General features: G+C 43.6%; 1 long non-coding RNA gene across 5 annotated transcripts; it reads right to left on the bottom strand.

The window, feature by feature from the left end:
* Positions 1 to 17571: 17571 nt before the first annotated feature.
* Positions 17572 to 43818, bottom strand: LOC146080415 (uncharacterized). 5 transcript variants are annotated; one of them, XR_014474874.1, is made up of 3 exons: positions 43557 to 43818; positions 18778 to 18957; positions 17572 to 17798 (listed from the first exon to the last, which is right to left on the bottom strand). It is a non-coding gene; the product is annotated as an uncharacterized LOC146080415 (long non-coding RNA). The 5 variants fall into 5 exon arrangements; XR_014474875.1 differs by lacking the exon at positions 43557 to 43818 and adding an exon at positions 40268 to 40356; XR_014474876.1 differs by lacking the exon at positions 43557 to 43818 and adding an exon at positions 22272 to 22422.
* Between the last annotated feature and the right edge of the window lie 28271 nt (positions 43819 to 72089).

Here is a 72089-nt window from a genome sequence, read left to right on the forward strand (position 1 = left end):
TGGAACGAGTTCGTGAACTATCTATTGATGGGTCTGGTACTAAATTAAAGTCTCCTAGCAGTAGTAGGGCCCCTTTAGCTAATTGCTGGATCTTGGTGAAGAGTTTTCTGCAGAATGCAATTTGTTTAGTGTTGGGGGCAAAACTAGACACTATAATTACTTCCTTATTATCGAAGAGGCCCGTTAAAATCAGAAATCTGCCTTCAGGGTCAGAGAATTGGGAAGTGAAAGGGCATTGTTGGGAGATCAAAATTGCAACCCCTGCCCTCTTGGCTGGGCCATTGGCTGTACAACAGTAAGGGAAGTGTCTATCATGGAACATTGGAGGGGCAGAGGCCATAAAATGAGTTACTTGTACAGCCACAACATTAGCCCTGTGCTTGTGGAAGTATTCCAGTGCTAGCCACCTCTTATTAGGTGAATTGAGGCCCTTGGCATTAATAGAGAGAAAGTTAACCATAATCAAAATATGGGTACATAATATAAGATACCATAGTCAGACATAAAGGAGAAGACGGCTGGTATGTGGTGAGAATGACAGGGGAGCGAGGTAGAAGGGAGATAAATTAGAGGGGTTGGGTGGGATTGAAACCCCCTGGAGGGGGGATGGTAGGATGCCAAACCATGGCAACTCGGAACATTAGTGAGGGGGTAGTGGGTGAGCAGGCGGGGAACCGCTACACCTGGACATTAGATCAGAGTCTAGAAAATAGAAGGAAAAGAAAAGAGAGAGAACATGGAAAAACAATAACCTGTCTGAAATGAAGACACTTTCAACATTGAAAATAAATGGGGAGTAATGAGTCTCTGGGCCGCCCAGATTTCAGCACTAAATACTGCGAGATAGCGTCAGACCGTATGTCTGGCAGCAATACCTTGTCCTAAAGGGAGGCCCCATCAACATTTTTATGTAAATAAACTAATAGAACTAATTTTACTAGATAAATTCAAGTTCTATATCTAGCGGCAACAAGCCCATGAGGACCGAGGACCTTAGGAAGAAACATAACATAAGGTACCACTTCTAGTGATCCGGGCCCGGAGCAGACCAGTCCAGCTGAAGTCCACTCCCAAACGGATGGCCTGGAGATGATCTAGCTGAGTTCAAGGTTGATAGAAAGTGCCTCCCTTCTTCAATAGTCGAGAGAACTACTGTAGAGCCGCCTCTATTAATCAGCAGTTTGATAGGGTAGCCCCATCTGTAGAGGATGTTTTCTTTTCTAAGAGCAGCAGTGATAGGATATAAGGAACGTCTTTTGGCCAGCGTAGCTTGGGAGAGATCCCTGAAGATTTGTAGGGAACCTAGAACTTTGGCCGATTCCTCCGATGGTTGTGCTGCCTTGAGAATTGCTTCCTTTATGTGAAAGAAGTGGATCCTCATGAGAACGTCGCAAGGGGCTTCAGTTGGGGCACCCTTGTTTTTGGGCAGTCTATGGATCCGATGAATCAGTAGATCTGAGGATGAGTTGTTTGGAAGGAGTTTCCGGAAAAATCTGTAGCAAAATCACTCAAGCTGCTATTGGAAATTGTTTCTGGAACCCCTCTGAGTTTGATGTTGTTTCGACGAGACCTGTCCTCCAGATCTGAGAGCTTATCTCGCAGGGAAGCGTCCTCGGCCTGCAATGCTTCGTGGGAAGAGATCAGGACGTTGTGTGAAGAGGCAAATTCACCCATTTTGTATTCCATATGGTCCGTACGGTCCCCCAAGTCGTCAATCGATTTCTGGCATTCTTGTAAAGTGATCTTAAACTCCTCCGACACGTCTTTCTTAAATTGAGATAAAAGAAGCTTCATGGTGCCTACTGTAAGGGCTTGGTTGTCATCTAAGGCATTTGCATCTGAAGGAGAGTGATCCATTGGTGACGAGGTGGGCTGCGCAGGGGAGGAAGAATGAGGTTTAGGTGAATGTGACCCTGTCTCACTTGCTTTCTTAGAGCCCAGGGTGGGGGACTTAAAGAAGGCCACTTGTGGCACCGGTTTGGGTGTCTTGCAGCGTTTGCTAGGCATTCTTGAGGCCGACAGCGCTTCCTCAGCTGGGTTGGGAGGAGATTAGGATCTAGTAGATAGAGGTGGGTAGAATAGAAGTGACAGGTGTTGGTTCACATAGAGGACATATCCAGGTGTACAGATATCCGCCTAGAGCATAGCTTCTAGAAAAGCATACAGTTTATAAGTCGCAATCATGTCCAGCACCTTTAGGTGGCGCCCCAGCCCAAGGGATCCCTGAGTCTGTGATATAGTAATAGTAACAATGCAGGCAATATGGAGGTTTGTTGAATAAAATAATATTCAATGGAGGTGAGGAACACTGTCCTGGTAAGAGGCAAGCACCTCACTGAGTCCAGATATGATCTAGGTGAAATGAGCCAGTATAAGTCACTGGGGTACTGCAGTAATTAATGGAGGGCCCTGGAGGGGCTATGAGTGCAGCCTGAGTAGGAATACCTGGATGCTTGCAGGGCTCCTGGCAAGATGAGGCCTTGTGTGTCTCCCCTGGAGGTTAGGTACGTGCCAGGGGTCCCCACAGGTCTGGGCAGGTGTCCGCTGGGCCTGGGGAGTAATGTGAAGGCTTGTGGTCTCCCTCCAGCCTCCCTGGGGCCGCCGAGCGACGATGGAGCTCACGCGGCGGCCGCGTCTGTAAATCCAGGCCCCGGCTTCAGCCCCAAAGTAGGCCTCAGTCTCCGGACCTCCGCCGGACAGCGCCTGATTCCCCAGCGCCTTTCCCCACACTCCGGAGGGCACGGGGGTGGTCAGGAGAAGCCCCCAAAGGTGGCGGGGAGCCCCAGAGGGGAGAGCCGTATCGGCGCGAACGGCCAAATCCAAGATGGCCGCCGCGGCTTGTGATGAAGCAGGGCGCCCCCGCACCTCCCGTCCACGGAGCTCCCACGCCGGCACAACAGCAAGGAGGCGGCGGGGACTCCCACCGCCCCCAGAAGAGTCCGCTTGACAGGCAGCCCCGGGAGCCTGTTTATTACCGCGAAGAGGGTGTGGAGCTTCTCCTCCAGGCGCAGAGTCCCACCCGAGGCCGCGGCTTCAAGGCAGATGAGTGCCGCAACCCGCAGGGAGAGATTTCTCTCCCCCTACCCCCTGGCTCCGCGGCTCCGCAGCTCCGTCAGCTGTTTTTCAGAGGATGTCTGGGGTAACTCCGGGCTGCAGGTGGTGGAATAGTCAGGTATGCTGGGCAACAAAGGGACTCATTTATATTAGAGGTATTTTTACATTTTAATTGTTTTTTAGAAATCTTTTTAATGTTGTGGGACACATTTTATTATGCAAGTTTTTCTTCCTACGATCCCCATGGCAGCCAGTATACTGGGATATTCCCCTTTTCATCCAATCAGACAGGTGATCTTTTGCAGGGACCGCCCACTCTGGGTACATCAGCCCCCTTCCAGCTCCCCTCCGTGTCATTTTCTCCTGTCTCCGTATAGGCAGTTAGTGCAGGGTAAATTTGTTTATTTTAAAGGCTGCCTCATTGGACGGGGATAGGTCCCCCGGGGGGGAGAAGCGTACACAGGGAAGGACCTTATTTATAAGCCCTTTCCCTGTAGTATGGTGCCGGCCGTCCCGTTTAGCCACTAATACGGCGGGGAGTCTTACCTCATCCCTATGCAACGCGTCTTGCGTGTGTGGCGGGTCCTGGCGAGCAGTTCCAGGTGCCTGTCAGCTGCAGTACGCTCTGTCTCAGAGCGGGGAGAGCGCGGCTAGTACAGTCGCGCTGCCGGCAGAAGATGCGGAAGTGCGTCACGCGCGTACTTCCGGCCGGTGTTTCCTATGGGTGCACGAGTTAAAAGTGCCCCCCGGAAACAATGCATTAGATATTGGTTCCACTTGCCGGCTTTTTCTGTGGAAACCTGGAACAGGAAGGGTTAAGGCGGGGTATTTAAACCCGGCCTGCCTCTGTGCAAAGTGGCTTGTCTCATTCTGTTCCTGTTTGGTGTACAGCATGGATGCGCCTTCCCCCCAAAGACCTGATGGTGCCCCCAAGAGGTATGCCTGGTTTTGGGGCACTTAGGTATGCTTTTGTTTTTAGTTAGTTTAGTTAACTTTCTTATGTATTTCATTTATATAGTGTGCCTTCTTCACCTCCTAAGAAGAGGACTTCAAAGAAGAGACATGTTATTGCTCGGTGCCTGGCTTGTGATAAAGAGATCTCTGCGGCGAACAATAAGTCAATCTGTGACGAATGTGATACCTCACCGAAGCAGGATAAGGAACCTAGCGCACGAGATGACCTGGTACGGAACCTTATGGACTGGATGAAGAGGTCATTCGTGTCCAAAGAAGATCTGGCCCAGATGCAGGTCGTTAAAAGGTCAAGGTCCATGGCGGGTTTGTCCTATGAGGAAGCTGAAACCTCCACGGAGGAAGAGGTAGATGCAGAGGGTTCTGGTGTAGAATCTGGAGAAGTAGAAGACACCAGATCATTTGACCTGGAGATAGTTGACGCTCTATTGAAGAACATATATAAAGCGATGGACTACAAGGAAGATGATGTGGCTGCTGATAAAGATCAACTGTTCGAGTCACGAGGAAGGAAGGGTAAAGCCTTCCCAGTACATAAAGTGGTACGAGAGATTATAGTAAAAGAACATTCAACTGTGGAGAAAAGGATGTCTGTGGGTAACAGAATTGATAAAATGTACCCGTTCAGGGATGAAGAATTCCTTAACTGGTGTCTGATTCCTAAAGTGGATGCGGCGGTAGCTGAGCTCACATCAAAATCAACTATCCCCGTAGAAGATGCAGCGGCCTTCCGTGATTCCATGGATAAAAGAATGGAGAACGCATTTAGGAAAGTACACTCTTCTTCGGCAGTGTCCCTGAAAGCTGGCGTAGCAACAGCCTCGGTGGCCAGAGTCCTCCGCCTGTGGCTAAACAATCTCCACACAGATGTGGAAGAGAAGATCTCCAGGCAATATATCCTAAAGAACCTTAGTATTATGCAGAAGGCAGTGGAGTATCTGTGCGAAGCCTCGCTAGACTCGGTCCTGTATGCTGCTAGATCCATGGCAGCAGGGGTCTGTGGAAGAAGGGCGCTTTGGTTGAAGCCGTGGAGCGCGGACGCTAGCTCTAAAAATACTCTGGCGGCTCTACCCTTTCAGGGGTCATACCTGTTTGGGCCCAAACTAGACACTCTTATCCAAAAGCTGTCAGGGGGTAAGTCTATCAGGCTGCCCCAAGATAAGAGGAACAAGTTTCAGAATCCCTCCACCTACAAGCAGAATTATAAAGAGGCCAGAAGCTATAGACCAGGCAAGCCGTTCTACCGAAGAGGCAACCCGAACACCTCCAGATTGGGGTCCCGACAGCCCTTTCGTAGAGGAGGAAAAGCATGACTATGCGAACGTGATGGGTGTGGGCACCAGGCTTCTCCGATTCGGGGAAAGATGGGAGAAGTCCATTTCAGACAACTGGGTACTGCAAATTATTTACAAAGGCTACAGTATAGAGTTCCTAGAGGTGCCCTACCAGAACAGATATATAAGGTCAACTATTCCAAGCCTAAAGATCCTCAGAGACAACCTGATGTTAAAGGTTCAGCAGCTTCAAGAAATAGGAGCAATAGAAGAAGTTCCTTTTGCCCAAAGAAGGAAAGGGTTCTATTCAAGACTATTTCTAGTGGAAAAGAGCTCAGGAGGATACAGGATGATATTGGATCTGAGACAACTGAACGAGTACATAAAAGTAGTAAAATTTCGTATGGAGACTATGCCTTCCATCCTTGCTGGTATAGCAAAGAACGAATTTCTAGCATCGGTGGATCTCAAAGACGCCTACTATCACATCGCTATAGAACACCGGGACAGAAAGTTCCTAAGATTCGCTGTGGGTCGCAGTCACTACCAATTTACCTGTCTACCCTTCGGGTTGAAAACTTCGCCAAGAGTATTTACGAAAGTTCTGGCCCCCCTGTTAGCGGAGTTGAGGAAAGAAGGTGTGCAGATCTGGGCGTATCTGGACGACCTGCTGATAGCGGGGAGGTCGTGTCAGGAGGTTCAGGAGAAGATTGCCCGAACAACCGAATTTCTAGGTTTCCATGGGTGGATCCTGAATATGGAGAAGAGTTGTCTGCAGCCGGTTCAACTAATTCAATTCCTGGGAGTCAGGATAAATACAAGAGAGTTCCATGTGGCCTTGTCTCTGGAGAGAGCGGTGAAGATCCAGTCTCTAGCAAGAGAGATGTTAGGGGCAAGCAAGTTCAGCCTCAAAGGGGCTCTGAAGCTATTGGGAATGATGGCTTCCTGTATTCACGTAGTGCCTTGGGCACAATGGCGAATGAGAGGTTTTCAGTGGCTACTACTTTCCTTTCTAAAGAAAAGATGCGACGACAGAAAAATGTTGAGCTGGTCGCCAGCCGGAAGAAACTCGGTCCGCTGGTGGATAGAAGATCTACATCTGAGAGTATCAAGTCTGGAAAGCCGGCAGTTTCGGGTCTTAACTACGGATGCAAGCAGCAGTGGCTGGGGAGCTCACATAGAAGACATATCGGTCCAAGGACGGTGGTCAAAAATAGAAAGAACTATGTCCTCCAATGCAAGAGAACTGTGTGCGGTTTGGGAGGCAATCAAGCAAGTGCACTACAGAATCAGGAAATCTCATTTGAGGGTGATGACAGACAATGTGACAGTGGTGTCATATATCAATCACCAAGGGGGCACAAGGAGCAAGAGGCTCATGGTCATAGCAGGTCAAATTATGGCATGGGCAGAAGAGAATCTGTTGTCGATCTCAGCCGTTCATATCCCTGGGATAGAGAATGTGGAAGCAGATTTCCTAAGCCGGAAGACGTTGGATCCGGGCGAATGGGAGCTGAATTCAGAGGTCTTCCTCGAGGTGGTCAGGATCTTTGGACAACCAGAAGTGGATGTAATGGCGTCTTTCAGCAACAGGAAGGTGAAGACATTCTTTACAAAATATTATCACCCACAAGCCTCAGTCCTGGACGCCTTCTCGGTAAAATGGGAATTCAGGCTGGGGTATGCATTTCCACCATTTCCCCTGATAGCCAAGACTCTGAAGAAGATCAGGGAGGACAAAGTAGAGATGGTGATAATTTTCCCATACTGGCCAAGGAGATCGTGGTTCACGAATGTCCTGAGAATGTCGAAAGTCTCCTCATGGTCCCTTCCGGCCAGGAAAGACTTATTAAAGCAAGGTCCTCTGACCCATCCAGACCCCACAATGTTATGCTTGAGGGCATGGAAATTGAGCGGCAGATCTTAAGGAAAGCTCAGGTTACCGATGCAGTATCAGATATGTTACTGAAGGCAAGAAAAACAGTGTCCTCTCGGCTGTACTACAGAGTCTGGAAGAAATTCATCTCATGGGGTGGATATGAAGGTGACTTCTCAAAGATACCCATGGCGGAGGTGTTACAGTTTCTATATGAAGGCTTTGAGCTGGGTCTCGCACCGGCGACCCTAAAGACTCAGATCTCGGCCTTGAGTGTTCTGCTGGAGCGTAGGCTGTCGGAGAATAACCTTATCATTAGGTTCTGCAATGCTATGAAGAGAATCCGTCCTTTCAGGAAACCCCTGGTTACTCCTTGGGACTTGAATTTAGTTCTCGAATGCTTAAGCAAAGAGCCATTTGAACCGTTGGAAGAAGTACCTGGAAAGTACATGACTTGGAAGGTTATCTTCCTAGTGGCTATTACATCAGCCAAACGGGTCAGTGAACTACAGGCCTTATGGATGGAGGAACCCTACCTAAGGTTTCTGCCTGATAGAGTTGTACTGAAGACTAATCCAGAGTTTTTGCCGAAAGTAGTCTCGGAGGCCAATATCAATCAAGAAATTGTCCTACCAGCCTTTTGTCCAGATCCTAAAGATGACAAGGAAAAGGCCTGGCACTCACTAGACCTGGTGAGAGCAATCACTATCTACCTTAAACGAACGGAATCGTTCAGGAAGTCCAAGAGTCTGTTTGTGATACCGGTGGGGATCAGAAGAGGTCTTACACCGTCTAAACAGACCATAGCTAGGTGGATTAAAGAAGTTATTCAATTCGCCTACAGCAGCATGGGAAAGACAGTTCCACTGGTGATTAAGGCACATTCGACCAGGGCAGTAGCAGCTTCGTGGGCTAAAAAGGCTAACGTGTCACCGGCAGAGCTGTGTCGGGCAGCTACGTGGTCTTCAATCCATACGTTCGCGAAGCATTATGCTCTCAATGTGTCTTCCGCCCACTTTGGGAATTATGTGCTTCAAGAGGCCCTCTTGGGTAACTCTGTATAAATAAATTGTTTAAGCAGCATTTGGTTCCCGCCCTATTATTTCGGTTGCTTGGGTAAGTCCCAGTATACTGGCTGCCATGGGGATCGTAGGAAGAAAAATGCGAATTATACTCACCGATAATTCCTTTTCTTCTGAGATATCCCATGGCAGCCATGGTTCCCTCCCTATGTATGTGTTCTTCTGCAGGGACTTTGTTGGTCCGGAGACACTCGAATGACACGGAGGGGAGCTGGAAGGGGGCTGATGTACCCAGAGTGGGCGGTCCCTGCAAAAGATCACCTGTCTGATTGGATGAAAAGGGGAATATCCCAGTATACTGGCTGCCATGGGATATCTCAGAAGAAAAGGAATTATCGGTGAGTATAATTCGCATTTTTTATTTATATAGTTAGAACTATGTTGAACCATTACGAAAACATTTTTTAAACGGCAATTAATAATATTAACATGATTAAGAAAGTAACGTTACTGAGGGACTTCCGGTTCCGGCGGCTGCATGGAAGGCTGCTGAGAGGCGCAGCTCCGATAGACAGCCGTCCAAATTATCCTTTACAAGGCTTAAAGCCTCTCCAAACGCAGCTCACTGAGACCCGCTGCACTGCTGATAACCCCCGCCGTATGGACAAGTACCTCTCGGCGATGCCGGGATCAAGAAGCCGCTCACAGAGGGAGAAAACGAAAGGACACAGAGAATCCAAGATGGCGCCCGGACCCTCCGCCAGCGCGTCTCTCCCTGCATCCCCGCTACACAGCCAATATCAATCGGAGGATGATCAGACAGCAGATGACTCGCAGGTACCTGATCCCCTATCCCACGCTACCCCTCTGCTGCTAGCTGACACAGACAGACCAGATGAGACTACCCCTATTACATATGGGAACCTGGCAGCAGCAATGAGATTGGCAATTGGCCCTCTCTTAAAGGAGCAGACTAAAGACATAAACCAGCAAATAGCACAGCTCCAGAGCAGGGTTCTAACAACGGAACACAGGGTGGGGGAAACCTTTGCTCAGGTTACTGAAATATCCAGAGTCACTACTGATCACACTAAAACCATCAATCAGTTACAGAACAAGATCCAGGATCTGGAGAACAGGTCCAGGAGAAATAACCTGCGGCTAGTGGGGTTACCAGAGTCCATAAAAGGACAAGAATTATATGATTTTGTGAGAATCAAGCTACCCACATTGTTACAATGTCAAGATAGATGCAATGATCTTGTGATAGAACGCGTTCACAGACTGGGCCCACAGAAACCACAAGAGGGCGCCAGACCACGTCCCATCATTTTCAAAACCTTGAATTACCTTCACAAGGAACTGTTATGGGTTGCATCACGCAAAGTTAGGAATATTACTTGGGAATCCCATAAAATCCTGCTATTCCAGGACTATTCCGCAGAGTTGTCTAAAGCACGCAAAGATTTCTCCCCGATATGCTCATCACTAATACAAGATGGCAGAAAATTTGCGCTGTTGTACCCGGCCTGACTGCGAATCTTTGAAGGCTCCTCCTTTAAAGATTTCCTTAACCCAGATGATGCCAAGGCATATCTACAGGAACAGGCGGGCAACCCGAGATCTCCCCAACACATGTCGGATTGTGACTAACCTGGCAACACCTCTTAGCCATTTATCTCCCTATTGTATGCACACCATCGGCTAATTCGGATTATAAGTATGCACTGGCACTAAGGGCACCTATGCCCACATACACCCTTTCCATTTTTGAGTCTTTTCTTTTTACTATTGTCGACTTGTGAGCCACCAGCACCTGTAGAGGGCCAAGAGACCCACATACCCAATTGGGTTCAGAAGCAGACCGCTGTGGTAAATACGGACACATGTGATTGACAGCCAATATGGCTTGATTACCAGTGAAAACCACTACCAATGTTTGTAATGGCTCACTAGTTATGGACAATTCTGTGGTACAAGTTTGCACTGGTTTACAGTCACTTCTCTTACACCAGATACATCAGGATGCGAAGGTTACTTAGATATGGTTACTATAGAATGTTTGATCACAATTACAGTGAATTGTTGTTTGTTTAAAAATACCAAAAATTTTGGACGGTTGGTACTAGGAGCCAACCCTCTCCAAGCGAATGTCTGGGATATCTATATCCTAGAACGCAGATGATTTCCCACGGAAGTCAATTTAAACAATTTTTCTTGTTTGTATTTGTTTTTATGTGTTTCCCTCCCCCCCTCTCTCCCTCTGACTCTCCTAACCCCTCCCCTCCTCCTTTGGGTTTGGCAAACACGCCAATACTATACTCTACTGCGGTGTATTCTGATAATGAACCACAACTGCTATATCATGCTCTTGCGTTTTCACACATTGAGAAATTAGATGTCACTTAAAATTGGGAGCTGGAACATCGGTGGCATAAACTCTCCGGGCAAACGCAAAAGCATCCTAATTTACCTAAATAAACTTCGCCTAGATGTGATTATGTTGCAGGAGACACACCTGATAGCCAGTGAAACACTAAAACTAAGTGCTTTGGGGTGGAAGATGGTTGCGGCTGCGCCATACACCTCAAAGGCTAGAGGTATAGCCATACTGGTCAGATCTAACCTACCTATACATGTAAATAATGTTACTGCAGACCCTGAGGGCCGCTTTGTCTTATGCCATATGTCTTATGAAACTCAGTCATTTGTTATTATGTCGGTCTATGCTCCTAATGCATATAACAAACCATTCTTTATGAAAATAGTGTCTCTACTCACACCTCATACACACTCCCCGATTATCCTGGGGGGTGACTTTAATCTAATTTCATCGGTCATCCTGGATAGGCAAATTACTCCCAAACACCCCCCCAAACTACCCAAATTTGGAATAACTGCCTTGGCAACCCAACTTCAGCTATTAGATGTTTGGAGAACACTCCACCCCATAGAGAAGGAGTTTACTTGCCTTCCTGCAGCTACAGGACAGCTTTCAAGAATAGATTATATTCTTGCTTCATCCTCCCTATTGCCAAAAATTGAAGACACCTCTATTGAACCTATCACTCTCTCAGACCATGCAGTGGTCTGGGTTAAAATAAAGTTAACTAAAGAGAGACCTTCGATGCGATGCTGGAGGTGCCCCTCCTCCCTGACATCATCTCCTAAAATGAAAGAGGCGGTGCGCTCTGCTTGGGATGCGTACCACCTACATAACAAAAATATCCTAGATACCAACCCGATATTATATTGGGAGGCTTCCAAACCAACCATACGTGGAGAAATCATTTCTTTCTCTGCATTCCAGAAACGAGAAACGACACGAGAATATATTGCAGCACAACAGAAACTCACTGATACATTTCAAACCTTTAAAACCAACCCCAGCCCTTTAACCCGCACTCAATACAATGTAGCAAAGACAAACTATGAAAAAATCATAGCCAAAATGGAGGCATGGTACTCCTTCAACAAAGACTTTAAATTCCACAGATTTGGTAACAAATCAGGAAAACTCCTATCTAATCTCCTACAAGGCCAACGTACCCCCGCCACTATCCACCCCTTAAAACGTCACGATAACACCTTAACTACATCTGACAAAGAGATAGCCCAAGTTCTACATAGATTTTATAGTGAACTATATTCAAAACCTGACTCTGACACTGACAGGGAAGCGACCTTCTGGGACAACCTACCTCTTCCTCAACTTCCACAACAGTTAGGTACAACACTAACTCGTGAAATCACACTCCAGGAGGTGGTAGATGCCATAGCAGCACTGAAACCTAATAAGGCCCCTGGCCCTGACTGGTTTACAGCGGCATACTACCGTCTATTGTCCCACAGGATCGCACCCAGCCTAGTGTTGGTCTTCAATACCTTACTTAAATCCCCTAAAATTCCACTAAGCTTTAATTCGGCAAACATACGGGTACTACCTAAGCCGGGAAGAGATCTATCAGATCCTGCCTCATACAGGCCAATATCATTACACCCACAAAGAAAAAGAAGTATCTTATAGGGTGCACTGAGAATCAATTGTAATCATAAAATGTAACCTTTAATATGTTTCAATCTAAAAGGTCCCTTATAAGAATGGGACTATATAACCTTGTCTTCAAGTGAAATATTTAAAAGATAGATAAATGTGAAAAGGGATGAAAAATTGTGTACAATAAATTTAAAATGAGAAGAAAGGGGTGAACGTGTGTGTCAGCTTATTTCACGTTTCTTAGCTACTAGATAGCTTTTATTACAGTTTACTGCTCACTGTTGCTGATATATTACAGTCTTAGCAGGAAATAATGTTGCCACTAGGGTTTTAGGATTGGATAATGAGTATAGAGGTTTTGACACTGTTATTAGTCATTTAGCACTAAATTGCTATTATTTATTTGTTTGATACAATGTCAATATTCCTCTCATGAGCCACGTTTATCTGTTCAATTAGGAGGGTTTGTCCCTACGTACCAAATAAAAATGAGATGTTTTTGTCTGCGCTGGGAAGTATATGACGAACCCCTGCATATACTGTGTTGACTTAAGGGAGATCAGTCCTTTTTAATGCTAGTTGCCTTATCTGCATATAACCCTTATCCGTAGTTAAGCGGTTCAACCGCCGGATTAGGTGCGGTCACAGAATATTTATACGGTCGGACCTCTCCACTTTAATATAGTCAGACCCAATTTGTTATCATGTAGCCTGTATAAGTAAGGTGTTTGCTCCCCAAAAATCAGCGAATTCTTCGCTGGGGTCACTTAAGCCGTGTTGTAATACTTAGTTTTTATGCAAACAGTTGTAAGGCCGTTGGGTAGTAGGATTATCCTAATGGGTCCTAGAGGTGATTTATAATTTCACTCTTACATAACTCCCCTCCTTTCTTAATGCTCGAAAATAAGCGGTTTTGCCGCCGAGCAGCGCAGTAAATTTTATATGATCTTTATTTGTTTTAATACATTTTTATATGTTCATCCGGTTATTATATCCTCAAACGGGATTTTCTTGGGGACAAACCCATATTTATCACTTTATTATTTTGTATCAGATTTACAGATTTTTATTGATAGCTGAACAGTAGGTATTTGTAACGTGTGTACACTTGGTATATTCCTCCCAAGTTTCACTCTGCCCATTAGTGTGAAAATATCATTAATGGCACACAGAGACGTTTTTATCAATGTATTTATAGGGACAGGGGATCTGCGTGTCTATGCACGCTGCTTTCTATCCCCCCACAGATCAACCTGGATTTGTGGCAATATACGTGTAAGTCGCCGGATAGTGCTATGAATTCACCACCGGTACCTATTGTAATTGTACAGACAGCACATTAATATTGATGATACCCGCAGTTGCCGGGGGATCTCTGTGTTAATACAATCAGAGATCTCTTTCCTCTGGCAATCTGCCGGGTTATTACTCGCAGATTCGCCGCGGTCGCACTTGATGTTGCGCCGCGGTCCGTCACTGCAGATCTCGGGTGGCACAGAGTGCGTGTCCCCGGGATCTGCTAAGCGCTGTGTCTGCCTAATTTTGCACCGGCTATCAGCCGGACTGTCTCCGACTAATAAGCCGCGGTCACAGAGAGTACTGCGCCGCTGTTCGTCTGTGCAAGGTCCGGGTAGCACAAGGTACGTGCTCCAGGAGTTTGCTAGATATAAGTGCTGCTGCCGGCTACTGTCACTTAATACATGTACAGTGGCACGCACGCCTGACAGGTACAATTACAGCATCGTGGCTTGCTAATACAAATTCCTATGTGGTACAACAATACTAGCTGACTACACACATTTCACCCTATTCTGGCTACCGACGATCGTTTCACTATCGCTTTCTCAAGGTATACCTTGAGAAAGCGATAGTGAAACGATCGTCGGTAGCCAGAATAGGGTGAAATGTGTGTAGTCAGTAGCCGGCAGCAGCACTTATATCTAGCAAACTCCTGGAGCACGTACCTTGTGCTACCCGGACCTTGCACAGACGAACAGCGGCGCAGTACTCTCTGTGACCGCGGCTTATTAGTCGGAGACAGTCCGGCTGATAGCCGGTGCAAAATTAGGCAGACACAGCGCTTAGCAGATCCCGGGGACACGCACTCTGTGCCACCCGAGATCTGCAGTGACGGACCGCGGCGCAACATCAAGTGCGACCGCGGCGAATCTGCGAGTAATAACCCGGCAGATTGCCAGAGGAAAGAGATCTCTGATTGTATTAACACAGAGATCCCCCGGCAACTGCGGGTATCATCAATATTAATGTGCTGTCTGTACAATTACAATAGGTACCGGTGGTGAATTCATAGCACTATCCGGCGACTTACACGTATATTGCCACAAATCCAGGTTGATCTGTGGGGGGATAGAAAGCAGCGTGCATAGACACGCAGATCCCCTGTCCCTATAAATACATTGATAAAAACGTCTCTGTGTGCCATTAATGATATTTTCACACTAATGGGCAGAGTGAAACTTGGGAGGAATATACCAAGTGTACACACGTTACAAATACCTACTGTTCAGCTATCAATAAAAATCTGTAAATCTGATACAAAATAATAAAGTGATAAATATGGGTTTGTCCCCAAGAAAATCCCGTTTGAGGATATAATAACCGGATGAACATATAAAAATGTATTAAAACAAATAAAGATCATATAAAATTTACTGCGCTGCTCGGCGGCAAAACCGCTTATTTTCGAGCATTAAGAAAGGAGGGGAGTTATGTAAGAGTGAAATTATAAATCACCTCTAGGACCCATTAGGATAATCCTACTACCCAACGGCCTTACAACTGTTTGCATAAAAACTAAGTATTACAACACGGCTTAAGTGACCCCAGCGAAGAATTCGCTGATTTTTGGGGAGCAAACACCTTACTTATACAGGCTACATGATAACAAATTGGGTCTGACTATATTAAAGTGGAGAGGTCCGACCGTATAAATATTCTGTGACCGCACCTAATCCGGCGGTTGAACCGCTTAACTACGGATAAGGGTTATATGCAGATAAGGCAACTAGCATTAAAAAGGACTGATCTCCCTTAAGTCAACACAGTATATGCAGGGGTTCGTCATATACTTCCCAGCGCAGACAAAAACATCTCATTTTTATTTGGTACGTAGGGACAAACCCTCCTAATTGAACAGATAAACGTGGCTCATGAGAGGAATATTGACATTGTATCAAACAAATAAATAATAGCAATTTAGTGCTAAATGACTAATAACAGTGTCAAAACCTCTATACTCATTATCCAATCCTAAAACCCTAGTGGCAACATTATTTCCTGCTAAGACTGTAATATATCAGCAACAGTGAGCAGTAAACTGTAATAAAAGCTATCTAGTAGCTAAGAAACGTGAAATAAGCTGACACACACGTTCACCCCTTTCTTCTCATTTTAAATTTATTGTACACAATTTTTCATCCCTTTTCACATTTATCTATCTTTTAAATATTTCACTTGAAGACAAGGTTATATAGTCCCATTCTTATAAGGGACCTTTTAGATTGAAACATATTAAAGGTTACATTTTATGATTACAATTGATTCTCAGTGCACCCTATAAGATACTTCTTTTTCTTTGTGGGTGTTTAGGTATTACTATAAGTAGTGGGTAGCACCCCCCAGACTAATCTTGGAGAAGACTTGTTCTCTCCAACTTTTGAAAAAACTGGGGGAGGAGAATCCTTAACAAATAAGAACTGGTGCGGGAATTCTTTCTTTTTTGTCAGGCCAATATCATTATTGAATCTTGATTACAAGATGCTGACCAAGATTCTAGCAGAAAGACTAAAACCTCTTGTCCCGTTGTTGGTACATGGAGATCAAACCGGATTTGTGTCAGGAAGACAACCAGTCACAAATATCCGCCGGGTGCTCTCGGTAGTATGTGACTCCCGATGCGCCATGTCGAACATACCCAAAGCCATACTTGCCCTAGATGCAGAGAAGGCGTTTGACATGGTGCATTGGGACCACTTATTCCACACTTTAAGCCGATTCGGATTTCCCTCAGTCTTTGTAAACTGGCTCAGTGTTATATACTCTGGATCCTCATCCAGATTACTATGCAATGGGGACATCTCAGAGCCCTTCCCTATCCTGAGGGGCACCAGACAGGGATGCCCCATGTCCCCCCTCCTCTTTGCCCTGGCGTTGGAACCCTTGGCAGTGGCCCTGAGGGCTTCGCCCCTATATCAGGGGGTTTCTATACGAGGGGTGGACATGAGGGTGTCCCTGTTTGCTGATGATATGTTGCTGTTCATCTCCCACCCCGAACACTCAATACCCATTGCATTTGAAATTATAGATGAATTTGGCAGCTTCTCGGGATATAAAATAAACGTAAATAAATCAGAATTGTTAATGCTAAATGGAAGCTCCCCATCCTTTCCCCCATCTACCAATTTGACCTCCATCCAAATTAAAAACACTCACATAAAATACCTTGGAGTACAGATACCTAAGAACCCTGATTCTCTTCACTCCCTCAACTATTCTCCAGCTGTGAACAAGATTAAGACCGCAACTGAGCTGTGGCAAGACCTACCATTATCCCTATTGGGCAGAGTGGAAGTAGTAAAGACCATACTTATGCCGAAATTAACATACCTTATGCAATTATTACCAATTAAGCTAAAATCCTCAGATATAAAAAATTTAATGCAGATTTGCTCAAAATTTATATGGAAATCGGGCAAACCACGAATTGCTATGGCCAAGCTACAGATGTCAAAGGCAGAGGGAGGATTGGGTTTCCCGAACATACTTCTGTACTCCAGGGCATTATTATCCAGATATGCTATGGATTGGTTACTGGCATCCAGCAACTTTACAATTTATGAGTTGGATTGCGCGTCCTTTTACCCATATTCACCCGCAGCCCTTCTTCACACCCCTAGGAAACAACTCCCGAAACAAATATATACCCATTTACTTTTCAAAGACACATATGAAGCTTGGTGGTCAGTGTGCAATGCCCTTAACCACAACCCACACAACTCAAAATGGCTTACCATATGGGGCAACCCACAATTCACCCCGGGGATTACTAATCCAATGTTCCGTCAACTCTTTCAAAAAGGACTCAGACTCACATCACAAGTTTTCGACCCGGGTGGTAGGTTACTAACTGGTAAACACATACAAGATAAATTTGGACTCCCCGCCCAAAGTTTATTCTCGATAGCCCAATTACTACATTATGCTAACACACTACAACCTATCCAGGATGGCCATGTGACGGGCGATAGGCTCTCCCCAGTGATTTCCAAATTCCAAAACCGCAAATACAAAACTAAAATGATCTACTCCGAATTGCTTCTACCCATGGCCCATAAACAAAAAGTACTGACACAATCGTGTTGGAAGGCAGACATTCCTTTATTGAGTGATGCAGACCAGATATTCAAACACTATCATAAGACGTTACGCATATTACAATCCTCGGTTCTGCAAGAAACACACATGAGATACGTATTTAGAGCATATATGTCCCAGGCCCAGAGGAGACATTTTGTCCCAGAGGAGTCCGGGCGGTGCTTGAAGTGTGGCCTCTTCCCGGCCACCTTTTTTCATAATGTCTGGTCCTGTGGGCACATTAAAAAATTTTGGCATAAAATTGTGAATTACATTAATTCTACCTTTGACATTCATGTTTCTAGCCACCCTCTTCCTTTACTACTGGCAAACTTTGATGTATGGCACCTGAAGGGGGCACAAACACAGCTGATACCCCCCCTGACCCTGTTGGTAACGATGGCTAGGAAACTGATAATGAAATGTTGGACAGTCAAAAGAACACCTACAGTGACAGAGCTGATCCAGTTTCTCACACGTTTTATGTCATATGATAAATACAATACTGTAATACAACCCGATACCTCGGATAACTATAGCAGAAGATGGGGTCTATTTGAAGCCACTCTACCTACAACCTGAGATCATCGTGAAGATCTGCTGCAGAGAGTATCAGGCAAAATGTGAATATTCATCACCAACCTAAATCAAACCCCCTTCCCCCCCCCCCCTCCACATACACCCCCCCTTCTTCTTCCTCCCCCCAAATCTTTCCTTACCTCAACCCCCCCCCTCCAAATAGTTAAATATCTGTTGTTTAGTCATGGAAATGAGCATCACTATGATGGTTGAAGCTTTTTTGTTTTCTGTGAGGTAGTTACATTATGTTAAAAACAAGGTACCTACACCTCGACTGATTGTGAATACACCTAAGCGAGACTTTAAGACCTAGTAGAAGGGACCCATATCTGTGTTCACCTCCAGCTGGACCGCTGGTCGACCGGCTGACAAGTCCATTAGCATACATAATACAACCTTTGTATATGCCAAAACTATCTCGACGAAACTTTGACTTATGAAGAACGTAACTCAAATGTATGTGATGCTTATTTGTCTGTTAATATTGCATGTTAATAATTTTGATATTTGAAAATCCTAATAAACATATTTAAAAAAAAAAAAAAGAAAGAAAGTAACATTACTTTTCTATTAAAATGAAACCATTTTTTCACTGGCTAGAATATAGTATTTCTCCCATATGAGAATTACCTGTATTATCTGCCTCTTTCTCCCATATGATTGTGCTTATTATAGATGTACTTAATTAGGATTCCTCTCCTTCTGAATAGCAAGATAGCATGCTGTTGAGATATTTTGTCTGGCACAACCATCTCCTTTCTGTGGGTTTGCAGCGGCATCTAAACCTGCAGCTTTGTAAATCTGGAGTTTCTACATGTGAAGGGTAAAAACATTGACGGTCATTCAGTATTCTATTGTAATGTGTGCTTTCCCAGTGGTTTTGCTTCAGGTTTGAGTTGAACAAATCTGCCGAATGCAGTTCTGCTGGTAAAGTACAGCAGCACCACAGGTATTTCAAACCCACCGCTTAATAACTTACCCTAATGTTTTACGGGAGCGACCTGTGATGGCTTGTGATGTAAAACATGCAGGACATTTATGGGTACTTATGTAATATCTGGGCTCCTGTTTTTCTTATGAGACCGCGTCCGCTCGCCACGCTTCGGGCACAGTGGCTCGCTGCGCTCGCCACACTATATAAAATCAACTCCATGCGTAGTTGGATAGTAGGGGTATGAAAAAATGGGGTGCATTTAACATGGGAGCCCAGATAATACATAAGTACCCATTTATGTAATGGCTCCGGGGTAGGTTTTGGCATAGATGCTTTGCTCTATCATCCATATGAGATATTGGGGATTTCATCATAACGTATGGGAGAAGTGAGGTATCCGCAGGAGACAGGCATATAGGAGCTCTTTCACTGGGTGTACTGGCTCCTACACTCTACTTCCTCCCACATGACCAGCTTAAGAGAGTGTGCCCTCAGGAAAGGGTGCTCACTGTGAAGCTCCAGAGAGTTTTACTTCAGTTTTATTTCTTTATTGTTTTGGGTCTGCTGTTTGGGCTTAAACAGCATTCCTGCATGGTGGGAAACCAGGGGAAGGGTTCAATTGCCGACCTCTTTAGGTAACGAATTGACCCTGCTGCAGGACCACTGTCCTGAGAGGGGGTTTGCCACAGTGGTCGCTTAGATGTCAGCGTAGCTCACCCCCAGCAATGCCGCACACCCCTGGTTTAGCCCGAAAATATCAGTAGTCAGTATGACCCAGGGTTCCCTCAGTGGGCACCCCGGTATGCAATGCGGCAAGATGGCGGTGGCGATCACGGCAGCCCTGCCACAGACGAATTGGGTGCTGCCACTGTACCCCAAAGCAGTTCACCGCTTTAGGGCTAATTATGGTCATTTTCAGTATAAATGTGTACCCCCAGCCCTAAACAATGGGCGGGGCTTACTCAGAGTTGGACCTGACCTCTGAGGGCGCCAAACTAACAGCTTCCTGCTTCTCCCTGGGCTCTGTAATCGCCATTAATCACCTCCTGGGAGGAAGGAGAGGGAGTTCTGCAGCAGTGACAGCACAGGTTTTTTGGCGCTTTTAACCTTGGTGAAGGTTAATAACTGCAAGTATATATATAATCTTCTGTGGTTTATGTATGTTATCAGCTCTCTCAAATCTGAGAGCTAGGTTGCTGGTGTACAGGTCCCCCTCAGTCTTACCCACAGGCTTGTTAAGCTGCCACACATAACCTGTAATACACATGGGGCCTTATTCAGATCTGAGCTCAGTACAAATGTGGAAAATGGGCAAAACTATGGGGGTTATTCTGTTTTACTCGCAAAGGCACAATCACTCTCTAATGGACAAATCCATATGCACTGTAGGGGGGCTGATGGTACATGTGCAGAGAGAGTTACATTTGAGTGTTTTATTGTTTCTGTGCAGGGTAAATACTGGCTGCTTTATTTTTACACTGCAACCCTAGATATCAGTTTGAAGTCCAAACCCCACCCAAATCTAACTCTCTCTGCACATGTTACATCAGCCCCACCTGCAGTGCATATGGTTTAGTCCATTAGAGAGTGATTGTGCCTTTACGAGTGAACTAGAATAACCCCCCATATGCACTGCAGGTGGGGCAGATGTAGCATGTGCAGAGTATTTACCCTGCACAGAAACATAATAACTCACACAAATCTAACTCTCTCTATACATGTTATATCTGCCCCACCTGCAGTGCACATGGTTTTGCCCATTTTCAAAACAAATTTGTACGGAGCTCAGATCTGAATAAGGCCTATAGTGCATTACCTGTCATATAGTGTGATATTTTTTTTTTTGTACATTAGATACAATCGCTGTGAGTTCAGGTTGTTGTTCCCCCATCATGGTCAGGAAGATAACCTGCATGTTATTCAGTGTGAAGTTTTCACCTGCTTCTGCTTCACAAGTGACTTGTGAAGCTTGTATTTCCCCAGTGCTTAGTGGGGTCTCAGTGCAGTCTACCCCTCGAAAACCAGACTGGGCTAGCTCCATAAAGAGCATGCTACAGGATGTGTCCTCTCTGTTAGCTGCAAACACTGCTCAGACTGTTCTGTCAGCCAGAGTGGATCATTTAACCCCCACTCCTACGCACTCCCATAAACTGGGCGCAGAGGCTATCCCTCCTGATACAGATGAGGAACCTGAGGTGGGGGAGGATTTAGATGAGCCCTTACAGGACTCGCAGCCTGCACCGAACCACTCATTATGGCCGTTCGGGAAGTATTAGACCTCCCTTTAACTGAGTCTGTAGTGGGGTATCCATTCTTTGGAGCTTAGTAAAAGCAGCCTATTGTTTAGGACATATTTAAGGCAGGCTTGGAAGTATCCAGAACAACATTGCAGACCCACCCCCACACAGGTTCTTCAAATCAGGGCTACCAGCTTTGAGAGAGACTCAGGCCACCCTGTTATAGGTGATACTGCTACTGTAAGCCGTGTCTGGTGGTGACAGCCGCAGTGGTGTAACTATAAATTTTGCTTCCCACAGGCAAAATAGTTTCTGGCGCCCCCCCATAATATCCATTACACTATACACCGCACACCATAATGCCCCTTACAAATTACGCCACACACGTAATGCCACTTAGGTTAGGCTGCGGAGGCCGGGGAGTCATTAAGGTTATGCATTAGGGGGAGGGTAAAGCTGTTGGATTGGTTGTTCGGGTCAATTTACCAGGTGGAGGGTTAGGCTGTGCAGGGGGGTTGCTAGGGTTATGCATTAGGGCAGTGTTAAAGGATCACTGATGGGTGCTTTAGGGATATGTGTGAGAATACACAACAGACCTGTTTGCAGTACTCTATTTCAGGCATATCAGCTGGTGCTCCCCTTTCCCCTCCAATTACTGACTGAATTTTATCTGTATCCTCCTTGGGGCTGGGCACCACATGCTGTCGTTGGCCCAATCAAGACTCCAATGCCTCAGTGCTGCTTTTCATTTTTACAAGGCTCCTTCCACCTCCGTAACGCCACTGCCATTAGACAACGCAGCTCCCACTCCTCACCCAGGGTCACCCCAGCACAGGGTAGGATCCAAAAAAAAAAATATATATATATATATATATTTATACATACACACACATTATATATCAGACAATATCAAAGTGAGTCAGTGGTACACTCCAAGGAGGAGCATACAGTACCTTTCTTGCGCTGTGCTGAGACTTCAGCCCTGATTAGTACAAGCATCGAGGGGGAGGAAGTGGCAGGAAACCGAGCAGAGGAGGGAGGGCTTGTTTGCTTCTATTTTTTTTTTAACTGTGTGCCGCTGTCAGCCTCGGCCAGCGTGTAGGGGAGGAGGAGGGTTGAGCAGGGGGAGATGCAGCTCCGGCATTCTCCACTCCAGAGCTGGCACTGTGTAGTGTGTAGGGATGGCAACAGAGAAGGAGGTGGCCTCCTGCGGCTGCAGGTTCAGTCTGTGTCTGTCCCTGAGGCAGCAACTGTTATTCATTGTGCTCCCCACAGACCCCGCAGCGCTGGCTCCCCCAAGCCACCGTGGGTTTTGCTGCATGATAGTTACGCCACTGGGCAGCCATTAGCGGTGCGTGTGGTGAGACGCTGCCGCACTGTCAACTTGGGGGGGTGGGTGAAGTAGGCAACGGTGGATGTGAAGCACCATGTCTCAAACCCGGCATTCACCCCAAGACACTGTAACCGCAACTGGACATTAAAAAGGTTTAAGCAGCCCATAAGCTGCCCATACACGCTGCTTTGTGAGCGTGCGTTCCGTGCTGTACTAGCACGGATCAAATCGCATTGCATTGCATGTGCACACGTTGTGCATGCAATGCGATGCGATTTGATGAGAACTAGGTACAAAAAGTATGTGCAAGCACATACGTTTTGTACTGTGCGATGAGGTGCGCGGGAGCGCGCACCTCAAAGCACACATCGGGTCAGCCCTTATAGCAGCGTGTATGGGCTGCAATACACGCTGCTCTGTGGGCGTGCTGTACTAGCACGGATCACATTACATTGCATGTGCATCCGTTGTGCATGCAATGTGATGCAATGTGATGCAATGTGATGAAACCTAAGTACAAAAAGTATGTGCAAGCACATACTTTTTGTACCTCGGTTTCATCACATTGCATCGCATTGCATGCACAACGGATGCACATGCAATGCAATGCAATCTGTGCTAGTACAGCACGGAAAGCACGCCCTCATAGCAGCGTGTATGGGCTGCTTTAAGACAGGTCAAAATCCATTATATGGGGGGGGGGGGGGGGGACACTGGGGCACACACACTCTGTTTGTACCAAATAATAATAATAATAATAATAATGTGGATTGTTGGACTATAAATGACTATATGCAGGCCTAAGACATTTATTTGTCTAAAGCTGAACATACATGGTCAGATAACGTCGTTGTATATTACAGCCTAACACCCAGCAGATAGTAGCCGTACAGTCATATAATGCCACGTGCTTGGCCACATTATGGCCCTTATTCAGATCTGATCGCAGTACAAATATGTTTGGAAAATGGGAAAAACCATGTGCACTGCAGGTGGGGCAGATGTAACATGTGTGTGGTTACAGCTGCTTCACCTGCAGTGCACATGGTTTTGGCCATTTTCCAAACAAATTTGTACTGCAATCAGATCTGAATAAGGGCCTATATGGGGAAGAAACATTTCCGCAGAATAAGGAAAATGCTAGGTGGTCAGCGGTGGAAGTGGTCAGACTGCCAGAAGCTACCAACCAATAATCAGATCAGTCAGGCCTGTTGAAAGATTTTTCATTCCTGACTGTATGATCACCGGTGATCAGTCGTAGTCATACACTATGCAGTTATCAGCCCTATCTGCTGATAATCTGCATATCTGGTCTATAATTGCATATTGTGTGCTTGGCTTTTGGGAAAGCATTCATTACAAAGTAGAACAGAAATAAAGTAAAATAAACGTGGTTTATTTTTCCCCACACCCAGGGATTTTCTAGAAATCGATAGCTTAATATTCATTGGGAATTAAGCATGTTTATATAGGCTGTGTGTGTGTTTGTGTCTGATATGTATTAACATGTCTTGATTCAGAAATGTATCCTACTCATACCACTACTTTCCTTATCCCTCACTGCATGTCATTTGGTTTTTTGTATTCCTCTTTCTGTGCTGTATTTGTTCTTTGACTTGTTTCAGGTATTTCTTTCCCCATTTGGAGAACACAAGACCTGGATCAAGATGGTCCAGCAATCCCCAGTTTATTCCTTCATCTTCTATGCTGGTGAACCTTTGTGAGGCTGACCCAACAAATCCTCCAAGTTCCAGCCAGCGCAGACAATCTAATCCCACACCTCTGAAACCTTTACCTGAATATCAAGGAATTTAAATGCAGATAACCTTGGCATTTTATTATGGAGGGCACAATATATGTATAAAATAATGTTTTGTTGTTTTATTTAACTGCTGATTCTTTCAGTTTCTTTTTTTTTTTTTCTGCAGTGCTTTGCTAGATAACATCAATTAGGTTTCAACAAAGTGGCTGCTAAAAATCCACAATATTGTTTAAAAAAAAAAAAAATGGGTACTTATGTAATATCTGGGCTCCCGTTGTTCTTATAAGACCGCGTCCCCTCGCGGGGCTCGCTGCGCTCGCCACGCTTCGGGCACGGTGGCTCGCTGCGCTCGCCACACTATATAAAATCAACTCCATGCTTAGTTGGATAGTAGGGGTATGAAAAAATGGGGTGCATTTAACATGGGAGCCCAGATAATACATAAGTACCAAAAAATGTATTACAACATAATTCTTTTTTAGTTTACTATTATTATTATTATTAGATATTCCCTTAAAGAGTGCAGCATAGTGTATTTGGCTATTTTATGCTGACAAACTGATGTGTGTACAATTTGGTATTGTTTTGCGTGCTTGATCAATAAATCTTACTCTAAGGAGTGTATTCAATTCATTTTCCTCGCCGTGACAGCGAGCAGTGCTGACTGCTCGCTATCACAGCTCGGAGGGTCAGTATTCAACTAACCCCCTGCACATGCCGTTTCACCTTCGCTAGGTTTTTGTAGCGATGGGGAAACTGCGTGTGCGGCTGCTAAAACAGCGAGGCTCGCGGCTAAATGGAGGAGGCTCCCTGCATTAGCTGCGACCCTCGCCGTCGTGAGACAGTGAGGATTCCCCTGGAATGTAGAACAGGGTGAGCGGCTGGCGCAGGGGTTCAGTGGCGAGGATCGCTTGTTTTCAGCGATACCAGCTGTTTAACCTCCTCCGCCACATTGAATACGGGCCTAAATTTGTGACTTCATCTTATTGCACAGGCAATAATACATTTGTAAATTTGGATGAGGAAGTACAAAACGTAGACTATATACAGTACTATGCAAAAGTTTTAGGTATGTGTGGAAAAAGTGCTGTAAAAATAGAATTGTTAATAGTTTTGTTTGGCAAGCAACGAAATACAAAATGAATGAACAGAGCTATGTTGTATAGTAACTTTATAGCTAAATTGTGCATGTATACTATGCAAATAGCTCTATCAGTATGGGGATTGATACGAAATCCCGGCAGTCGTAATCCCGGCATTGAAAATCCCGTTGCTGGAATCCCGACTGCCGAAATCCCGACAAGGTGGGGGCGTGGATCCCCCCCCGCCCTTGCGGGCTCACTGGGCCTTATTTTGGTTCATTCTTTCTGACAAAATCCTTCTTAGATGGGCAAAACCATGTGCACTGCGGGTGGGGCAGATGTTACTTGTGCAGAGAGAATTAGATTTGGGTGGGGTTTTACTTCAAAGTGAGATCTATATTGCAGTGTAAAAATAAAGCAGTCAGTATTTTACCTGCACAGAAACAAAATTACTCACCCAAATCTAATTCTCTCTGCACATGTTACATCTGCCCCCCCTGCAGTGCACATGGTTTTGTCCATCTAAGAAGGATTTTGTCAGAAAGAATGAACCAAAATAAGGTCCACTGTGCTTGGCCACGCAGAGGGCCCGGTGCCTCGTTACGCTCGGCACACTTCTTTATTCTCCCTCTATGGGTGTCGTGATTCTGGCGGTCGGGATTCCGGCGTCTGGATTCTGACCTACGGAATTTTAACTGCATCCCACAGTATGGTGTCTTTTTTTCCAGTGAGACAGGTCACAGGTTCAAAGAAACAAGATTTATAGAAATCTCTCTATCTCTCTCTCAATATGTGTGCATAGTATGGATCCTTCAAGTATGGATCCAAACCTCCCCTCCAGCCCTGGCAATGTTCAAAGATAAACTGTTTTTTTATTTTCCACATGGATTGGTTGGAGTCCTCCCTCCAAAAGGACTCACGTACCAAACAGTTCTTTGCTACCTGGAACAGCTACATGGAAACGTTACCCATGTCGACTAATCAAACTCTCCATCAATGTTTCCAAAATACCCGCTGGTACGAAGAACAGATGTTACTTAATGATCCTCCGCTAATCCTAGAATAAAGTGTTCTAATCTTCTGTTAAGATAGATATCCTGCATATAGATAGATCAATTCAATCAAAAATGAGTAACCATAAATATAACCCAATGATACAAATGATGGAAGACCTAGGGGTGAGTGACCCATGGAGAATAGCCCATAGAACCGAAAGAGCATACACGTTCTGCTCAGGAGTACATCACTCTTCCTCGAGATTAGACTATATACTTATCGAAAATAATTTGATCCCCAAAATAATGACAAGTAAAATAGACACTATTTTGATCTCGGACCACGCGGTGGCTTCCATCACCATCAGTCTACCCCAAGACAGGGATAAAACCAGAATATGGAGGTTTCCTAGTTATCTCTATCAATCAGACCAGTTTCGGAGTTTCCTTGAAGATAAATGGGAAGACTACAGAGAGAATAATAAGGAACACATGGGAAACCCAATCCTATTGTGGGAGGCCTCAAAGGCAGTAATAAGAGGAGAGATAATAGCCTACACATCTAAACAAAGAAAAATAGCACAAGAAAAATTTAATATATTAAAAAAATCAACTACACTGGCATACCAGAATTATATTAACAACCCAATAGAGGAGCTATTAGAAAAATACCAACAAGAAAAACAACTACTTGAAAGTTACCTACTGGCACAAGCAAAACAAAACCTAGACTATACTAAAAACCATTTTTTTAGATGGGGGAATAAAACGGGGGCCTTATTGGCAAATATGTCTAAACCACCTAAAAGTAAAAATCATATAACTGCAGTGAGGGGAGAAAGTATAGGGACAATCTGGACCAAACCTCAGGAAATATTAAAGAAATTTGAAAATTACTATCAGGAGATATACGAAGCGCATTCCACAGACCAAGACAAAATAGACGAAACACTTAAGGAAGCTAAACTCACAGAGCCAGAAAGAGCTGTTAGAGGCGGAAATTAAAGAAGAAGAGATTACAGACACCATTGCCAATATGGCGCTAGGGAAAGCACCCGGACCCGACGGGTTATCAATAGAATATTATAAGATACTTCAAAAGGAAGTGACCCCAATTCTTCTGTTGATATTTCGTCAAATACACTAAAACCGTATCCTACACCCAGCATTTAACTATGCACACACTATAATGATACCCAAAGCCGGGAAAGACCCCTTAGAACCCTCATCTTACCGTCCAATAACCCTCCTTAACGTAGACTTTAAAAAAATGGCCAAAATTATGGCAACAAGACTACAGAACATAATAGCCCCAATTCTAACAGAACACCAATTAGGCTTTGTGAGCGGGCAACACGCGGTTAAAGGGATCAGAACTGCGATAATAGCGGGTGCCAAACATGGGACAAATATACTATTAAGCTTGGATGCACAAAAAGCATTTGATACTGTCTCATGGCAGTATCTGGAAAAAGTCCTGCAACATAGGGGCTTTGGGATTAACTTTAGAGAGGTAGTGAAGTTATTTTACACCACCCCAGTTACATCGCTCATGATAAATGGCCAAAAAAGTAGAAACATAGAAATGTCTAGAGGAACAAGACAGGGCTGTCCCCTATCACCCCTCCTTTTTAATTTAACATTAGACCCAATGCTACGTATAATACAAAACTGGACCCCACTCAAAGGTATCCAAGTGGGAGCCCAGACCGTCAAAATAACAGCTTTCGCAGACGATCTCCTGCTCTATGTGGCAAATCCGGAGGAATCTCTGAAAACTCTTATGAAAAAGCTAAAAGAGATTGGTACTCAATCTGGGTTCGGGGTAAATTTTGAGAAATCAACTGCAATGACCCTAGACACCAAATGCATCAAACCCAAGTGGGCACAAGACATAAACCTAAAATGGGCAAAAGAAGGATTCAGATATCTAGGGGTTTATCTCCCCAAAGACATAACGTGCCTACATGACTTAAACATAAACAATGCTATAAACCAATTAAAAAAAGAGATCAGAGGCTGGAAACATCTGAAATTGTCATATACAGGGAGATTGAATTTATTAAGAATGATATCATTACCTAGACTGCTGTACCCTCTCCAAAATCTGCCTCTTCTGCTAACACAGAAAAACACAGCTGAAGTAAATAAATTGTTCCGTGACTTTATTTGGAAAGATAAGAAGGCAAGAATCAGCCTAATTAAGATGCAACAGAAACGAAACAATGGAGGTTTTAATTTTCCAAACGTGACGTGGTACAACCAAGCAGCTGTGCTGAGGCATTTGAGGGATTGGATACAGCAGTCAGAAATGTACACAAATACATCTTTAGAACAAGAGTTTATAGGGGATATTAATCTTGTTAATTTCCTACACTTAGAAAAATCAAAAATAGATCCGGAGACAATGAGCAACCCACTACTAATGTCATTGAGAAAACTATGGTTTACTCTAAGGAAAATAATGCAAATAAATCCATACAAATCACAATTTATAACATTTCTACAAAATCCAGACTTTCAGGAGAGAAAAGCAGGAAACTCATTTAGAATTTTGAAAAGGCAGGGGATAAGTCGAATAGAACATTTGGTAGACGTAGAGGGGGGCAAAGCCCTGACATATGCCCAGCAATGTTCCCTCTAATTTTATAAAAGCTGTGTGCGGCAAAAGATTTTGGCTGTGCAACTTTGTAAGGAAAATTTTATTTTTGTGCGTCACTTCTATATATAAATGGAAAACAACGTTCAGCACAACATTCAGCATTTGTGTTAACTTTACTTCAAAATGATATTAAACATTCAAAACATTTAAACATAAAGTTAATGGGTGAAACACATTCATTTAGTCCACAACTGCAAAAAGGGGACCACTGCTGCTTTGTGCGCTCTGTTGTAATGTCTGTGCGCATGCTCAGCGAGTTGTGTGCGCGCGCACACGCGCACAGCTTAGAGGGAACACTGATGCCCAGGCGGTAGGGAAATACGGCCCGTTTACTACGCATAATATTACATTCATACAGGCCCAACACTATACAAAGCAGGTACTCCAAAATCTAACAATAAGAGACTTGAATAACCCCTTGGACACACTCCTAAAAAAGCAAGTTCCACACAAGAAAATCATAACAGCACATTATAAATTCATATACCAGCCATTAGATTATGACAAAATAAAAACAGGAATAACAAAATGGAAAGAAGTATTTCCAAACAGAACAGTAGAAAAATTAATAAAATCACTTGAAGAATCAGTAAAAACTATACCAGCAATAATGTACACAGAAATGTTCTATAACATATCCCACCAGACATACTTAACACCAAAAAGGAGATTTGAAATGGGTATAGCATCAAATTGTAAATGTAACTTTAAAGTGTGACAGAGTGGGGGCAGATCTGTTTCACTGCCTGTGGAAATGCGGCCAGATTAATAAATTCTGGGAGGAAGTGTGTCAGTTCTCCTTAAAACTACTGACACACACGTTCCCATTAACCCCAGAGTGGGCTATCTTTGGGATAATAGGGAGGGAGACAAAGATGGCAAAGGGGGAAAAAAAATTGTTACTGGCAATTTCAGCTGCAGCCAGGAAAAGCATTCTCCACAGGTGGATAGACGGATCTGCTCCCACAATGAAACTTTTTGAAGAAAAATTATTGTACATATTCCGTATGGAATGGGTGGAGGCGACACTCCAAAAGGAAAAAAGGGTGAAAGAGCTCTTTGAGTCATGGGGAGCCATTATAGAAAAACAACCAATTACAATAAAGATACATTTAAGACAGTGTTTTCAAATAACAAGTTGGTATGAAGCAAGAGTAGCATTGCAGGAAGATCCTATAAACATCATAGACAGCTAGGCAATGGACAAAAAACAACATGGCCCGCAAACATTTTATATGATTTGTTGTTTGACTACTTTGTAAATTTTATATTATTTGCTGTATGTTTATTGATCTAGTTTTTATGAGTTTGAAATAGACCTTTGATTTTCTTTCTTAACGGAGCACCTAATGAACCAAAGGAACAAATAAGGGGAATACAAAGCAAATAAAGGGGGGAAAAAGGGGAGCGGCCAACAGATCGCACCCGAAAGGACACAAAGATTTAAGACCAACTGGGAGCTCCGTTTAGAGTAGAACGTATATGGGTTATGATCTAATACTCTAGACATTAATGTATACCTGTAAAAAACTACGGATGTAACGATATGAAAGCTCTCTCTTAACAATGTATAGAGGAACCTGAATAGAAACCTTGTTGACTTATGTATCATTGTACACTTTGCTTCAAATACGATAATAAAAAAAATAAAATAAAAAAAAAAGATAGATATCCTGTACACATGTTCTAATAATACGGAAACCTATGTTTAATATGTAACCTAACCTTACCCTATGTATCCGAATATATTATATCTGAATCAAATGCCTGAATGTTCAGCAATGTATCATGTTTTGGAATGATGCTTTGACTTAATAAAAAGTTGTAAACAATTTTATATATATATATATATATATATATATATATATATCTATCGGGGTGTGGCCTGGCGTGCAAACTGACCAGACGCACGCACTAAGAGCTCCAGAACCAGGATAGTGGTTTTAGCCTCTAAAAACAATAAAAACCCCAGGTCTACCGCATCCCACCTACCTGACCTACAGCACAGAGACCCTGGTAACGTGTGACCGACGTCGCGGAGCCGGGGAGTGCTTTTCAGCGCTCCCGCGGGTTGCGGCCTGGTCACACGGAGGAAGCCGGGGCCTAAATTTGGAGACGGGGACGCCGCGTGACGCCCGGGAGCGAGAGGACGGCACCGCGGGTGAGACTGCCAGCCTGCTGAGCACCCAAGCGGACACACATCCCAGACGCCAGGTGAGGGAGTCCGCCTTCAGTGACCCCACCACACCACCCGATCACCGCGACAGAGACCCGGCGGCGACGGAGACCCGGCGCAGGGAAGCGCGCTGCCTACCTGCACATTCCCCACATCCAGCGGAAGCCTCTCTCAGAGAAGGCAAGCGGCGGGTGAGTGCGGGGGAACCTGGTCTACACCACGAGGGGACAGGGGAAGGAGACGGCGTCACCGGCCTCCAGCCGCCATCTTGGGGATATACCCCTATCAGCGCCCCAGCACAAAGCCCCACAAGAACTGCAGGGCGGACGTCTCCCACCCCCCTTCTGACCCCTCTCCCCGGGATCCCCACCAAGAGCCCCTCTTAAGGGACACAAATCCCCTCTGCTCTCACCAAAAGTGCTGAGGAGCAGCAGGGTATATAGAAGACTCTAAAGCCCTTACAGCACCAGCCCTGTACCAACTACCTGCTATACCCCTCATTCCCCACCATCAGACCCCCTGGCATCGAACACAAATAACAGTGGGACAGTAGCTCTATAATTTCTGCCTTTTATTAAAGCAGAAGGAAAACAAACCTCTGTGCCCTTGCATAAACTGCAGGACTGTTCCTTATCACTTGTAATTCTAGCCTGCCATCTAGTGTCCACTGGTGCAAATTGCAATCACTGATCAAAAAAGGATCACCCTCTGGTAGGGAAGATACACAAGAAAGAATAGTAAATCGACCTCATACTGCGGATCAGCGGCAGCCTAAGACGCAGTAGGAGGAGAGAGGTGCCCGATTTTTCCTTACTAAAGATGCGTCCCAAGTGAGGATGCTTCACTAGAAGCCAGGCCCCCAGGGAGTCACCGCCCGACGAGATATGCTATACTGATGCAAGTGCAATTAAAATAACCTTCCCAGTCCCGAGAGCTTCCCTCCCATTGGTTACAACCTAGGTCTCTGGGCTTATGATGGTCAAAGGCAAAAAGGCTCTGCAAAAGGGTGACGCGCCTCTCCCTAAAGAAAACATGTCCCAGGCAGATATGAGACCGTTCCTGCAATCCACCCCCGCCAAATCAGCAGACGACCCACCTGTCCACACCTCATCCACCACATCGGCAGACTTCCAGGCCTCATTGCTGGTTACAGAACTAGCCGAAATTAGAAACTCCCTGTCCTATATGAGAACCCTCCCAACGAAACAAGACATCCAGGACACAGTCCGCCAAGAAATGGCGGCAGTCCGACAAGACCTATCCCAGCTTTCCCAGCGAACAGCTTCATTGGAAAAATGCCAAGAAGAAACGGTCGCATTCTGCAACTCGCTTACAGAGACTCTCGCTGCCCAATCCGCAGAGATCCGTTCTCTACAAATGCACTTGACAGATCTTGACAACAGAGGGAGAAGAAACAACCTACGTCTCCGCGGTCTACCAGAGGAGGTCACCCAGGACAAGCTGACAGATGCCCTAACCAAGATCTTCAACGAAATCCTTGGGAACGACCCCTCAGAATCTATAATCCTAGACAGAGCACATCGGGCTCTAAGACCCAGAGGGGCACCAGCTGACCGCCCACGCGATGTGATTTGTCGTCTACATTACTTTTCCCAAAAAGAAAGTATTGTACGTAAGACACGCCAATTAGACGGAATTGACTTCAACAGTTCAACTGTACAAATATATCAAGACCTGTCATGGCACACACTTCAGCAACGGAAGGCCCTAAGACCACTCACCTCTGAACTCCGCAAGCGGCAGTTGAAATATAAATGGGGCTTCCCATTCAACCTTCAAGTAACCTCCGGGGGAAGAAATCACACCCTAAACTCCTTCTCTGACCTCCCGACGTTCTGCACAGCCTTAGGCCTACCGACTCCAGACATACCCAACTGGGAATTCAACCACCCGGAACTCCCTCCACTCCAACAACAGGGGCACGGCCACCCTTGGCAAGAAATCTGCCACACTAAGAAGAAACAAGGACAGGCTCCAACCCCTTCTAATACGAGCCCCACCTGAAGACCTACCAGCCGATCTATACCATGATTCTCTTCTACTATGGGACCAGACACAGGACTGGTGACTATAACGTTTAGTTACAATGTTACTGCAGTTTTACCCTAAAGGGACTGTTTTTGTTTTCTTACATTTTCTATACCATTAGGTTTTTGACTCTTAAACCCACGTGGGACTGAAAACAGTTTAAGTAGTTCTACTAAGACCCTCCGCCTGCTAGAATTTGTAAAAATACCGCAATGCTGGTACCACAGTTTAACCTGAGGCTGGGTCCCTTTAGCCTGCGAGCTGGGGGAATGCTAACGAATAGACCTGATCGGAGACAGCATAGGCTGCCTTTAGAGCTCCGTTACAGGTATACACATACAAGACACCTGGCACGAAAGTCCCCCAAGCTTGAACTTAAACTAATATCTCTTGTTTAATCAAGTGATTGTTATTTGTGAGAAGGTCTGTGACGAAATAGTCCAAGACACTCCTATATCCCCACAGAGGAGACTCCCCCATGGGACTCCTGTAACTACCATACCACACCTTAGCTGCCAGTTAACCTTCCAGGTTGTATTAAGTAATGATTCTTTTGATGTAAGCAAGAAGGGGATAACTTAAACGGTTAGGGGAACTCTGCTCTCATCAACAACTCACAGATTGTAACTAAAGACAAACAGTTTGGATAAGATGCACTTGTTCCCTCAATTATATCTCCTTACCGGGAGATCACACGATATTTTTTAGCGGTGACTCCCTCCACCCCACACCCGCACCAGGCTCTATTGCCTTCTGAGACGCTGGTGGACTTACTCCGCCAGTCGCCTCACAGCGGGATTTTTCTTTTTCAAATGTTATTGTTATTATTTACTATGTTTAAATGTACTTCTTTTTTCCATGTCCCCCCTTTTCCCTGTTCCCAATCCCCCTCCCTGACCTTTCAAAACACATCGCAGACCACACCTGACCTAGTTACATATGACCACACCAGGTAAATTGAAGATCCTCTCCATCAACGCAAAGGGCCTCAACACTCCTGAGAAAAGGAGTAGCTTACTCAGAACCCTATGGGCCGAGAGAGCAGACATAGCTATGATCCAAGAGACACACTTTAGACTCTCTGCCAAAAACCCATCACTCTCCAACCACCGCTTCCCTACTGCATACTATAGCAACACCCCGAACAGTAAATCTAAGGGAGTGGCAATCCTGTTCTCTAAGCACCTCCAACTAACAGATGTGGCAATACATAAACCGGTCCCCGGTAGAATACTCCTCATTAAATGTAAAATATCAACTCAACCCTATACTTTTGTAGTCATTTACGCCCCTAATCAGAACCAAGTCCCATTTTTCCAATCACACCTGTCACACTTGGAATCACTTTTTGAGGGCACGACAATTTTGGGAGGGGATCTCAATTGGACCCTGGACCCAAATATTGACACATCCACTGGTACCAGTAGATTTCCTGCCCACAAATACAGGAAAGCCCAGAAACTCCTCCATGACCTCCAACTGGCCGACTCCTGGAGGATCCTAAACCCCTCAGGCAGAGACTACTCGTTCTACTCCCACCCTCACCAGACCTACTCCAGATTAGATTACATTTTTTTTTTTTAAGCCATAGACATCTCCCGTTACTCCTAGATGCAACAATAGGTTCCATCACTTGGTCGGACCATGCTCCGGTATCAATAACCCTAGCAGCCCACTCACAGATCCCAGGACAATGGACGTGGAGGGTCAACGAATCACTGCTACAAGATGTATACTGCAAATCGGAATTAGCTAACACATTAGCAGAATATTTCAAACTAAACGATACTGCGGACATGTCAAAAATCACCCTATGGGAGGCACACAAATGTGTAGTTCGAGGCAAATTAATACAGTTGGGCACTTATATGAAAAAGCAAAAAGCTGCTAGAATATCTGCACTACTAGAGAACATCCATAAACTAGAAACTATGCATAAAACGGGCTCCTCACCCTCACTGCTAGCAGATCTAATAGAATCACGCCACAACTTGAATAAGCTACTAACAGAACGTACCAAACTAGAGCTAAGGAAGTGCAAGAGCAGATACTACCAATGGGGTAACAAACCCAGCCGCTTACTCGCACAGGCCCTCAGAACACAAAGAGCCGCCTCCTTTGTCAGTAAGATAAAGAAGGACGCAGACACTCTCTGCTTTAAGACCCCAGAAATAGCTTCATGTTTTCGAAACTATTACTCCTCACTATACAATCTCCATGACGCACCCACCCTAATAGAACAGATACATAAAACCCTACAAGCAAAAGAATACCTAACCAAGGCTGCCTTCCCCACCCTAGCTCCTTCCGATAGAGAATTATTAGAGAAACCATTCTCTCAGGTAGAGTTAGAGTCAGTTATATCCTCCCTGCCTCTGGGCAAAAGCCCTGGCCCAGACGGCTTCACAGCAATTTATTATAAGACATTTAAAGACATACTTACTCCTAATCTACTAAATGCCTTCAACACCATATCGGCGGAGGCACATTTTTCTAAACAATCCCTAGAAGCACATATAACAGTTATCCCGAAGCCAGGAAAGGACCCCTCCGTGTGTTCCAGCTACAGACCCATATCACTCCTGAACGTTGACATCAAACTCTTTGCGAAATTGATGGCAAATAGACTAAATAAATTTCTCCCCGCTCTGATCCATAACGATCAAGTGGGATTTGTTCCTGGCTGTGAGGCAAAGGACAACACCACCAAAATCCTCAATCTGATTCATCTTGCCTCTCACCACAAAATCCCCACTATTCTCGTCTCCACCGACGCCGAGAAGGCGTTTGACAGGGTGTGTTGGGGCTTCATGCAGACTGTGCTGGAGCACATCGGACTGGGCACACTATCCCTACATAGAATCCTGGCCCTTTACCATATGCCCACAGCTAGAGTGAGAACAAACGGCTTCCTATCCGATCCCTTTCCTATTAGCAACGGGACGAGGCAAGGCTGCCCCCTCTCGCCACTGATTTTCGTATTATGCATGGAAGCGCTAGCCAGGACAATAAGGGCTAATGTTAACATCTCAGGTATACAAGTGGGAGAGGGAGAATACAAGTTAGCTCTTTTCGCCGACGACCTGTTGGCAATAATTACACAACCAGCAACATCACTCCCCCACTTCATACAAGAACTTGAGCACTTCAGCTCCCTCTCCAACTTTAAAGTCAACATGACCAAATCTAGCATCCTTAACGTCTCCATACCTCCCACCTCAGTCCCTCTGCTCAAGAGCTCTTTCTCATTCTCATGGCAACCCTCCCACATCACATACTTAGGTATAAACCTACCTAGAGACTTAACCAGATTGTATGCCTTAAATTATCAACCTCTCCTTACATCGCTCCGAGCAGACTATAGTAGATGGTATAACAAACAATTATCCTGGCTAGGGAGAATAAATGTTACTAAAATGAACTCTCTACCCAAACTACTCTACATACTCCAAGCCCTTCCAATTTCTGTTCCAGACACATGGTTCAAAACCATCAGAGCCCTGTCCCAACAATTTATTTGGCAGCGGAAGAAACCCAGGATAAAACGCGAGGTTCTGATCAGAAACACGGAAAGGGGGGGATTCCGCCTCCCAGATATTAAGACCTATTATAACGCTATTCATCTAAATAGATTACTGGACTGGACCAGAAACCGTAGAAACAAGCAATGGGTAGAGTTAGAGGGGGTGTGTATGGGCCTATACCCGGAAATCTTCCCCTGGCTACCCACAATCCCCTCCATACCCGTTTCTCACCCAACTATTACCTCCACATTAAAAACATGGAAATCACTACGACAAAACCCACACATCTCTTCCGAATTCGGTCCACTAACCTCCTTTTTAAACAATCCAGACTTCCAGCCAGGTCTGACTATCTCAGACTTCTCAAAATGGGCAATAGAAGGGCTTTTCAGAGTGGGCCAGATGATGGTGGGCTCCAGCATCTGCTCCTTCTCAGATATACAAAGAAAATGGGAAATCCCATCGAGGGACTTTTGGAAGTTCCTACAAGTTAGACATTTCATACAAACGGGTTCTAGATCCCACCCATCATCCCGCGAACTAACTGGGTTCGAACGACTATGTATATCCACTTCAGAACCAACCCACACTATTTCGCTCCTTTATAAATTCCTCCAAAACCTAAACAATGACATCTCCACAACTTTCACACGAGCATGGGAGAGAGATCTCAACCGAAGCATATCAGATAAAGAATGGGAATCCATCTTCATAAAGGCCCACACTAGCTCTATATGCGTTCAAACCAGGGAGACTCAATACAAACTGATCATGAGATGGTATAGGCATCCCTCTATCTTACACCGCATGAATCCCAATACATCACCAATATGCTGGCGATGCAAGAAGCACACAGGCTCCCTCATGCACATATGGTGGGAGTGCCCGTTAATTACCCCTTACTGGTCAGACGTTATCAAGATCTCAAAAGAAATTCTCCACACCCCAGTTCCAGAGGACCCTGCCTTTTGGTTGCTAAACCTTTCCCCCACACCACTCTCCACTTATAAAACTTCCCTTTCCAAACACCTGGGCAATGCGGCAAGAGCTTGCATCCCTGTCCTTTGGAAGTCGATAATCCCACCCACTCGCAAAGCTTGGTTTACCAAAATTGACCACTTTATGTCAATGGAGGACATCATGCTGTCATCAGTGGATAAACACACAGATTTCACTGCAACATGGCTCCCCTGGATGGAGTATAAGACTACACAAGACTACAAAGCCCTTTACTCAGAGTGAATTACCTGGACCAACTAAACAGCAAATGAACCCCCCCGTTTGTGAGAAAGGTCAACTCCCCCCCCTAATCCCCTCCCCCCCCCCTTCTCTTCCCTATCTTCTTCGTCCCCTCACCCCTTCTTATTTCAACTACCGAGGGCATGCACATAGATTAAATACATGTGACTGCAGTAGACCGCGGTAACACGACCTCTGCAGTTTATCATGTCCTACTGGTGATGTAAAAATGCCTGAAGAAACCAGCACACGCTAATGTGATTATGTTTAAGTGAAATATATGTACATCTCGCTGCGTCGAGATCAGTTTTATGATCACATGCTCTGTTGGAAGTTTCCCTGAATATGTTCACTCTTCTGAAAATCAATAAAAAATGATTACACAATATATATATCTATCTTACCGAATGCAGGTGTCACTCAGGCCAAATGATAGACTCACAGACAGCGTTCGTTATATCAACGTTTCATTTTCTAAGCGAAAATTTAATCAGGATCCAAAATATATATATTCCAAAAGATATTCAGGGCACTCACCAAATAGCAGTAAATCAATGCTTTTTTATTCCATCATGGTCAGAAAAAAGAAGCCGTGACCATGATGGAATAAAAAAGCATTGATTTACTGCTATTTGGTGAGTGCCCTGAATATCTTTTGGATTGTGGTTACGGACCGTGTGCAAATACGTGCCTGATGGGAGCACCACCCTGACAAAACCTGTAACCGTGAGTGCATTGGTCATATACCTACATGTATATATATATATATTGCTTAACTGTCAGGATTAGAACCTGTGTCTGATAGAGCTATTTGCTCCTGCACTAGTCTGCAGGTTCTGACTATGTATGATTGTTAGTTCAAATCCATACCATTAGGCAGAGCTATGTGCTATTGCAAATGCATTGTAAAGAAAATAATAAATAGCTATCTGCCTGCGCACCGCTAGCCCGCACGCGCTTCGCAGATTAGCTTCCTCAGGGCCAGCTTCTGGCCCTGAGGAAGCTAATCTGTGAAGCGCGTGCCGGCTAGCGGTGCGCAGGCAGATAGCTATTTTTTGTTTTCTTTACAATGCATTTTGATTGATTGTGTGTTTGTCTAGTGCAGTGGTAGCCAACCCTAGCCCTAGAGAGCTACCAACAGTTCACATTTTCCAGACAACCTAGCTGCTGCACAGCTGCAATCATTAATCACTGACACATTTTAAAAGATACACAGATGGAGCTAATGAGCTCACTTGTGATTCTGTGAGGAGACCTGCAAAACATGCAATGTTGGTAGCTCTCGAGGACTAGGGTTGGCTACCCCAGGTCTAGTGCGATACCCCTGAAGCCTTTCTAAAGGCTCCTACCCGTCTACAGCTGTGCATTATATATACCCAGAGTGAGAGATTTCTCTCAGACACTCTAGGAAGTGCTTTCCCTATCTGGGCTACTATTTCCCTTTGTATTTACGCTAAGGGATACCCAGAAATACGTAAGAGGGATTGTCCTCTGATGGAGCACGATCATTGATCAGTTGTGCTACCATCTGGCAACACAGCAGCTCAATTGTGTAGGCCTATTATGTGCACAGCTATATAACGGGCAGTGGGGTGAAAGAAGGAGTGATAAGGGGTTATTTACCCACTCCTGCACGGTGCCATACATATGAGGTCTGATAGTGATTATTGGGGAATACTGTAAGATCCGCAATTAAATCGCACAAATCGGGGCAGCCGTACACTAGATCAATTTATTAGAAGTAACAAGAGGTCATTGAACCCACTTCCCTAAAGGCACCATATAATAAAGATCTGAAAGCAGCCAGTGCGGGATAATAAAGATCCGCAAAGCCTGCACGGATCTAGGTAGCCTATAAAATCACTTACACCTGTATAGCTACATATCTGCCTGCCACCACAGTTTTTAATAAGTGTGAAACCCCATCCATGTATGTTGTGTGTTGTTGTTTTTAACAAATTTTCGCAGCTTTTTAGAAGAAATAAAAGTAAATTTTTAGTTGAAATCTTCTCTGAGGTGCACCTTATTAAGGACATATCTTTCTTTTCTTGCACATATTGTTCTAATTTCTGTGTCCAAAGGTAGCACACCCCCATGGTCTAAGCAACACTGGTATAAATAAATTACCATATGAGGGGTCCTTGACGCGAATATAGTCGTCTTGTGCGATTGACGCAACCCAATCCCCCTCCTATCCTTAGCACAGCTCCTCCTTCTGCATAGTCAAAAATACAGATGGTCATCCATTACATATTATACTGCCATCGATGACTATTTGCACTAAAGCCAATGATGGCCATCCTTAAGGGGTGTACACACGGGGAGATTCCTTAACGATTCTGACTACAGTTACCATACTTGCCTACCTGACCCTCTCCATGTGGGAGAAAATGCTCTGTTTCTGGACTTCCCTGATAATGTATGATTGCCATCAGCTGTGGGGAGCTAGGTAAACGTATAATATATAAATATATAAAACTAGCTACCACTCCTACTGCAATGCTTTGGACGCTGCCAAACAAACACACTACCAATCTCTCATGTCTTCTCATGCCACCAACCCTAAGCGACTTTTTAACACATTTTAGTCTCTTCTGTATCCTCCCCCTCCTCCCCCACCGGCTACCATCAGTGCACAAGAACTTGCCTCCTACTTTAAGGACAAAATTGATAACATCCGAGATGAAATGGTATGCTCTTCCACAACCTCTAACCCTCTTTCTTCCCCACCTGAACCCTCTGGCACTTTCTCTTCATTTGAGCCCACAAATGAAAAGGAAGTATCCGCACTCTTCTTATCCTCTTACTCTACTACCTCTCCTCTCGATCCTATACCTTTGCAAGTCATTAAAAATCTATCTCCTATGATTATTTCAACCTTAACTAAAATCTGCAATTTCTCTCTTACTACTGGTACTTTTCCTTCTCTGCTCAAACATGCAGTGATAACCCCTATTCTAAAAAAACAATACTGACCCTAACTCTCTCTCTAACTATCGTCCTATATCTCAGCTCCCATGCCTCTCCAAGCTACTGGAGAGACTTGTCTACTCTCGGCTCACAAACTTTCTTAACTCTCACACCCTATTAGACCCACTTCAGTCAGGCTTTCGCTCTCAACACTCCACTGAGACAGCACTGACTAAAGTGGTGAATGATCTGGTAACAGCTAAGTCTAAAGGCCATTACTCACTACTTTTTCTTCTTGATCTTTCTGCTGCATTTGACACTGTCGATCACTCTCTTCTCTTACAAACACTACACTCCCTAGGTCTTAATGATACAGCCCTTTCCTGGTTCACACCTTACCTATCTGATCGCTCTTTCAGTGTTCGCTTCTCTAACTCTTCTTCCTCTTCATTACCTCTGTCAGTCGGAGTTCCGCAAGGTTCAGTCTTAGGTCCTCTGCTTTTCTCAATCTATACTTCCTCTCTTGGCAAACTAATCAGCTCTTTCGGATTTCAGTATTACTTGTATGCTGATGATACTCAAATCTATCTAGCAACCGCAGAGTTGTCACCAGTGGTTTTGGGTCGAGTCTCTGATTGTCTCTCTGTCATCTCATCTTGGATGTCTTGTCGCCAACTCAAACTCAATATTTCCAAAACGGAAATACTTATATTCCCGCCAACTAAGAACAGTTAATGTACCATCCTGATATATCCATCGCTGTTGACAACTCAACAATCTACCCTACCCCACAAGCTCGTTGCTTAGGGGTCATCCTTGACTCTGAACTGTCCTTTCTTCCCCAAATTCAATCTGTCTCCAAATCATGTTACATGCATCTAAAAAACATATCCAAAATACGACCCTATCTCACACAAGACAATACCAAATCTCTTATCCATGTACTCATTATATCCCGCATTAATTATTGCAATAGTCTCCTAACTGGTCTTGCCAAGAACAGACTCTCACCACTGCAATCAATTTTAACTGCTGCTGCTAGGCTGATCTTCCTTGCAAGATGCTCATCGTCTGCTGATCCGCTCTGCCAGTCCCTCCATTGGGTGCCTGTATATTACCGTATTCAATATAAAACACTTCTACTTGCATATAACGCTATTAACCATACTGCACCAGCATATATCTCTCTACTTATCACAAATTATCTCCCATCTCGGCCACTCCGCTCTGCACAAGATCTGCGTCTCTCTTCTGCACGGATCACTAACTCCTATTCACTATTACAGGACTTTCATTGGGCTGCTCCCATCCTATGGAATGCCCTTCCACGCACATTAAGACTCTCCACCAGTCTCCAAACTTTCAAGCGTTCCCTGAAAACTCACCTCTTCAGGCAAGCCTATCATATTTAAGTACTACATGCATAACCCTCCGAAGCACTTATGTATTATATAGCTTCCCTTCTGGACTTGTGTTTCCCCCCTATATCCCTATAGATCAGGGCTGGGCAACACCGGCCCTCCAGATGTTGATGAACTACACATCTCAGCATGCCTTGCATCAGTTTCAGCATGGCCACATAGCAAAACTAATGCAAAGCATCCTGGGATGTGTGGTTCATTAACATCTGGAGGGCCAGTGTTGCCCAGCCCTGCTTATAGATTGTAAGCTTACAGCAGGGCCCTCCTACCTCCAAGTCTGTCTGTTGTTACCCAGTTTGTTTTATTACTGTCTACTATTGTAAAGCCAATGGAATCTGCTGCGCTATATAAGAAACTGTAAATAAATAAATAAGTGTGTTTCACCACAGGTGCTGGCAATCATATATTACCAGGGAAGTCCAGGAGTAGAGCATTTTCTCCCGCATGGAGAGGGTCAGGTAGGCAAGTATGCTACAGTTTGCCTGAATTGCCCAATGTGTACACAGTGGGCAACAGCAATGCGTAGCCCCCAAATACTCAGTGCAGGCAAGCATATACTTTGTACACCCTCTTTCTTTGGCTATGGCTCCCAGGGCTGCCAGGATGTTGTTAGCCGTCTCTATGACGGTTTAACTTCATCTTTATACACGGGGCTCATCCATAATGGACGGGATTACCTGTGTGCACGCAGCACGACTTTAGCTCAGACAGTGGACCAGCAGCAAAAGTCACTTTCACTCAATCTAAAATACATGTACCTTGAAGACCAAGTGATGTCATAATCTAAACACATACCTCCCAACATGACCCTCTCCAGGGACACATTGCTCTGCTCCTGCACTTTCCCTCTTAATGTGTGATTGCCATCACCTGTATTGAAGCGCCTTTCTTATCAATTAACCTGTTCAACACAGGTGATGGTAATCATAAATTAAGAGGAAAGTTCAGGAGCAGAGCAATGTGTCCCTCCTGGAGAGGGTCATGTTGGGTCCCTATGTAAACATACAGTATATGAGGCGTTACTGCTGGTCCCACACTGACGTAACAGACAGCCGCAGCAGCAGCAACAGCTGAGCACAACGTACCCCCGGCCGTTACATCTCGCTGTAACCACGCCCCATACAGCAGCCGAGACTCCGCCCTTCAAAGCTGATGAGCGGGTGGAGGCAGCCCCCAGGCCACGCCCCCCGCAGCTGAGTGATCGCGGCGTGACGCGCGCTGCAAGGTTTGTACTGCTCCCGCCGCCTACCGCTCTGGTTCCACCTCCCCCAACTGTGTGACCGAGGCCGGTACCCGGAGCCTAGCTGCTGGCACTCCCGCACTCCGAGGGAGCTGCCGCGCTTATACGTGGCACTGGGACAGGTACTGAAGTGTAATTACGTATATAAGGGGCCGGGGCACGGGATCTAGAAACTTTCCCCTACTAGTCAGGAGGCGGGATAGAGAGTGTGCGTGAGGGGAGGGTCTGTGCATGTCACCGCGCAGCTGCCGTGCACGTTACACACTGTTGTCGCTGTCTATCTATAGAGTGTGTGTGATGTATGTGTGACGTCTGCCCCTGCTGTATATTAACCTTCTCTCCCCCCACCACATTATAGCTACATGTGTGATACACTTACATATGCGCCTATAGGTGGTTTGACATAAATCCTGTTGTGTGGATGGGGCAGATGTATTGAGCCTGGAGAAATTATAAAGTGCCAGTTGATGATGCAACAGCCTGTCTGCCTCTAACTATCATTTTCCAAACCCAGCCTGTAACATGACAGTTATAAACTGATGCTGGTGATTGCAGCACAATTGAATTGCTTTTTATGGGTGTCTAAGAAACATTAATATTGACTTGCCCCCAGGATGTATAAAAGCTGGGGACTAAATGAAAACTGGACCGGACTACAAACTCTGTATTCTGGGGGTGCCTGTCCAAAGGGTGTCCTGTCCAGATGGGGTGCCTGTGATGGCTTTAATTGGGGAAATGATGAAGGGGACAGTACAGCAGACTGTTTCCATTTTTATTACATCCCCAGATGTAATGCATGTATGCAGGGAGGCTTTATTCTCATTATTGGAGGGTGGGGTGAAAAGGTCGCACAGGAAAATGTAACATTTACATTTTATTATTGGACCCTCATATAAATTGATGCTTTATATATTTCTGGATAGGAGAGGGTGTGCTACCACTGGACACCAAAAGACACAAATTTACAGGAAAGAAAAGGTGTGTCGCTGGGTGATGCACCTGAAGAATGATTCATTAAAAAAGTAACTTTTATTAGTTATATTGTTAAAAAATAGCAAAGTATTTGTCACACAACACAAAGTGAATTTAAAAGGGATAATATATCCCAACTCTGTACTCTCCCCTTTCTGGTCTCCCAAGGTATCAGTATGGTGTTTTATTGCGTCATAAATCCACTTGTATGTATCATAACAATAGTTTAATAACTGGTGTGGAAGTTGACTTTTAACTGTCCACCTGGCCGCATATATCCAATGCAGGAATTAATGCCCTTATTGGTGAGGTATTAGATATTTCAAATGGTCCGCAAAAATAACAATGGCGGGTTGTGGATGGGTACGCAGTTTAACCTGTGCCGGGTGCGGTATCAGCCTCTGACGTGATCTCTCACTTCGCGGTCAGATCGCCTTACAGCCGCCCCGTTGGCGCACACGGTTCTTGCTGTCGCCTGCTACAAGACAGATTTGGCTGTGGAGCATGAGATAAGCGCCAGCAGCCTCAGATCTGTCACAAGGATCAGAATATCACGGTGTGGACGCCACACCGCGTCCTCTGATGCGTGCCCAGTGGAGACTGGCGCACGTTCTTTACTGCGGCTCAGGCTAGGTACAGTTTAACAATCTACTTGCTTTTTAGCAGACAAGTGTATAAGGGCCTTAGACAATGCATGTGCTGGGCCTCATGATAGATAGATTTAAGGCCCCCTACCCTATGCAACTTCTCAGAGGAGAGAAGTTGCATCCAATACCATGTGAGGCGCTCGGCAGCTTCCCGGAAGGCTCGCATAAGATTTGGCACTTGATCTGCCATTTTTTACATCTGATAAATCACATGCGATTTATCACATGCAAAGATTCCTGGAGAGCAGCAGTTGCGGCAGGAGTAGTAGAATTAAAGTAAAACATTCTAAAGAATGGGCGGCTGCTGATTGGCTAAAGCTGTGTACACATGGTGCAAAATGACTTGCAATATGGTCGCTAAGCGACCATCTTGCCAGTGATTTGTTTGTGCTGCAGCAATAACTTGCCGGGTGCGCGCTCCCGTGTAAAGCCTCCTCATGGTCGCTTGTCCTGCGATCAGCTGTTTCCCTCTGCAGCTTCCCCGGAAGAGTCTCCTATTCATCAGCGACCATCTCTGGTTGCTGATGAAAACTGGACACTGAGCAATATATTGCACCGTGTGTACACGGCATAATGATGGCCATACACCTGACAGGTTGTCAGATTGGGCTGGTTGGAACAAAAACCTGGCAATATCTGAATGACAGTGTTTGTCAGTTTTCCAGCAATTCAAAGCAAATGGTCAACTGTCATTTGCTCTCATCCATTACCAGGATTTTGTTCCAACTAGCCCAATCTGACAATCGATCTGGTGATGTATGGCCACCTCTAGAGATTTTTTTTTTTTTTAATCTCCTGCACATCGCTCGGATGTGGGACCTGCAGATAGGGTGTGTAAGCATTGGCATAAATCTATGGACAAAATCCATTCTGATTTCGGTGCTAAAAAGCACCCACGATGTACCACTGATGTGTCTGATTCATCTTATATTCTGCAGGTCCGACCTCTGATGTGCACAGGACCGTGCATCGGATCGGATTTCATATATCTGTGATTTTTGGGGCGATTTCATCTGCTTTCTCAGCCCGATACGCCGGTAAAATCTTGCCTCAATTGCACGATTTATGTATGGGTGCTGCTTCTAGTATTCTACTGCTAATGCATGCATTACAATGTACCAGCAATGCCCTGTAGTAAATACACCATAGTCCTTCAACACAGTCCTGTGTGGTAAAAAGTAACATGTATAGTTCATGTGCACAGCTGGCACCTTATACCTGGATGAGGATGTTGGCCCCCAGGTAGTGGGGCCCACCAAGGGTTTCGCCAGCGGCGTAGCTACGTTTTGGGCGCCCCCCCGCCGCCCATTCAAACCCCCCCCAATCCCCCGCAGCCTTACCTTTCGCTCTGGTCCCGGCGGCTCCGTTCTTCTGCTGAGGACCACCACAAAATGGCCGCCCCCATACAGCAGACAGTTTCAGAGAACTGTGTGCTATATGGGGGCGGCCATTTTGTGGTGGTCCTCAGCAGAAGAACGGAGCCGCCGGGACCAGCAAAATAGGTAAGCTTGCGGGGGATTGGGGGGAGGTGTAACTATAGCACCGCTGCCCCCGGCGCCCCCATATGCACAGTGCCCCCCCGCGGTGACGGGGGCTGCAGTGCTATAGTTACGCCAGTGGGTTTCGCCTATACCCTTGTGGGCCAGTCCAACCCTGAATGTTGTTGTGTTTGTTTTTTTTGTAGTTTTCCTATTCCAAATATGTTTTGCTGTGTGATTGGATAGTAAGCTACTCCTTTTCGACACATTTCAGCCTTTGTCAGTGGTTTCCAAACTTCCGTGACCAGGGCGCTCTGGAATATAAGTATTTGTTTAAGGCACTTCGAGTCAAAATGTTTCTTATGGATAAATAACAAAAATACAATAAATTGTGCTTAGGTTCAGTTATGAGGTGGGGGACATAGTTGTGGTTCTAATTGTTCATATAGTTTATGATTGGCAGCCACCAGCACTGGTTTTGCTTATCACTTTCAGCATAATTTGTTTTGGTTATGGACACCCAACCCATGGCACTACAGGGTTCCTAGGCACACAGTTTGGGAACCACTGGCCTAGGTCTAATCATGGCGTAATTTTCCTTGTGTTGCTCATGTCGCATCAGTTTATAAATAGGCTACACTTGAGTATCTATGTGAGTTATTATATTGTAGCTGGATGGAACAGTTGTGTGAAAACTATAATGCTGTACATTCACTGTGAGGTAAAATGCCTGTTATAATGACACTTTATCTGGCCACCTGTCGCTCCCCCCCCCCCCCCCCCCCCAGTTATCTTGGACATACATTCTGGAATAGCCACACCACAATATGTGGGTACTTCCCTGGGGAGTAGACCTTTTCCTACTCCTTTGCTGTGAAGGAACAGAAAAAAGGTCTGTCCGTTGACTGCAGCAGTGCACACAGCGCCCCTATGCAGCCAACTTGCAATTTTAAACATTTTTCATCAGATGGACATTCTGAAGGAAGACTATTCCAAGACCCCCAAAATCTTTCATATACTAAAACGGAATATTTGTCAATAATTCTTCTATCGTGACTTTTCCAGTCTATCAAAAGATTCATTGCAGAGTGTGTTACCTTGCAAGGCCATTTTTTCTTCTTTATTATGTGATCTTAAATTGAGCACTTAAGCACAGAAATCCTTTGTTACTAATCTTCGTCTCCTGCTTATCAAATGTGTTCCCAGTTTGGCTGAAGGGAAGTCTATGTCTACTGCTAGTCCAATCCATTGCAGATTGTTCAACTTTTTACTGAACCTGCAATCTGTCTGCAATGTTGTCCTTTGAATCTGTAAACGACATGCTACAATGTAGCAACTGCAGCTTTTTTCTAATGCATGTTTTCTTCTGCTCCATATACAGACTCCTTCACATACCCTATACAAGTGTTCCACTCCATTAATCAGCATAATCTACTTGTGGGTCTAAAGGCCCATACACACTGGGCAATTATGAGCTGATAGCAGCACAGTTTTGTCGTTTTGAGCTGCTTTCAGCTCAAAAGCTGCCCAGTGTGTATGGGCAGGCATTGAGAATACGGCTGCCGTACGTCTGCTGGTTTTACCAGCCGACTGGTTTTCCATAGGGTCCTGCTATGGAAAGCTGTTCACAGCTTCGAAATTCGCTGGCCAGGGAAAAAAAAATCGCTCAGTGTGTATTCTCTGAGCGATTTTCATCCCAGCGATTGTACATCACATTGTATATATTTTGTATTTGTAATCTCACCTTTCACCTCCTAACATAGCACTTATGTGCTTCTTATTAACCCCCACTAATTTTCATTTGTGTGCTGCCCTGGAGTGATCAGCGTGTGCCGGCATGATGGGGGCCCACACCCCAGACCCATACCCAGTATTAGGCACCCCCAATGACAGACGCCTTGACGTACGGCCTGGGGGCTTAGCCCTATATCTGCTCATATATGCAACCAAGATCTCTATATTATCAGATTTGTTATGTGTATATTTGTCACTCCGTGTGCAATTGGGATACAAAATGTTTCATCCCAGCGATTTCAGTGATCATCTCTGTGCATACACGCTGGTCAAAAATGCCTAGTGTTTATTCACCTTCAGATGTCTGGTGTTGGCAGAGTTGCATGGAAGCTGGGGCATTGAGGGCTAGATGTATGTATCTGTATGCTGACACTTGCCCCCATTCTGCTGCTGATCATAAGAGTGTAGAAATCTGTAGAATTGTGAATGTTTACCTACATGAGGTAAACTAGTGTATATACATTTAATAAAGAAAAATCTAGTGTTAACGTCTTATGATCGCGATTTATTGTGTATCACAGTAGTTTAAAGCACAGAGTTAAAACTGTAGTACATTAGCCACACCAAATTAGGTCCTGTAACACTTCATGTATTATGGTCATATATTCGTATCCCTTCTGCAGGCAGAATACCCCGAATGGTCTGGGGATACCTGTTCTTCATGTAATACTGGGGCAGATGTATTATGCCTGGTGAAGAGTTTAAGGGGAGATAAAGTAGAAGGTGATAACGCACCATCCAATAAACTTCTGTCATTTTTCAAACATAGCTGATTGGCTTGTGCGTAACCACCTTCTACTTTTTTTTATATATATAAATCAAGACTGTACAAACATACCAGAAGGATCACAAAAAGGTCCGAGTCCACACCACTACAACCAGTAACATTACATACGGATGGAGTGAGTTCCGAATCAAATTGTAGTCAATGAAATGGGGGGGGGGGGGGGGAGGGGGCGGTTTGTCTTATGCCATGTTTCATACCATAACGTGTTTTGAAAACATTTCCTGACCTGTTCTGTCAGTGATAGAGTTTGTATATAGCTCTCCCAGGTGTTAAACATTTTCGGTAATTTTTTCTTTTTGTAAGGATGCTTCGAGCCATTCCATCCTAAAGATATGGAATCATTTGTTTAAAAAAAGGGAGAATGGAGGAGCAGTAGGGTGCAGCCAAAACAGGAGAGAATACATTTCTTAGCAGCTGCTGTTAAGATGATTAGTTTCCAAACTCCTTGCATGTCTCTCTGGCATAATGCCGAACATTGCCCACTCAGAGGTGAAGGGAAAGTGTTGGGTAGCATCTCTCCATACTTTATTTAACCCAATACCCCCAAACTACTTATTACCTTCTACTTTATCTCCAGTTAATCTCTTCTCTAGGCCTAATCTGCCCCACTGTCCCATAAACACATCCAGAAGCTTTTAAGTCCATACATGGCCTACCTGTGACTTCATGTTACCAAGAACCAGCATAAACTTAGTTTGTAGTTGTTACTCATGTGCAGGAGTTATTGTTCTTCTAGCATGTTAATATTTTTCTATTGCTATATTATGCTTTTAAGATACATCCAAAACATTATTTTCAAATTAGTTAACTGGGTATTCCTTCCTCATTTGTACGTTAATTTACATTTGATGGTAATGTTCCTTGACGTTTAATTATTGTGTTGTATTTAATTCTGATAACATTTTTTTTTTTTTTTTTTGTAAGGGTACCATCCTACAATGACTGAACGTTACAGCAAAATAGAAGATGAAACTTTTCCAAGTTTTTTAGCAGAGTCAATGAACAGTAACTACAGTGAAGCTCTAGAAAACTGCACCATCTCTTCAACTTTAGGTTTACCGGTTGCTGCATCAACTGTTACCAAAGCCCGCAGTGCTTCTAGCCGGTAAGCGTAGTTACATTTCTTATAGTGTTCAACATTAAATAAATGGGATTTGTAATCTTCCAAAACAGATTACACTAGTTTTAGCTCGGTGGCAAAGGGCCTTACTACCGCTAAGGCACTAAAAGATTCTATATTGTCAACATCTGAACTATATAGTCAACATCGGAAGGCATATCTTACCGTGTGTACACACTAGAAGTAAGTTTTGCAATGCAATCTATTACAAAAAGTATATAATAGTTTTATGTGCCAGCCCTGGCTGAAGAAAAATCACAAGATGGTATGACAATAAGTTTACGAAGTTGACAAATGCAGCAATAAAAACAAATTAGTAATACAATACACAATATATTAAAAAGAGAAGACTAATATTAAAGCTCAGTATCTCAAATTGATTTGAGTGGTATAAATAAAAGTCAAAAGGTCAAAGTGCACAAATCACTGCAGTGGTATAAATATATGCACTGTGGACACTCAGTACTTGCTCCTGAGGAAGCCGGAAAGCTGTTAATCCGGGGAAACGCGTTGAGCACCTTTATTGTCAGTTGACGGGGACCTTGTCCTCTTTGAGGACCTACCCACTACTCCCGACCAAAGAGCACACCGCTCTGAACTGAATCTGAGAACGCTGTAAGCTGTGGGATAAAAGCATGGTCCCTAATTCAATCGGATGTCAGGGTGAGCCTAAAATGGGGAGCTCTTGAAATTTATAGAGCATTGGGAAAAACTAGTTTATCTAACCATATACCTTGGATTACAAACCTCTATGAGGAGGACCAAGGCTGGTGATGTTTATTTACCCCTGTTCAACTGACTTTGCCTTTTATTTATGCAACTCAAATCCATTTGAGAGACTGAGCTTTAATATTAGTTTTCTCTTTTGAATATATTGTGTATTGTAGTATTTGTTTTTATTGCTGCATTTATCAATTTAGTAAACTTATTAATTGTCATACCGTCTTGTGATTTTTTTATTTTTTTCAGCCAGCCCTGGCACAAAAAACTACTATATTTCTTTATTATTTTAGGGGATTGACTACCCCTAGTGCCGGCCGCTGTTAATTGCGCACCACACCTATACCTTTTATTTCTTTGTTATTACAAAAAGTATGTGCAGTGCAATGGGATGAGTGGGGGAGCGCACATCTCATCGCACCCGGCAATTGTACAGTGTATGGGCACCTTAACACTACAAAAACAAGAGACCATAGTTACGGCTGTGGCAGCTCTGTCTTGGACCAATGCCCACAAACAAGCTTTTTTGAACCTACTAGTTACTGTGCTAAATAAGAAATTGTGCATAGATTTTTTTATTATGATATATATTTTTTTTTTTTATAAAGGGAAAAGGGGTACAAAAAAAATTAAAGGGCTAGGAAAATGCAAAGAAACATCCCATGGTTGATAATCAGCTGGAAACTCAAACTACTGTCCTAGATATTTTACAACACATAGCATAAGGCAGTGGTTCTCAACCTCAAGCCCCCCATACACAGTCCGTTCATCGGATCCGTTCTGTGCTTAAACAGCACACATCGTATCGGATCGCATCCCTTGTGCATCCCTTGTGCATGCACTGCAGTCCGATACGATGTTTACCTAGTACAAAAAGTATGTGCAGCACATACTTTTTGTACCGTACTATGTGATGCGCGGGAGAACAGAGCCGGTCCACAACGGACCGTGTATGGGCTCCTTTAGTCATCATGTACCCAGTTCATGTTCTCCAGGTCACCCAGCAGGTGCACTCATTTACTCACTGATACATTTTTAAAAGATCCACAGGTGAAGCTAATTATTTCACTTGAGATTCTGTGTGGAGACCTGGAAAACGTGCACTGTTGGGGGCACATGGGGACCAAGGTTGAGAACCACTGGCATAAGGCACAATGCATATCAGCACATATACAAGTAGTTGGAAAACCCATAACTTTCAATTCGCCACTTCTACATTAGAGTAGGAGCTGCAAAAAAGTTGGCTTAATCAAGAGTGCCCTTTCTAGCTTTGTTTCCTTCAATGGTATTTTGAGTCCAAAGGGGCAGGTTTTGTAGAATATGCAACTACAAAGGTTTCCAATTCAAAGTTATGCTGATTTTTTTCTTTTTTCTTTTTTTTTTTTTTTATAATTTGGTTAAAGCATGAATAGTAGGTTCCCATAATGTGGCTAATGCGATTCTTGCCGCTAGCAAAATTTGATTGTTAAAAAGTGTTCAGAATTGTTTGTGGGGATTATACTCACTGTAGAGGTTGGGTCAAATTACTCAAATATGTGTTTGGCAGAAATTTGAACACCTAGGTATGTTTAATAAGATTCAATGTAGTTGGGGGCGGGGTTGTTGACTGGTATTGCTCCAGATTTAGAAGTATTATGCCTATAGTAGATACTCTGTAAAACCTGTATTTTGCTGTCTCAGTAATGTAACACAAAATCTAGTCCGGGGGAAAAAAAAAATTTTGGGAAAAGAACCAGGGAGTCTTTTATTTTTTATTTTTTATTATTTATTCATTTTTCTGAGCCAAGGCTCCCATATACAGTACAAATGATATGGGGAAGCCTGTTTGGTGCCTTCTGAGTGTGAAAATGTGCTGGAGAGAAAGCCATTACTGAAAACCCTAATACCCCTGTGTTTTCGGTTTTCAGGGAGCTATGTCGCATGTAGTCCCAATCTCAGCATCTATAGAGCTTAGCGCATGACTTTTGTAATCCGTTTTTTTTTACAAATGTATTATTTATTAACAGTTTCTTATATAGCGCACATATTCCGCAGCGCTTTACAGAGTATAGTTGAACATTCACATCAGTCCCTGCCCCAGTGGAGCTTACAATCTAGATTCCCTACCACATGTACATGCAAACACAGACATTCTAGGGTTAATTTGTTGGAAGCCAATTGCCCTACCAGTATATTTTTGGACTGTGGGAGGAAACCAGAGTACCGGGAGGAAACCCACGCAAACCCGGAGGAAAATATACAAACTCCACACAGTTAGAGCCATGGTGGGTATCGAACCTGTGACCTCAGCGCTGTGAGGCAGTAATGCTAACCATTACAACGTCGATGAATGCCTTTTTTACCTCCACTTAATAAAAGTTATGCATATAAATTACTGTGCCCCATTTATGGGAAGATCAAATTAAATTGCCTTTGATCGAAATCTAAGGAAAAATTCAAAAGCTATCTACTTCTTACTTTTACTTTGTTCTCAGAGCCCTGGAGGGTCAGGCATCTTATCTGGAGAATGAGAAGGGCCAGCTGCCAATTACCAACTCTGTTCTGTTAAATCATTCTGGTGAAGGTGACCATGGGAAATTTGTCCTTAGCTTTAAAGATGATTTGTAAGTTTTTATTTTTTTTAATATAGTGTGGTAGTAAAAGCAAGCGTAAGAATCAAGTTATCCTTGCATGTACTGAATACGGTCACTAGGTCAACATTGAAAGGTTGACGGGCCTTGGGTTGACACGATAAAGGTCGATGGGGCCATTAGGTCAGCATTGGAAGGTCAACAGTAAAGAGGTCAATGTGGGTTTTTCGCTCCCCTCCTTTTTTTTTTTGAGCCTACATGTCCCGCCAGGCAGTATTTCATGCCCTACTATCCACTAGGGCATTTTAGCCTGAAGCATGGCGAGCGCAGCGATCCATGTACCCGATACAGTGTAAATGTTGACATTCAGGATATAAGTGAAAACCCATGTTGACCTAAAGCCATATTGACCTAATGCCGACCTCTGGGGTTGACCTAATGCATTAGGTCGACCTTCCTGTTGTCAACCTAATGATCCACACCCGCATGTACGGCCATAAGGGTTAAGTTATTAGCTTACAGATCTTTCTCTAGGTACATTGGCAGCACAATCTTTGTGCCGAATTTACATCATTTCTGTCCTGGAATAAATAGAGTAATCGCCCAAAGAAATTAGACATCTTTAGTATAATTGTGATGAAGGCTGTAGATGGTCATTTAAAAGATGGATGTGTCAGAACTATATGAAGGTGGAACAAATCTTTGTAGAGAATTAGATTAACTGGTTTTCTAGCTGCTTACAACCTAATAGTGTAATCCATAATACATATGATCTACATATGCTAAATCTTTAATGGTGAAGCAAGAGCTTGAAAGCATAATTCATGTGGCGCTAAAAGCACTACTGGTGAAATCTGTAACTGGCACTTCTTGGGATATGATATGTAACTGGCACTAAATATATGCAAGAAAATTATTGATTGCCATTTAAATTTAGTGCCTGAGATAATACAAACTTTGTTTCATGCTCAAATAAAATATATTTTGTGTGGATTTCATATATATTGTGTATGTTTCATGGTGTTTCCCTGTGACTCGCATTACATTTTATATTCCTATTCCTTTTTTTTTTTTTTGTTCTCTATGCAATCATTTTTATTGACATTTTGAAATGTGTACAAAAAAAAGAACAATACAAACACCGTAAAATTAATAAAATATTTTAACATCTATAGGCTCTTGAGAAATCATTGTTGCACTTAGTACTTAGTATAAGCAAACCGAAATATGCAAATTCACAGATTGAATGTTAATGGAAAGAGTGTTCAGATAAATAAAAATAAAGAATGTCAGTAGAAAGGAAATAAACATATAAAGTCGGTGGTTGACAATGGGTCGCAGAGCTGGGATGGGCTAAAACTAGCTAAGAAATAGAAGTGGTATATGGAGACTCTATTTTATGTCCTGCTTTCCTGGCCAGATAAGTAGATTTCTCATGGGAGCAGGTTTCATTAACCAACTTGAGCCAGGTTTGTGTAGTCCGGAAATTCTTAGCAAGCCAAGTCCTGGCAATACAGACCTTGGCTAGTGTACAAAGATTTATCATAGTGGATAGTTGGTACGTCCAAAGTTTCTTCATCAAAAGCAGCTAATAAACACACTGCAGGTGACATAACATCTCTCTGGATGCCAGTATTTAAAATTGTCAGTAACTTCCAACCAGAATGTAGCTATGCGGAGATACGAAAGGAGCAAGTGACAAATAACCATCTTCTGCACCACGTTTGAGACCAAGGAGCCGGAATACTACCCAAATGATATAATATGTCAGGTGTATAGTATATCCTATGGATAATAAAGAATTGGATCTGCTGGAACCCAGCCAGAGTGGAAATACAAGGGCTAGCATGGGCTAATTCCCATATGTCGTCAGGTAAGGGACCCAGGTCCAATTGCCATAGTGTCCGAAGTGGGGTAGGTTATTTGAGTGTGCTGACCGTTTCCTATTTTTACTCAAATATCCAACTAAGTGAGTGCATGGAGTACCCAGGGCCTTTACTGAGAAAATCGGAGGTGCATCCCTAAATTGAGTTTTAAGGGGCGTGTCGCTACTGGAGGTATCTAAATAAAGTAGGAATTGGGTATAGAAAAGTCAGAGCGGAGGGCTTGGAATCATACATTTTTAAAAGTTAAACAAATATTAAGCTGAAATGTTACTTTCGACTGACAAAAAATGTGGTAACTCGTGTCGACTTTTTTGACTGTCTAAGTTGTGTTTTTTTCTTATATTTATAGAGATGATGTGGATGTATTTATCAAGGCCAACAATGCTAAAACTCATGTACAGAAATACAACTTTGAAGAAGAGCAAAGTCAAAAAAATGGTATTGACATTTATCAAGGCATATGCAAAGATTTGTACAGCTTTAATAGGTTTAGAGTTGTTGAAGGTTTTTTTTTTTATATATAGTTGAGAAAAGAATATGTAATGAAGTACAAAGTAGAATCATGTTATACAGAACTGTACAGTTTCAGTAATAGTTGTTTTTTTTATTAGAGGTTTAGGAGTATAAGTGTTTTTAGATGTAAATTCAAACTGGGTAAACAGTTAATATGTATTATAAGAAATCAAAGAATCGTTATTTGAACCATGTTCACATATAAATGTTAATTGTTACCCATTTCACATTGCAATTCCGGCGATTTCAGTGTAAACCTGGGTCGCCCGTTACAGAGGGCAACTTGGGTTTAATCATTCTTATGACACTGGTCAAAAAATACTGGGTTGGTTCACCAGGGTTGTTAGGTGTTGTCTGACCTGTGTCATTTGTGCGCTGTGAAAAGGGGTATTTTAGGGACAGATTAAAGTAGATTTTGAATTTTTGAAGAGTCTGCTACATTTGTACTTATTTTTTTTCCTGTTGACATTATGGTTTTATTCTCAGTTTGCGCAAGGCTCATCTCTCAAATAAGGGAATTTGCGAATATATCTATCTATTTTTTTTTTTTTTTTTTAATTGGAGAGTAAGGCATATGTGTTAGAATTAAATTGTCCTAGACCAGGGATGGAACCTTTGGCCCTCCAGCTGTTGTTGAACTACACATACCAGAAAGCTTTGCTATAGATTTAGCATGGCCAAATAGCAAAACTGTAGCAGTGCATGCTGGGAGTTGTAGTTCAGCAACAGCTGGAGGCCCAAAGGTTCCCCATCCCTTTCCTAGACTCTACTCTCATGCCATACCCTTTGTGTCAGAAACCAGCTTCTCGTAGGGTAGGTAGAAATCATCATAATTTCAAGTGTGTGTGTTTTGTTTTTGTTTTTTTGGAAGGTGGGGATGTAATATGTCTTCAGATAGGAGCTGGGGAAGAGGGTCATGCAGTCCAAGTTCCATTGCCACTGAGTGACTGCCCAGGATATGTCTATTCAAAAGATTTAGGGGGTATTCAATGTCAGGGGCATGGCTGTCGAGCTAGCGCGACAGCCGTGCCCCTGTCCCGTTCTCGTTTTGCTCGCCTGGAGCTTGGCAGTCGGGATTCAATGTCCCGAGCGGGGAGAAGGGGGCGTGGCCACGAGTTGAGGACGGAAATAGACGAGCTCTGGCCGGGAACTCTCCTATTTCTGGCTTTTCTAGGCAGAACAAGCCCGACAGCTTGTGATGTCGGGCTCGTTCTGCGGAGAACCCCTGTTCAATGCTGTCGGGGAAGACGGCATTGAATAGGGCCCCGCAGCCATCTCCCCCGTCGGGAGATGGCTGCGGGAGCACGACCAACATTGCATACCCCCCTTAAACTGCTAAATACGCAGAGGATCCAATTGAAGTTCAGGGACCTTGCCTGGCTCCCTTTTCAAGGGACTTGATAAGGGGAATCTTACATTTGGAAGTGCCAATAATAGCGATTGCCCTCAGGAGGCATGTCAAGTGGAGAAGGAGGCCATGGACCACTATCTTTTAACATTATAGTTTATATGACCGTATCAGGAGTTCTGGATATTTCCTGTCTTTTGGTGCGGAGTTTCCCAGAATGGGCTTACAGTGCAATCAAGGTTATACACAACACATTTATTGGCAAGCTGCTCAATCAGATTGCGATGTCACTCAATGCCCCTTTCAGACCGCACTTTTTACCTTTACTTATTTTTACAGTTTTAAAATGGTAATTTGTGCAGAGTGAATTTACCGGTTCTATTGAACTGGTATTTCTAAACGGTAATAAAGCAGGGTCCTACCCGTTTCAGACCCGTGTTTTTTTTTTTTTTTTTTCATCCACTATTTTCTATGGGTTAAAACCGGTTCAGTGTTGTGAAGGAGCAAAAACTGCACTGAAATACTGTTTAAAGACATGCGGTGTGAAAGGGGTTTTAGCTGGCAGACCCGTTTTTAGAAACGTTTTAAAATTCCTGGTCAAAGCCAGTTTTGCAGTCTGAAAGCCGCATAAGGTGCTAAAAGGGAGGGGCAATTCTGGTAAGGAACAAACATTTTGTATCCCAATTGCACACTGATTGAGAAATATCTACATAATAAGATAATACAGAGATTTTGGTGCAATCCAAGTGTATGGGAATTTATTTGGCACAAATTATGTAGTTCAGTGGTTAGGTTTCAAACGTGGAATGCACAGTATCAAGTATCATAAGAAGAATACTTCCCTATAGTAAAGTGATAGAAATAATTCTCCATGAGGTGAAGGTAGTGATGGATATCCAATGGGGGAAATTAGACTAATCGGCTGTAGTCATTTGTGTAGCCAACTAAAGCCCCCTTAGAGGGTTGTTGTTGTTAATCTGGAGGGAATAAGGTGGGGTTCAAAGAGAGAAGGTGAGGTAAAGTAGTGCGGTGAATGACGAGAGGGTGACCCATATCTGGAAATGTCTTGTACTGTGGGATTAGAAGCGGCTGTATGGAGGTATAGTGGGTATGGGAGAGTATGCTTGATGGGTAGTTGCTAAATTCTAGGGGGCTAAAGGAACTTTCACGCCCAGGGGGGGAGGAGCAAGGCCGGGGGGCTTGCGCCTTCACTATTTGCTCCACCACTGGTTGTCTTTAGTATCCAGGTGGTGAGTGAAGCTGAGCGAGTCAATGTTCCCAAAGCATGGAGAGCGAAACTTGTTCCAACCTTGCGCCTTCTCTCTTCGCCCCCTGTCATGTGACAAGGTCCCTTAGCCCACTTAAATTTAGACCTAACCATGCTTGATGGAGAACAAATCTGAAGAGACTTAAAGAATCAGGTTGAAGGTGGAGGTAGGGTTGGAGAACAAAAGTTTAGGTTAAGGTGACAAATTTATTATGGTGCTTAATAATTTGTTTGGATACTCATCAGTTTGGTTAAGGGTGCACCTTTTTAAAAAAATGTATTTATGTTGTACTACATTTTAATTATCACCTATCTCCTCTAACCAATTCAGCTTTTTGAAGAAAAAAAAATAAAGACCTGTCTTTTGTAGACCAGATTTGCCTATTTAAAATGCAAAGCACAAAACCCCCTAATATTTTAATCTGCTCTCAATGGGATACACATTGGCTTAACAAAAGATTTCTTATTAAAAAGGGTAAAGCTTGCAGCCATATGTTTTTGGCTCCTACGCCAAAGATTCCACTGAGAATAGATTTTGAGACTTTTTTTTTTTTTTTATTAAGGATTGAGCGAGTTTACAATATTATATATGTTGGCAGTAAAACAATAAGTTCAACAGGTATTTGGCAGGTAATATTTTTCATTTACTAAACATACATTTTTATAATTTAGTCATCAATAAGAAAACATGAAATGTGGAAACAATGTTGGTTACGGATGGACATGACCAAAAAGGCACATTTACCCGGCCGGTAGATCTATTGGGTTAGTACCCAAGAGGACACTAGTCTCATACCGCTGCGTGTAGCGGAAGCATTTGTGGATCTGTGTTTTTAAGTCCTTGGACAGTGAGTCAATAAAACCCTCCCATATTTGAATGTTTCTGTGCCCTATTTTTGGAGGGACGTCTCCACCCAGTCCATATGGAATGTGAAATAGTTTAGCCCTAAACAAAGCCATAGAAGGGGTTTCCATGTGAATCCATTGTTGTAGGATACATTTACGGGCCACTGACGATTATGATTAGCATAATCTTTTTGCTATCACGCAGGATCGGCGTACTAGAAGGGAAAGCGTCTAGGATTGCCCACTCCGCTGACAGTGGGAGGCGGCTCAGTAAGAATGTGGTGGAAAATCCCTGAACAGGTCTCCAAAAACACCCTACTGTATAACTGGACAGTCCCACATTGAGTGAAATTTTGGGGCTATCACATTTGGGGCAAGTGTCTGTGCCTGAGATGCCCATTATGTGGAGAGAGGTATCCATTGTGGTAAATGTTATAGAACATCTCTGTACATTGAGGCTGGCAAAGTTTTCCAGGAGTTGAGGGAATGTTTGCAACCATGTGGAGAAGCCTGTGTGTACTGTGGATAGGTCTATGGGTATGTGGAGGGTCTGGTAGTAAGTGGAGATTGCTTTTCTGCCAGATGTAGGTTTGGATAGCAGTGTTTCCAGGTTGTTCTGATCAGTAGGTGATAAGTGCCTAAGAACCATGCTAGCATAGTGTTGGGCCTGGTAAACAGCCAGGGCTGGTGAGGGGGGAGTCTGAATTTGTCAGCTAGAGTCTGTGCTGTCAGTGGAGCAGTCGCTGTATCGTCGACCAGAGCCCTTACATGTGAGATGCCTTTGGCTTTCCATGAAATTAATGGGTGCGTTGCCAGTCCATCCTGGATATCCGGGTTGCCGAGAAGTGGCAGGAACAGTGAATGGTGGCTGTTCAGGTTGTGTTTCTGTCTTATGTGGTGCCAGACGGTCCATGATATGGGATTTTGTGCAATGGAATCCGTGAGTTCCGATTTGTGACCATGTAGGAAAGAAAGCAAATGATGGTCTGGTAAAAATGATTGATCAATGTCAGTATTGGTGTGGTTTGCGGTGGAATGGATCCAATCTCGAATATATCTTGGTACACAAGCCTGGTTATAAAGCTTTAAATTGGGAAAGTTTACGCCTCCGTTAGAAATGGGTTGTTGTAATTTTTAAGTAACTGATTCTTGGTCGCTTGCTTTGTCAAATTAACTTGCCGAATGTGGTGTTGATAAGTTTCTCATCTGTGATGGTTAGAAGAACCGGTAGCATTTGGAGCAGGTACAGCAGACAGGGAACGTGATCATTTTTAACAGATCAATGAGCCCCAAGTATGAGAGCATGAGATGGCTCCAGTTATCAATTTCTCTCAAAATAGGTCTTAATATTTTGGTAATGTTAAGACTGTAAAGGTCTTGAATACGTTTTGGGATATAGACCCCTAAGTATATTATTGGTCTTGAAGCCCACCTTATGTGACTACCTATTGCCCAGCGGGGGAAGGTCTGTGGTCCCAGGTATAGTCCCTGAGATTTGTCTTGGTTTATGGAGAAACCCGAGACTGTTCCATATTCCTCAATTTTGTTTAAAATGGCGAAGGGTGGATTCAGGGTGTACAATGTACAAGAGTAGGTCATCGGCGAAGGCCATGACTTTAGTTTCGTGTGACCACATGGAGAGTCCTTGAAAGGTGGGCCAAGATAGAAGTCTTAGGAGGGGATCCAGTGCTATGTTGAATAGTAGTGGGAAAAGGGGGCACCCCTGGCGTGGTAGGGGAAGTGTATAGGTATCTAAATAAACGCGTAAAGTCCGTCCCAAACGCATGAATTGTGAATATTTTTTGGAGATGTGTCCAGGAAACAGTGTCAAATGCTTTCTCAGCAGTCTATTAAAAAGGATAAGCGAATTTATCCTCACTCAGTGTGGCCCAATTCCCCTGTGGACCCCTTTAAGAGTTTGCAAACGGTGTTTCTTTTTTAATTAGAACCGTGCTGACAGGCAGTGAGTACTAGTATTGTGGGAGTACAACATGCTTGACTGTATGTGCCCTGTCAGATTAGAGTTGTGTCCAGAAATCTGGAAATGCTTATCACCTTAAGCACTATGGCTTGGAAACTGTGTAACCAATACAACAATTAATCCCAGATAGTGTGGTATTAATTAGGGAGTTACAGAGGCCCCTCCAAAAAGCACACCGGTGTCTGAGCAATCACCATACAATTGGGACTGCAGATCTCCCCAGCCTGCGGTAGCCAATGAGGACTGCCACTCCTCTGGCACCCCGTGTTAGCCGGGGGTATAGAGATGATACACTGGTGGTTAACCCTTCAAGAGCTAAGGCATGCGGCGGCGTGTCAATTACAGCGCCGTCCGAGTTATTGCCCGCTCTAGAAGGTAAGGAGGGAGCTCATACACAGCGAGCAAGGCAGGCGGCAGCATGTCAAGTACAACACTGTCCGTCTTATAGCCTGCTCCTAATAAATACAAGGTAGCGGAAAAAGTAAACAGAGACTATGGTGAGCGGCGGCGTGCCAAATACAACGCCGTCCGACTTAACACCAGCTCTGTAAAACAGCAAGCTGCAGCGCAGACGTCTCACGCTGCAGCCTGAGACAATTAGTGAGCCCAGTGGAGACTGGCGTTCACTCGGTCTAAAAATAAAACTGGACACAATCAAAATGCAGTATAAGTGGGGAGGGGAAGAGGGAATAACACACTGAGGGGTTAGGTCAGTGTACACTTCGCAAACAGAGCTTCATCAGGACCCCTTAGCTCTTGAAGGGTTAACCACCAGTGTATCATCTCTATACCCCCGGCTAACACTGGGTGCCAGAGGAGTGGCAGTCCTCATTGGCTACCACAGGCTGGGGAGATCTGCAGTCCCAATTGTATGGTGATTGCTCAGACACTGGTGTGCTTTTTGAAGGGGCCACTGTAACTCCCTAATTAATACCACACTATCTGGGATTAATTGTTATATTGGTTACACCGTTTACAAGCCATAGTGCTTAAGGTGATAGGCATTTCCAGATTTCTGGACACAACTCCAATCTGACAGGGCACATATAGTAAAGCATGTTGTACTCCCACAATACTAGTACTCACTGCCTGTCAGCACGGTTCTAATTAAAAAAGAAACACCGTTTGCAAACTCTTAAAGGGGTCCACAGGGGAATTGGGCCACACTGAGTGAGGATAAATTCGCTTATCCTTTTTAATACACTGTCCGTGTTTTATGTTTCACTGTTTTGTCTATATTTCGCCTCTTTGTCTTTTAATATAAGTTAATAAAAGCTAAATTTTATGCTATTTTTCTCATGAGGTGCACCACACAGAAAGATATTTCCATTTTCTCCTTTTTGCTTGAACCTGATCCATGTCCAGTGGTAGCACACCCTCTTCCTAAATATAAAGTAATCATTCTACTTCCATGAGGGTCCTGTCTGAAATACATTTGTAAATAAACCTGTGCGACTGACCCTCCTTTCCCCCTGTCCCCCAAAAAACCATGCTTTCTCAGCATCTAGGCTGAGAAGCATTGATGGTGGGGTAGTTTTTATCTAGAGAATTCTTCAGTACTGCGACCAAGGCCGTACGAACCCCTTTCACTAAATATCTGTTGCCTGTAAAACCCAACTGGTGGGAGGTTAGTATTGAAGGCAGGAGGAGGTGGAGACAGTTGGCCATAATTTTGGATAGGATTTTCAGGTCCTGGTTAAGGAGGGGAATTGGTCTGTAAGAGGTTACCAGTTCTAAGTCCTTGTCCAGTTTTGGGAGGAGTATAGTATGAGATTCTGTGAACCCGGGGAATGGAATTTGGTCACAATTAATTTTTTTGAACAAAAGTGTCAGTATGGGGACTATATGTGCTAATTGTGTTAACTTCTGGAATGTCTCATGTTTATTCCTAATTTATTTTCTGTTAGATTTCTCAAGAGGCTTGTGTAAGGTTGCACCCATCAAACCAACAGATAAGGTAAGTATATCTGAAGTGGTTAATAGAATGAAAATCTTGCTGAAATCTAAAGTCGGAAGTCAAAGATACTGAGTAATGTATTAAACATTGTGTGGTATTTAGAAATATTTCTTTAGTAGTTAATTACAGTCCGGTCCATAAATAAAGTTGACTTGAATCAGATTCAGCATGCATTTCACTTGGTGAAGACAAAACTGAAGGGAAAAATCCCCCTGAACAAGCAGGAACTGAAGACCTTTGCTGTGAAGGCCTGGCAGAGCATCACCGGGGATGAAACTCAGCATCTGGTGATGACTATGCGTCCAGACTAAAAGCTGTAATTGGCTGCAAAGGATTTGCAACAAAGTACTAAAAATGAAAGTTTGCTTTAGGATTGTTTAGTTTGTTCTATTACTTTTAGTCCCTTAAAAAGTGGGTGGAATATATAGAAACAGTTGTCACCTTATTTGGATGTAAATACCCTTAGCTTAAAGCTGAAAGTCTGCAGTTAAAGCACATCTTGTTGGGTTGACTTGAAACCCATTCTGGTGGTGGTGTATAGAGGCCAAAATATGAGATTTGTGTTGATGTCCTAATATTTATGGACCTGACTGTATATGTGGAAATACCTTTTATTACTAAGCTTGTTCAACTGCTTATAAGGAATGTTTTTATTAACCCTGTTGTCAATTTTATGTTAATAATCCAATGTTTTTTTTTTCCTTTAGACTTCCACTGCATCACCTTTATACATAGATACCCAGTTTGAAGAACATACTCTACCAGATGATCAGTTAAGTTCTTCTGCAGCAAGTTTCTTGGAAAATGAAAAGTTAATGTCTGTCGCCAGCTTAGATGGCAGTTCTTCAGGTAATATAATTGTTTACACTTTATTTCAAGTAGTTTCAATCCTCTGTGTGGATAATTCATGGTTGTACAAGTTTCACTCCTTTATTTAATGGATCGTGCTAATTCTTAGCACGTTAGCGCATCATTTCATGTAGGTGTAAATGTGATGGGAATATTTTTTGTTAGACGTAGCTCTAACTTTTTCCTCTCACTATCTCGTACTCTACAGTCAAATGAACGTGTTCATTTCTTGGTGTAAACAATTAAAATATGCTCTTTCGCGCTCACTCACTGACAACAAAATCATACAAAAATGATCAATGGAAATCAATCTTATTAATCCATGGAGGTCTTGATTTGGAGTCACACTCAAAATTAAAGTGGAAATACACACTACAGGCTGATCTAACTTTGATGTAATGTCCTTTAGACAAGTCAAAATGAGACTCTGTAGTGTGTGTGTGTGTGTGTCTTTCACGTGCCTATATGACCTCCCTACAATGCCTGGGCATGCTCCTGATAAGGTGGCGAATGGTCTCCTGAGGGATCTCCTCCCAGACCTGGACTAAAGCATCCGCCAACTCCTGGACAGTCTGTGGTGCAACATGGTGTTGGTGGATGGAGAGACATGATGTCCCAGATGTGCTCAATTGGATTCAGGTCAATGCCTTTGTCTTGCAGGAACTGCTGACACACTCCAGCCACACGAAGTCTAGCATTGTCTTGCATTAGGAGGAACCCAAGGCCAACCGCACCAGCATATGGTCTCACAAGGGGTCTGAGGATCTCATCTTGGTAGTTAATGGCAGTCAAGCTACCTTTTGCCGAGCACGTGGAGGTCTGTGCGACACACCCCCCCCTCAAAGAAATGCCACCCCACACCATTACTGACCCACTGCCAAACCGGTCATGCTGGAGGATGTTGCAGGCAGCAGAACGTTCTTCTCGGCGTCCCCAGACTATTACGTGCTCAGTGTGAACCTGCTTTCATCTGCAAAGAGCACAGGGCGCCAATGGCGAATTTGCCAATCTTGGTGTTCTCTGACAAATCCCAAATGTCCTGCACGGTGTTGGGTTGTAAGCACAACCCCCACCTGTGGACGTTGGGCCCTCATACCACCCTCATGGAGTCTGGAGGTAGCATTCCTGCTGCTGGGTTGTTGCCTTTCTATGGCCTCCTCCATGTCTCCTGATGTACTGGCCTGTCTCCTGGTAGCGGCTTCATGCTCTGGACACTACGCTGAGAGACACAGCAAACCTTCTTGCCACAGCTCTCATTGATGTGCCATCCTGGATGAGCTGCACTACCTGAGCCACTTGTGTGGGTTGTAGACTCCGTCTCATGCTACCACTAGAGTGAAAGCACAGTCGGCTTTCTAAAGTGACCAAAACATCAGCCAGAAAGCATAGGAGCTTGGAAGTGGTCTGTGGTCACCACCTGCAGAACAACTCCTTTATTGGGGGTGTCTTGCTAATTGCCTTTAATTTACACCTGTTGTCTATTCCATTTTGCATAACAGCATGCAAAATCGATTGTCAATCAGTGTTGCTTCCCAATTGGACAGTTTGATTTCACAGAAGTGTGATTGACTTGGCGTTACATTGTGTTGTTTAAGTGTTCCCTTTTATTTTTTTTAAGCAGTGTATATATTACCAACACTTTGTGGGAAAGTCATAATAATGTACAGCTCTATTCACACAGGCTAAAGTCCATACATAGTGGGTGATTTTGCCTAGTGTGTATGGACAGCGATAATGGGGAAAATCACTGAGCTGAAAATCGCTCGGTGCATACATACCGAATGATTTTCCACCATTTTAATGCTATTTTTTTTCCCCGGGGGTAGACAAATTTTCATTGCAGGAGGCTATAGAAAGCCATCCACTCAGATGCTCACCTGCTGGTAATACCAGCAGATGAGTGGCTGTGCCAGTGATTATGCAGCAGCGTTCATCGCTGCCTCGTACGCACTTGTGGCTTTTGAGCTATAAGCAGCTCCAATGACAAAACTGAGCTGCTTTCAGCTCTAAAGGTAACCATACACGTTACAATTATTGTATACAATGTCGCATCTCGGTTTTGCGATGAGATCTAGTACAAAAAGTATGTGCTGCACATACTTTTTGTACTAGATCTCATCTTATAGCAAAACCGAGATGCGATGATATGCGATACTGTTTACAATATTTGTAATGTGTATGGGCCCTAAGTACCCCCTGCAGTTATGTAGATCTAGAGGTTTCATGCCCACTACACACTAGAAGAGGTACTTTTCTTTCTTCCTTTTTTTTTTTTTTAATTTACATTTATTTAGCTACTTTTTAGCTCATTCCAAGCTTCTAAGTTATTTATGTTGAATGATTTATATACTAGCAGAGTTATGCTCCGTTAAAGAGTTGGGGTAAAGTGGTGAGCCCTGAATTGTGGCTTTCACTCAATACCATTTTGAAAATTCTCGATAAGAGGAGACACTGGTAGCATATAATCGCCACTCCCACTGACTCCTGTTTCTTTTTATTTATTTTTATTTCCTGTGGGCAGTTAGGCAGCAGCACACACACGGGAGAGGCCTTACCTCGAAAGGCATGTCTCTTTCCCCGCCGCTGTGACACTTCCAGTGGGAACCAGGGGTTATGTGGCCGGCCTTATGGCGCTGGGGGAGCGAGCACTCAAGCTGCAGGTCCATCCCCACTTAATACATAAGTAAAATTATTATTTTGTTTTATAAGCCTTCAGAAAACATCACTGGAAGTGTGTTTAGGATGCAAGCACCCCAAATGTCAGAATTTCATTAATATGTTAAAAACAGCATTGTCAGACATGTTTCTTACTTAAAAAGATTTTAAGAAAATGTCAGCAAAAAACCCAGATCCGTCATGTGAGAGGATTGTGATATAGAGGGGTTAGACAAGTTGATGAGGTCAGAGGAAGAGTTGGTACTGTCACAGACAGATGGAGATTTTAACCCTGACCTAGTGAATAACCTATTGAAGCGTATTCATCGGTCATTAAATATTGAAGAGTCACAACAGGAGTTAAAGGCTGCACCCAGTGGAACAGGTACAGAATTAATTTAACACAAATAATTATCTGGTCTGTGCAGAGTTGCACCTACGGTGGTGGATAAACAATGACCGGCTAAAGCGAGAAAGAACGTTCACAGTACCCCAGGCGGCAATGACCACACATGTCAGCTCTTTAGGCTGAAGGGCTTACTGCGGGCAAGAACTGGTACAATGTACCCAGCCAAGCCATTTCTAGAGGAACCATTCAAACCTAAAGGAAATTAGTGGTTTATTTAGTATGTCGAAAGTTTCAGGAGAAGCTAAGAAACAAAGAGCTACTTTGTAGATTCCGACAACAAGACTAGTTACTTCCATAAATCGACAGGGGGAAACGAGGAGGCTCAATATTATGAAGGATGTAAGCTATAGATTGGAATGGGCAGAGCAAAGTGTGACCCATTCCTGCAGTATTTCTAGCATGGAAGGAAAACAGTGCAGTGGATTTTATGAGCAAACATGCAATTCACCCATGAGAATTGGAGTTGAATAATTTATGTTTTCAAAGAAAGGGCGCAAAAATGGGCAAGACCACAGGTGGACCTAAAGGCCACACAACACAACAGGAAGGTACCAACATATATATATATATATATATATATATATATATATATATATATATATATATATATATATATATATATATATATATATATATATATATATATATTTTTCAAGATAACGAGACCTCAAAAGCGGCACAAGTAGCCACTTGAGCCTTTCGTTTGTTTTTTCTCCAGTTTCCTCTGATTCTGAGAGTATTGAAGAAGATCGAGAAGGAAAAGGCTATTGTAATAGCAATGCTTCCATACTGACTGAGAAGGGCCTGGTTCCAGAAGATCTTGCAACGATCTGTTGAATGGGTCTGAAAATTGAAAAGCAGCTCCTTAACGTCTAAAACAAGGTCGCTTGTATCCGCCCCAACCAAGGTCATGGAACCTGACTGCATGGCTGTTGTGGACAGAAATTGAGAAGAATTAGGTTTCTCAAACTGTACACATGAGGGCGATGTATATTGCTCAGTGTCTCCTTTTCATCAGCGACCAGAGCTGGTCGCTGATGAAAGGGAACCTCTGCCGGGGGAGACGCAGAGTGAATCAGCTGGTCGCAGGAGCAAGCTCCTGCGATCATAAGAAGGCTAAAAATGGGGTCGCGCACCCGGCGATAAGGTGCACACTCCAATCGCTGGCAATGTGGTCGCTCAGTGACCATATTGCCAGTGATAACTGCCCGTGTGTATGCACCTTAAGAGCATAGTTAAAACCCTGCTCAAAGCCAGAAAATCTACTCATGCCAATCATTATAGGATCTGGACAAAAATATCTCAGTGAAGGTATTAAAAACCTAAATGGGATTCCCGCTATTATATATGATATGTTTCTCTACCAGTTCCCTGAAAGTGCAAATCTCTGCACTAAGTGCAATATTGGATAAGGACAGTGGCAGTAAAAAATATGTAATGAGGTTTGTTCAGGCATCAAAGAAAGTAAGGCCAGTTTTCTGCTCGCTCTTAGCACCAAGGGACCTGAAACTTGTATTGAAGGTCCTAACTGGACACCTGTTAGAAATTTCAAGTGAACATCTTGCAGGGGTCCAAACATGGAAAGTAGTATTTCTGGTAGCCGTCACCTCAGCAACAAAAATTTTGGAACACCAAACTCTATCGGTGGAGCAGCTCTTTCTTAACTTCTTTGAGGTCAAGGTGGTAATAAAGAAAAATCTGCAGTTACTGCTCAAGGTGTTATCTAGTTCTCATAGAAACCAAGAAATGACCTTGTCATTGTTCTTTCTGAACCCCAAGAACGAGAGTGTAAAAATTAATAAGTTGGATCTTGTAAGAGCTCTTAGGATTTATGTTGAAAGATTAGCCATGTTCAGAAGATTTAACCAGTTATTTGTGCCGATGGAAGACCAATACAACGGCGGTGGCACGTCAAAAGCTACAATCGCTAGGTGGATAAAATCATGCATTGTAGAGAACTATACACTTGAAGGACTAAAACCACCCGAGGGTCTAAAAGCGCATTTCACAAGAGCTATGGCGAGGCATGGGTATAACCCAGAAGTCAGTGCTGCCATAGAAGGCCCTAATTAGTACCGGTAATATGATTTCATTTAGTCCACGGCAGCACATACATTCCCACCAAGTTTATTTATTTGGTCCTGTTAGTATGAACGGAATCTGGTTTATTTAGGCTGGTTTATCTACCTCCCAAGGGGAGGAACATACCCAGAATTCAGTGCTACCATGGAGGAGTAAAGGAAACCAAATTAACAGGTGCTAATCTGTAATATTTGTCAGTTTATCCACAACAAAAAAGACCCAAACTAGTAAAACTGATGTCCTACTGTATATGAAATGTGCACCACAATGTTACCCCAAAAATAATTGCCAATAATGAATGTTGATCAGTGGGTGAGAGAGGACCCATACTTCTAAAATTTTATGCTGCTTCAAACCGTTAACTAATCTATAAGGGTACTAGTGCTTTAACTGGCTATAAATTGAAGCCTATCTTCAATTTAATGTAGCTTACATGTTTGTATTTATCCAGTTGTTTAGGCTCTTCACTGCTCTGTTGGGTGGGGAATCTTTCTCTTAATTAGAATTCCATTTTCCCAAATAATAGTGTTTTAATCCCTAATATCATTGTTTTCCCTAAAAAAGTGGACCTGGAACTGCTCCAAAGTATGCATACTACACTGCTGAAATACTTTGTTTTATTAATTTAATTTGCTCTAAGCTGTTACATCCCTACCCATACTTTTATACAAAAAGGCAAACCGGAAATAAGAAACGATCTTAGTCATGTTTATTTCAAAGTGGCTTTTACTGTTTTGCTTCTGTAGTATGATCAACTATCGGATTCAGAAAATAGAATTAAAAATATATATTTTTTTCCTTCTATGGTATTCTTTCATCTATGAGTGCCCACATGTTTTGCTGGTGCTCTAGTTTGAGATCTGTTGCATAATATTGGAGAGATTTATATAGACATCCATTTGAATTTAACTACACACAGTGTCCCGACAGCGCATAGCAGTAGCAATTCTTTGCTCCAACCCACTTTTCCTCAACTATCGAATTTGCCAGATATTCTTGCTAATTTTGGTATACAACTAAAGATTTATCTATTATATCGGTCTGGTTGGAACAAATATATGGTAATGCATGGGTGTAAATAATTTGCTCCGCAAATTTGGCAGAAGGACCATGATCTGTTTGGTTAGAAATGTATCAGAATAATTGTGTTTGTCCATTTGGTAGCAAATGGTTGTCATTGGCTGGTCACTCTTTATCACCCTCCTTTTAGATAAATAACACATACACACAAATGTTTTAAGCCTTAAATAGTGACTATCTCGACATAGGTCAGAGTAACTCTGGTCTTGTAGCTGAAGGTATAGAAGAAATCACGCCATGCACCAAGTTTGAACGCAACGTTTCAACTCCTTTTTATTGGAGGTTTTTGTCAAGCCAAAAGTGCAAAGTAGGCAAACATGACATATATAGCAGACGGCCTCCAACATACACCTTCCTCTTCTGGAGCGCAGCCGGCGGGGGTGAAGTCATCATACAGCTCAAAGAAACAAAACCACAAAAAATACTGAAATTACAACACCATAAAACAAGACATAATACACCAATGCTATACCAAAGCAACTAGACCGCAACTAGCATATACCTTTAGCTACAAGACCGGAGTGATGCTGATATATACTATGAAATTGTTTAGGTTTATACTGTATGTTAGATAGGTTACTTTACCCGGTGCCCTCTCCGGAGGATATATATATATATATTATAGAGATGTTTGAGTGCACTCTTGTGTTATGAAGAAATGATTACACGTAAGGTGCCCATACATGTTACAATTATTGTATAGAATATCGCATCTCAGTTTTGCGATGAGATGTAGTACAAAAAGTATGTGCTGCACATACTTTTTGTACTAGATCTCATCTCATCGCAAAACTGAGATGCAATATTGTAAACAATAATTGTAACGTGTATGGGCACCTTTATGTAAGTGCTAAAATCTTAGTTTTGGTTTATTTTTTAACATCAATAGTTTTTATTGAAGAATTTTTACATTTTGTATAGCAAAACATAACAATTGGGGGTGGGAGGGTGAGACAGAAAGGAGAACAGGGGGGGGGGGGGGGGGGGGGGGGGGAGTCACTCTATCAAAACATAGTCATAGAACACGCTTATAAAGCAAAATTAGGCAACGTCATATGGCTATACAATCTCCATCCGTGATATGTACTGAATATTAATTGTGGGTAAGATGCCGTCCTAAATTGAGTCAGTTGGGTCTAACTTGAGAAGGTTAGCACCTGGTTTATTTTTTAAACCTAATAATCAGACACTTAGATTTCAGCACTTGCATAAGTGTATTCTTTAATTCAAAAATGCAAGTGTGATGCTTAAACGTCTATCTACACACACACACACACACACACACACACACACACACTACACTGTGGTGCCTTTTTGTATAATGCTCACTTCACGCCTCAGTTTAGTCTGTAAATCTGACTGTGATACTAGCCAGTGTCTCCCCAGTTCTTATCCTCACCACACATCACTGTTCAGA

This window comes from Crinia signifera, chromosome 5 (genome assembly GCF_055691185.1).
Source record: "Crinia signifera chromosome 5, ASM5569118v1, whole genome shotgun sequence".
In the NCBI taxonomy this organism is placed as follows: domain Eukaryota; kingdom Metazoa; phylum Chordata; class Amphibia; order Anura; family Myobatrachidae; genus Crinia; species Crinia signifera.